This window comes from Pelmatolapia mariae, linkage group LG6 (genome assembly GCF_036321145.2).
Source record: "Pelmatolapia mariae isolate MD_Pm_ZW linkage group LG6, Pm_UMD_F_2, whole genome shotgun sequence".
NCBI lineage: Eukaryota > Metazoa > Chordata > Actinopteri > Cichliformes > Cichlidae > Pelmatolapia > Pelmatolapia mariae.
Window position 1 is genome coordinate 5,943,224 of NC_086232.1, and position 71,856 is coordinate 6,015,079.

General features: G+C 50.2%; 1 long non-coding RNA gene, 9 other non-coding genes and 4 pseudogenes across 10 annotated transcripts; 13 read left to right on the top strand and 1 right to left on the bottom strand.

The window, feature by feature from the left end:
* Positions 1–9,581: 9,581 nt before the first annotated feature.
* On the bottom strand, positions 9,582–11,196 carry LOC134629537 (uncharacterized). Its single transcript, XR_010094067.1, has 3 exons — positions 11,123–11,196; positions 10,725–10,805; positions 9,582–9,626 (listed from the first exon to the last, which is right to left on the bottom strand). It is a non-coding gene; the product is annotated as an uncharacterized LOC134629537 (long non-coding RNA).
* An 8,169-nt stretch (positions 11,197–19,365) lies between these two features.
* Positions 19,366–19,484, top strand: LOC134630085 (5S ribosomal RNA). The gene has a single exon (XR_010094158.1). It is a non-coding gene; the product is annotated as a 5S ribosomal RNA (ribosomal RNA).
* A 2,462-nt stretch (positions 19,485–21,946) lies between these two features.
* On the top strand, positions 21,947–22,065 carry LOC134629860 (5S ribosomal RNA). Its single transcript, XR_010094093.1, has one exon. It is a non-coding gene; the product is annotated as a 5S ribosomal RNA (ribosomal RNA).
* A 2,047-nt stretch (positions 22,066–24,112) lies between these two features.
* On the top strand, positions 24,113–24,231 carry LOC134630191 (5S ribosomal RNA). Its single transcript, XR_010094253.1, has one exon. It is a non-coding gene; the product is annotated as a 5S ribosomal RNA (ribosomal RNA).
* Positions 24,232–25,417: 1,186 nt separating this feature from the next.
* Positions 25,418–25,536, top strand: LOC134629895 (5S ribosomal RNA). Its single transcript, XR_010094110.1, has one exon. It is a non-coding gene; the product is annotated as a 5S ribosomal RNA (ribosomal RNA).
* Positions 25,537–27,887: 2,351 nt separating this feature from the next.
* LOC134630180 (5S ribosomal RNA) lies at positions 27,888–28,006 on the top strand. The gene has a single exon (XR_010094242.1). It is a non-coding gene; the product is annotated as a 5S ribosomal RNA (ribosomal RNA).
* Positions 28,007–29,152: 1,146 nt separating this feature from the next.
* Positions 29,153–29,271, top strand: LOC134629859 (5S ribosomal RNA). Its single transcript, XR_010094092.1, has one exon. It is a non-coding gene; the product is annotated as a 5S ribosomal RNA (ribosomal RNA).
* A 2,178-nt stretch (positions 29,272–31,449) lies between these two features.
* LOC134629872 (5S ribosomal RNA) lies at positions 31,450–31,568 on the top strand. The gene has a single exon (XR_010094104.1). It is a non-coding gene; the product is annotated as a 5S ribosomal RNA (ribosomal RNA).
* A 1,837-nt stretch (positions 31,569–33,405) lies between these two features.
* LOC134629912 (5S ribosomal RNA) lies at positions 33,406–33,524 on the top strand (annotated as a pseudogene).
* Positions 33,525–36,313: 2,789 nt separating this feature from the next.
* Positions 36,314–36,432, top strand: LOC134629884 (5S ribosomal RNA). The gene has a single exon (XR_010094109.1). It is a non-coding gene; the product is annotated as a 5S ribosomal RNA (ribosomal RNA).
* Positions 36,433–38,269: 1,837 nt separating this feature from the next.
* LOC134629913 (5S ribosomal RNA) lies at positions 38,270–38,388 on the top strand (annotated as a pseudogene).
* A 5,639-nt stretch (positions 38,389–44,027) lies between these two features.
* On the top strand, positions 44,028–44,146 carry LOC134629967 (5S ribosomal RNA; annotated as a pseudogene).
* A 955-nt stretch (positions 44,147–45,101) lies between these two features.
* LOC134630043 (5S ribosomal RNA) lies at positions 45,102–45,220 on the top strand (annotated as a pseudogene).
* Positions 45,221–48,868: 3,648 nt separating this feature from the next.
* On the top strand, positions 48,869–48,987 carry LOC134629970 (5S ribosomal RNA). The gene has a single exon (XR_010094117.1). It is a non-coding gene; the product is annotated as a 5S ribosomal RNA (ribosomal RNA).
* Positions 48,988–71,856: the final 22,869 nt, after the last annotated feature.

Below are 71,856 nucleotides of genomic sequence, written 5' to 3' on the forward strand. Positions count from 1 at the left end.
ATGTCCATTAAGCGGTATTCAATTTGTATTTCAAAGGTATTTTAATGTGAAAGGGGAAAATATAACATGCAAATTATGAAATTTCCCCTTGTGGGACTAATAAAGGTATCATGTTATTCAAACAATATTTTGTACAAATACCATTTACAATAATGTATTACATTTAAACATGATATTTAGATTGTGGTAAATAGCAAAGCAATATAAAATAAAAAAGGAAAAGGAAACCATTCAAGTAACTTTATATTATGAACTGAAGAGTAAGGCAAAAGTATAAATGAAAAGCATACAAGCGTTCAATTTGTATTTCAAAGGTATTTTAATGTGAAAGGGGAAAATATAACATGCAAATTATGAAATTTCCCCTTGTGGGACTAATAAAGGTATCATGTTATTCAAACAATATTTTGTACAAATACCATTTACAATAATGTATTACATTTAAACATGATATTTAGATTGTGGTAAATAGCAAAGCAATATAAAATAAAAAAGGAAAAGGAAACCATTCAAGTAACTTTATATTATGAACTGAAGAGTAAGGCAAAAGTATAAATGAAAAGCATACAAGCGTTAATATGTATATAGATAAACCCAACAATCATATGACCCCCTATGAGCAAGCACTTTGGCGACAGTGGGAAGGAAAAACTCCCTTTTGACAGGAAGAAACCTCCGGCATAACCAGGCTTAGAGAGGTGCAGCCATCTGCCGTGACCGGTTGGGTGAGATGTAAACAAATCCAAAACTGTCCACAGAGCTACAGGGGGCACACTGGGATCGCAACAGCAGCCATAGAGGGAAACAGATTAGGATGTTCTTCCCAGTACTGAAGTGCGTCGGCTTTTCTTATGTGTGCGTTTTTCTCTGAGAGGTAGGTCTCCACTTTACTTTCTGTTGATGAAGCACTCACGGCTACTTCTGGATAAGGGTCATTTGGAAGCAAGTGGTTGGCTGACTTTGCGAAAACAGCTAGAAACATATAAAAGTAAAACACAATTTAAAACAATAAAACAAGAGACATCACAAAGCGCAGCTCTTCAGTTAGCGAACTGGCAAGTAATGAAGTTCTAATAAATAATTGGAAAAACAAATGTAACTTTAGAACTAAATTACCCAAAACTATATTAAAAAGGTAGTAAAAAAAAGAAACTGGCTTAATACTGGTGTCTTTGGATGAGGTAAGTTGCTATGTGAGGTAAAAACCACACGTGGCTGTAATTTGGTGGCTTGTATACAGTTCCAATCCAAGCATGTAGTTGGCTTAAATGGGTTTAATACTGGTGTCTTTTGATCACTTGATTGTATATAAACCTGTTGAACAAAAGGTGCATTTTAATTTCACTATACCTGCCCATCCTTGTAGCTGGTTTCTAGAAGAGTGGCACAGTTTCAACATCAGTGTAGGGCTTCTCCACTGCCTTCACTGGACAGAACACATCTGAGGAGTTATGAATGAATGGATGACTTGATGAATGGATGAGATTATAGTTTGTTTCAAACAATATCAATATCAAATGTTACAACATAAAGTAAGAAACAAAAATACAATTACCTGTTATGGCAGGGATCCCATCAGGTGCAGTTGCAGTCTTTCTGTTCACGTTTCTGGTCAGCTCTTCAATGGATGAGAGCAGTCTTATCTTTCAGCTCCCACTGGTGAGCTGTCAGTGTTGCTGGTAGAGTGTGCTCAGTTGCAAAGACACTAAGATCACGTTTTTGTTGCAGTAGGCTTCGCACCATGTAGAGGCTGCTGTTCTGTTGTGTCTGCGTATAAGAGAACATGATTGACTTTATTTTTCAACAAATTTGGTTCAGAGTGTATAGGAATTAATAAAATAGAAGTACATTAAAGAATGTTACAAGAGGACTCACCTGTACATCTTGCTGTAGATGATGATATCCATATTTAGGTCCATCTGTATGACTTCTAGGCGACAGTAGGCCAATAGGGAGTGTTTAAATGGCGTACAATATTCCTTTCATTTGGCAGGGTCTTTGTCACGCTGCACTGAGACAGCAGGTCCTCATTCACACAGGGTAGAAAGGAATGGGCGACACAGTCCACACTTGGCAAGTCCATATCCCTCATAACCTTGCAGTCATTTTGTGTTAGTGAATTACACAATAAATGGGGTTGTGATAACTGTGATAGGTATTCAGAACACCTGATTGCAGGCAGGCGTATGGCTGTGATATGTAAAGGTGATCAATCAATGTGTGTTTTTCGGTAGTTGCAGCAGTAATAAGTTGTGAATATCCTCTTAACTGAAACAGTTCTTGGATGGTTTTTTTTGCTGTGCTCATAAGGTCCTCATTGAAGTCTCCACAAACAATAATTGGTTGGCAATTCATCATTTCCAATGAGTCCAAAAGACATTGCATTTATGGTAAAAACCTCACGTGGCTGTAATTTGGTGGCCTGTATACAGTTGCTATCAAAGCTGTGACTGGCGATTCAACCTTGATAAGAACAAATTCAAGGTATTTTCGAGACTCTGCTGTAAGAACTGTTTTGTAGTACATTGCAACTCCACTGCCATTTACCTTTGCCATGTCTGTATGGTTTGTGTAAGAGACGTGTCTGTTGCGTGTGGCCATGTTGTACTGTTCCAGCTGGAAGCGGGGAGAAACTGATGATCCAGACAAGTGAGTTTCTGTTATGCATAAAACATCAGCAAGGCTGAGTTCATGGTGGCATCTCATGTCCTCCATGTGAGTTGGGAGACCTTGTGCATTGTGATGGATAATTGTCAACGTGGGGACTGTGGGAACTACTGATTTTAAGAATTGCAACAGTGGTCTTGCATTCTCAAATGATGCATGTCTCATATTTTTGAGTGTATCTGTGATGGCAGGATCAGCATAGATTTTCCTTTCATCAAAGTCCTTGTGATGTACAGTCCTTTAAGTGAGGTTGTGCGGCTGAGTGCAACATAGGCCATTCCAGGTTCAAAAACACGCTTCAAGCATACTACTGCTGACTCCATTGTCATGCCTTGTACTTTGTGAGCTGTACATGCAAAGGCCAACTTCATTGGAAATTGCCTGCGAAGAACTCCTTTTTTACTTGTAGATTCTTCACATTTCTCAATATATACCAGGTTGTCTGAGGATCCTTGTATTTTTCTGCGAAATTTTTGCCCAGAATTTTGATTGTCCAGCGTAAGTCCAATGAGATTCACAGTTTTTGGTCCATCTTGTGTGGTTGTCACAATGTTCGTGATTGTTCCAAATGTCCCATTAACAAGCCCATCTTCAACATCCAAATTTCTAATAATCATAACACGCACTCCAGGTGCAGCTTGTATGTTATCAGGTAAATCTCTTTTGTTGCCTTTCATCATTTCTGCCAGGAGGACCATCTCACCCGTTCGTGGGTCTTTTCTGTAGTCTTCGGCCTGAATATTTATGATATCAGAATGAAGAGCAGTTACAGTTGCTGAATTGTGTTTGTCGACCTCTTTGTTTGTAGCATAAATGTGTAATACATTAGATGGACAGTCTTTTAGGTCATGGATAGCCTGAGTGAGCAAGGCTTTATCATTGGCTTCAAGAGAATCTGTTTTTTGCTTCACTCTTATCCTGTTCAGAACTTCAGCAAAAGAATGATCATCTTTCTGTCGCATGATTTCTGTCAGGTTGACCATGTGGAAATAGTCTTTCCAGAGATCAAGGACATTGTCCTCGCACACACAAAGTGGTTTGGCTTTTCCAAGGGGTGGCAGCTGGTAAAAGTCTCTTACTGCAAGGATAGACATCCCACCAAAAGGCTTCTTGTTTCCTTTGATCTGCTGAAGTCTCCAGTGGATGTAGGCAAAAAGGTCTTTAGAAACCATAGATATCTCATCAATGACCAGAATCTCTGCATTTGAAAGTGAAGCTCTCACTTCATCCAGTGCATTCCCCAGTCCCTGATACGGCGGTTTTAAAGATTTTGGCAGCTTTAGCAGAGAGTGCAGTGTTTTCCCAGATATGTTAAAAGCTGCAGTGCCAGTAAATGCAGTCAGCAGTACTGCAGGGTAGGACATGTCTGCTTGGTCACGGAATCTGGGGAGTTGGTGCAAAATCTTTGTTGCCTCCTCATATATGCACTTGATAACATGTGATTTTCCACAGCCAGCTCCTCCAGAGACAAAATAAAAGAACTGCTCAGGACAGTGACCCCACACAAGTTTGAACCACCACTCACGCACTGCGTAGAATATGGATGCTTGGGTTTCATTCAGACTTTGGTACATTTTTCTGACAAAGTCTGGGCTCAGCTTTGGTGCTGTGATTGCTGGCATGGTTCCACTGCTGCTACCACTGACTTGGTAGTCTGGAACAATGTCCATTTCATTTTCGTCAGTGTCATGTCTGGATTGTCGTTGGGCTACACACTCTAAACCAGGGGTGCCCAATCCCAGTCCTCGAGAGCTACCGTCCTGCAGCTGTTAGATGGATCCTTGTTCCGACACACCTGAATCAAATGAATGGCTTGTTATCAGGCATTTGCCAAACTTGATGGCATGCTGAAGAGGCAATCAAACCATTTGATTCAGCTGTGTTGGAGTAGGGATGCATCTAAAAGCTGCAGGACAGTAGCTCTCGAGGACTGGGATTGGGCACCCCTGCTCTAAACGATCTACTTCAACCTGAGGTGCAAAGGTGTTCCATGCATTGATAAGTGGGCCTTGTTGTTCAATCTGTTCCAGTGCCCTTTCCATTGTTTTTCCATGGCTTTCATAACACTTTTTGTTAAAGGTAACAATTGGCCGTACTGCAAAACCATGTTTTCCTCCACTTTTGTAGAACTGTTCGGATGTGGGGTATTTTGTGTTTTTAAGGTCATCATTTGATCGATGTGGAAAATAAAGTTTTAGTAGTCTGCTATAAAACTTCTCTGGTTGTTTCTTTTCTGAGAACCGAGGATATCTGATTATTGCAGGTTTCCCTCTTGTTCTCTTTTGAATATAACCCATGTTATTCAAAAGAGGGATGGCATTTTTTGACTCTGTTTGACAGCTGTAGAGAATCCTGTACTCTGAAGCAAATTCAGCCAAACACATTCTTTCAAACTCAGGTGTTCTGGGTCTGTTTGCATATTTTTCTGGCAATCCAGACATCCACACATTTTCATCATCTGGTGCCATGCTCTGCAACCTGCTCATCGGGAGACTCATTTTCAGGGCATCATCATCAGTCTGTATGAACACCACACTGCGTGAATACTTTTTTAGTGGCAGGCTGCATGTCCTTGCCACGGATTCTTGGGCACTGACTTCTCTGTGTTTAGCATATGCCTGCATTATCTGTTTCATTTCATCTCTTTCATTGACATTGGACTTTTTTACCTCCTGGATGACTCCATTAAGAAATTGTGTCATCTCAAATTCGGGTTTAGAGACATAAGACATCATGTACATCAGGCAGCTGTAGTCATCAATGACATATTGGATGTCCATGTTGGCATTCCAGGCCCTCAGCAGATCTGCATTGTATGCATTCACCCAGCAGTCATTAGGTTCACGCTTTAAGAGGATGACATGGCCATTGCTTAAATTGAAGACACATTCAAGTATTGTTCATAAGTTAATTTGCATTTGTGAAGCAGCTCAGACAAGTCTTCAAACGAGGAATTTGGGTCACAGAGCAAATCTCTCAATGGCTGGAGTTTTTCTTTGGCCTCTTTCTGTTTTTTTGCGAGAGCCATTCGTCTGTTTTTTTGCTTTTGTTTTTCATTTGTGCCTTTCTCCTTACTTGTGCTATGCCGCTTATCATTGTGATCATCGTCATCATCTGGGTTTGGGAAAGTGATCATTGTTTGGTCTACGGGTAGTTTGGGGAACCCAAACCTACATGACACATTACCTTTTTTACAGGATCTGGAGTGATTTCTGCTGTGGACTTGAACCTCAGACACAATTTTGTGAAGTTCAGGATCGGCATTTTGGTCAGGCATCTTACATGTTATGTATTTGTCAATAAATTTGTACACGTGGTCTTCAAGGTCGCTTCCAAATTTAGGTGCATCTTTGACCCAAACCAGTAAATGGATATGAGGGCTACCTCTGGCCTGAAACTCCACTCGATAAAAGTAATCTTCTACTTCACCGATGGGCTGTGCTGGGGACAGGATCAGTGTTGTCATTAGTGCATCGACTCTTTTGTCAAACAATCGCATCACAGTCACAGGGTTGCTTCGGAGAATTTCACACTTTGTGTTCCAGTCAAGTTGTGAAAAATCCACTTGTTCACCTTGTTGAGTTTTTATGACCTCAACAACCTCAGGCCATCTCATTTCAGCAGCTGAAAATGTCAGGAAAAAAGTTGGCTTTCCTAACTGTCTGACCATAGCATGGAGATCTTTCAGTGCCTTCTCCCAATAGGCTGGAGTACCTCTCAGAGGTTTCATGAAGTGTGTTGCATCTTTGTTATTTATCAGTCTCTCCACTTCGTCTTTATTTTGAAGCATTCTGTTACAAATTCTACGTCCATCCTTGGTGATTGCCTTACCTTTGCGCAATTGGATGGACATGCTGTTTGTAGCCATGTGTGTTTCTGTTACAAACTGTGCAAAGAATAGGTAGCTTTGGTCAGTTGCAAACCGTGTATCTGCAGAGAACAGCCGTGTATTAAAATACATGCTTGGGGACAGTTTGACTTGTCTGGCTTCATCTAATGTGTTCTGTCCAGTTGGGAACTGCACAGGAAAGGCCATGGCTTCAAGTTTAGGAACAGAGAAGAAGCCAACAGGTCTATTTCCTTGGGCGGGTGCAATGCTAAATATTCCTTCACCGTATGATAAAATGTCCTGTGCTATATCTGGTGGTTGCATACAGGTGTCTAGAACAAGACCAGGGCGAAGTTTTTCCTTTTCTTTCTCCGTATCTTGTAAGGGCTCTCCATTTGACTGTTCAGGCTCCAATAGTTCGTTTACATCATGACATGGCTCAAGTATTCCAGCTGTTGTATCCTCAGTGGTTCTTCTTTCTGGTACAATTTGGTTGTCGAAGTTTCTGGGCAGTGCATCTTGAATATCTGCATCAGCAGTGTCATGTTCCATCTCGATTATCTGATTATTTGTGGGATCAGCAAAAGTAGCGTCATCATCAATAGATACATCTTTGTATTCTGAATGCATCTCTTTTAGCTTTGATAAGCCTGCTAACACATTCTTCATGTTCACAGTGTAGAAGTGTTGGTATCCTTTGAATCTGATGTGTCTTTTCAGTTGTACCTGCAGGAGCTGGGCTTCATTGCTAGGTCTGGGAAGACAGTTTACTGTGGTTTCCACGTCCGACGGTACACAAACAACAGCCCCATGTACGGCTCTTTGCTGTCCTTTTGGTAATGCAATGATTTTGGCAAACGGGAGAATTTTAGCAATCAGTTGTCGTTCTAGTATATTTAATTGACTCAGTTCAACTGGAATGGGTGCTAGTGCTAAATTGTGTGCCACTGCGATGGAAGAGATCTTTCCTCGTTGTAGGTGGCTGTCACAGTTGTAGCAAATCCACTCTTGCATTCTTTGTTTTGGAAAGGTACAATTAGCTGTACATTCACTATCACAAACATGGACAAATTTTCCTGTCAAGCAAGTGTCAACAATGTGACTATTTTTAACATACTTTGATCTTTTGCAGTGTTTAACTTGATTGGGAAACAGAGTTCTGTGGCACACTGTACAGACATGGGTGGGTCCTAACTTAATTGTTTCACGGAAAGCTAATGTGGCTGCTTGCATCACACTATTCACTACAAGCTGGGGCTGTGCTTCAGACTGTGGACCCTGCTGGAATTGTGTTACTAGTCGTCTGTATTTCTTCTTTATTCTCTGTGCACACAACTTTTTATAAATGGCGAAAGATGCAGTGATAGCCATTTTGTGTCTCTGGTACTCTGCACAGCGCTGTATATGGTGCAGTCTGAATTGTGAGTCATTATGATACCTGGCATGAATTGATTTTTTTTGTTTGTGCCTGTAGTTTGGATCCGATGCATACTTTGTTCTTATGTATTTTTTCTGTCTGCTTTGAAAGTCAGCATCCGTGTTGTACCTTTGGACCAGATATTGCTTCTGTCTGCTTTGAAAGTCAGCATCCGTGTTGTACCTTTGGACCAGATATTGCTTCTGTCTGCTTTGAAAGTCAGCATCCGTGTTGTACCTTTGGACCAGATATTGCTTCTGTCTGCTTTGAAAGTCAGCATCCGTGTTGTATCTTCGGAACACATATTGTTTCTGTCTGGTTCGAAAGCTGGCATCTGTGGTATATCTTCTGATAATGTAGTCTCTCTTTTTTTGTTGAAAATGAGGATCGTTTTGGTATCTCTTCACATTGTGGGCTTTTATCTTCTCTTGAATATGAGGATTTGCATAATAATCTTTGGCTGATAACAGTTTTTGTTTATGGCGCTGACAGTTTTGAGCATATTGAGTTTTCACAGCCTGTAATTTTTTCATTCGAAATTCAGGAAAGCAGGCATATCGTTCCTTTTCGTGTCTTTTTTTGTTTATCTTCTTTGCCAAGTCTTCAGATGAAGATTTTTCTTTAGTTTTTACATGCTGCTTGTGACTTTGAGCTTGACGAATAGCTCTCCCACGTCGTCGTTTATTTAATCTGCACACATTTCTTGCTTTTTGGGGGGGTTTATCTATGACTTTAACTCTTTCATTATTGAGTTCAAGATTTTCTTGTTGTTCTGTTTGGATGTTGCTTGTTGGACCAACAGATGTTTCAAGTTGATGTTCACAAATTTGATTTGAAGCCATTTTGTCTTGTTGTGGGTTTAAAGCACTTTCTAACATTGTCATGTAGGTTTGGGCTGATTCTGGTTGAGGCACTTGCACAGTGGGATTTGTGATTTGTGGTTCATCATTTTGTGGTGATGTAGCTGTTGCTCCTGGTGTTGCTTGAGTTGACTGTGCAGGCTGTTCGTTGTGAGTGCTGACTCTTTTGAAAGAAACAGGCACAAACTCATATCTTGCATACCTGCCTTTGATTTTGAAAAAGATTATGCAGGTGGGTGATCAGGTCATTCACATGAGTGAAAGTGAGCATGACTGCTGTTCCATTTGGCTGGGGTAAACCTGCTGCACTTCTTGAATGTGAATCAAATAATCCATACCTCCCAGATTTGTCACGGAAAACTGCAATGCACTGAGGCGAAACCATGAGCAAAGCATAGTTCACATCTGTTGACAGACATACAAGGCGACTAGCAAGAGGCAACCACCACCCTTTTCTTTGATAAGTTTTGTCTGCTGCTTTCAGGTATCCATACCTTATGTTGTCCATTTTCACACTGTAGACATTTATGTCAGCATGAACTTCTTTGGGCAGGTCCTCCATGGTCAGATGATCTTGTGTATAACGCCTCTCCTGCTGAAGATTTGTTTTAATCCTACAGTAGAGTGCATCTCCCTGTTCAAGCACCTTATCAAGTCGGGCTGTGTTGAACTGGTGTTCCTCATTAAGGTAGGCCAGGAATGTGAGGGCATTACATGTGCACTGATGATTTCGAGAGAATTTTGTGTACCTTTTATCACTTTGACAATGAGTTGCACTGACACACCAGAAGTGCTGAACTGCGTTGTTCTGTAGCTCCTCTGTCAGTAGTTCTTCATTTGTGTTGTGGAAAGGCTGATCAAGGAATTGTAAAGGTGACACATGTTATTGTTTAGTATTTAATGATATGCATTTCACGGTTGAGTAAAAACATATGTAACTCTTGGTACAATGATGTAAGACATTTTTAAGTGGCAAGAGTTGTATAAATTTAGATTTTCTTGTAAAGTAAAAACATTTTTTTAACTATGGTAAAATAATGAAACAATGTTCAGGCAAATGAAGCCAAATTATATCACTCCTCAATCATATTACAGCATAATCTAAAGATACGCAGCATCAGATAAGCCAGAAAGAGACAGGCAGAAAGACAGTGACAGGAACAGTGAGAGAGAGTGGGAGAGAGCAGAGGTGGGAAGTAAAAATGACAAATTTTTTAGATATCTGTAATTTGCTTTAGTGCTGTTTTTTTAATGACCTTTTACAAAGGTCATACCTGTACCTTCTGCTCCTCATATTTTCAAAGCAGTTAATTTCTTTCAGTATAACACATTATTTTAGGTTGCTGCGGGCCTTCAAACATCAACTAAATTGCAGCCTAAATACAAATATATCAAAGGAAATCCTGTTTATGTATTATTCGTAAGAGGATCTCCGATGCTCTTAAATTAGATGTAATTCATTCACTGATTTCAGATTAAACCAGATGGTTCTGTACATGTGCCATAAAAAACATGTTTCATAGTTGTGATACGTTTTGTAAAGAAATGACACAAAATTCAGTTACAGGTTAAATGTGATTGAAACAGAATACACTGACATCCATCTTGAGAAAAGGTGAGTGTCACAAAATCATGTTTGTATTTATTTGCACTGCTTTTCACTGTGGATGTCAATTTATCTGAAGCTCTAAGTATAAAATGGTATAAAGGTTTTTTCAGAACAATAGATATAGAAATAGCTAAACAGACAGACAGAAATAGCTGTTGAGATGTCTGCATTTTAGGAGTCTGATGAAAGAAATTGACAAATGTACATGTTTAGTCTAACATTTTAGTATATTTAGTACGAGTTAGCAAGCACACTTAAGGTGAAAGACTAAATATCAACCCCGGTGATTATACAGCAAACATCACATGTATAATAATTGGTTAGAGACATTTGTGGACATACCTTTTTAGGTGGAGAATTTGATGCCGTGTGGAAATCATCGGTTGCCCAGACTCGTTTTGCTGGTGGACGAGTTTCTGAACTCTGATAATACAGTTAATCAAAATTAGAAAACCTACTAACAGATTTGAAATAGAATGAACACTGGATACTTTAAAGAAAACATGAAACAGTAGCGGTTACTAAACTTACAAAGCAATAAAAAAAAAAATTCCAGCTGTTTGCATAACTACTAAGAAATTTGAAAGTGAGTGTAACTTTAAACAAAACTAACAGAAGCGAGACAACAAAATTCTTACTGTTTGCATGAGGCTAACATGTAACCATATGTCTTTAACATTTAATGGTAATGTAACTGTCCACTATAAAGCCTTAATGGAGGAATACCGTTTTAAATTTACCTTGCTGCCTGGAGGACATAAGGAGGTGGGTCTATTCTCCGTTTCCAAGGACAAGCTGGCTGGTGCTGTCTGCTAACCCAGGCAAAAAAGAATATAATGTTAAGGCATTAAGTGACCTGACACTTTAATTTCACTTTACAATGTAATGCATGGCATGAACTGTTATGCCAGTTGGGTAACATTACAAGATAGAAATGGTCAACTGTATGGGTAAGTGTTATAAAAATATATTGTATGTGCTCACTACCACATCAGAATTACCTGTTAAGAGCTATAAAATAAATTAAAAAAAACCTTTGTCATATTTTCCTTTGTTTTGGATAGAAATTAGACAAAATTGAGTTAGCAAACATGCTTTAAGTGAAAGACTACATATCAACTGTGGTTATAGACACCAAAGATCAGATATATACAGACTGGTTATACACATGGGTGGTAGGGCTGCTCAATTAATCTAATGTTAATCGAAATTACGATCTGGGCTTTCAACGATCATTAATAAGGAGTCGAGAGAATGAGTCGATTATTAGCACCTCCCTTGTGCTTTTCTCTCGCGCCGCTCCGTGTGGCAAATCGAGCGCACCTCTCTGCGTTTCGAACACGCATCACAACAATTAAGAGGAGCTAACAGAGGGAAGCTGGGAAAGCTAAGCAGAAGTTATTTGGAGAGGAGAGTGACTGCCGTTGGTTGAAAAGAGGTATAAAAAAAAAAAAGAAACCTTCAGTGGTGTGGAAACATTATGGGTTCGCGAAGTCAGACGTGGATCAAGTAGACATAGTGTGTAAACTTTGCTACAATGTCGTAGCTGCACCACGGAGCAACACTGTAAAGTTCACTAAACATACATGTTGACATTTTTCATTTATTTTTTATATTGCAAACATTTACACTGTTATCAGTATTTGCACACTATTTTATGACAATCTTTAAAGCCATTATTCAATACATTGTTATTGTTAAATAAATATTGTCAAATAATGGATATCCAGATTTCAGTGAAAATAATCGTGATTATTATTTTTGCCATAATCGAGCAGCCCTATGGGTGGGCATACCTTGTAATTTCTTAATTATTTTTTGATATTTACCTTGGTACCTGGGGAACATAAGGAGGTGGGTCTATCCTGTGTTTCCAAAGATAACCTGGCTGGTGCCGTCTGCTAACCCAGGAAAAAGGGTATAGAAGACATTAAGTGACCTGACACATTCATTTCATTTAAATGTTCTGCATACCATGCACTGTTATGCCACTTGTGTGACATTATAACAAAAAAATCCTAGACTGTATGGGTAAGTGTTCTTAACTGTCTCAAACGTCTTTCGAAAACTGTTCGACTCTCTGTGATCACTACCATATCCTCATTACCTGGTCAGATGGAAAACTTGTCACGGGCTGCGATGGCAGACCGTGGAGTGGCAGTGAAAGTAGGGCCCAAACGCGAGACTCTTAGTGAAGGACAGTGGATTTATTTACAGGAGGTGAAAAACACACAACTATATACAAAATCCCAGCACTGTGGTCCCGTGGTGATTCTCCCTGAATCCCACACAGTGCAGATGTCCGTGAAAAGTGAAAAGTTGCGACTCCAAAAAACTCCAATTCCCACACCGTGACTTAGAAGCACACTCCGCTCCAGATTCCTGGTAACACAAAAAACATAAGGTTAGCAGGAGATCTATTTCCTCGGAGGTTATACCGAAGCTCACGGCAGTACTGACGAGTTCTGACTCAAGGATCCAGCGTCGGCCTCAGCTCAGCTACCGTCTTAAATGCTGCTCCCTAGACGAGCATAATCTGCTGCAGCTGGCAGAGGACGACGAGCGGCAGGTGTGGCTGTCTCTGGAGCAGAAACACTTCCGGTTCGCAGTCTCCTCAGCGAACCAGTGAACCGGAAGCTCACCCGGAGAAACATGGAGAAAAAGGGAGAGCAAACCAAAACACCACACGGAAAATGAAAACATAAACATACACTGGAAATACATGAGCCCTGGGTCCCTAGACCCAGGCCATGACAAAACTACTGACTGCCTCATTTTGGTTGTGGCCAGTGAGCATTGGGACAGCAGGATCGACCAGGTCAAGTGGTTTCCAGCGCTTCTTTTGTGCCTGGGATCTTTTATTTTTTCTCGGCATCTGGTAGAATGTCAGCATAAAAACAGAGTATTAATTATTGGCATTTCAAGCAATTTGTTATTTTAACCCTCTGATACATTGATAGACAAGATGACTACAAGAACAAAAAAAATCTCTCTTTTCTTTAAATAGACATATTGATAGTGTCACTACCCGGTCTTAAGGCTTTGTTAAGTAAAGTTCCATAACAGTTTGTATATTGTAATTGGGAAAGTGATTACCTTGAAAGTTGGGAGGCAGATTTGTTGAACACGACAGTTACTCCGTTTTGGTGTACAGTAATTGGGAAAGTAATTACCTTGCGAAGCTGGGAGGCAGTTTAGTTGCTGGGACGCTGGTCGAGTGCCAGCAGCAAGCAAACCCAGATGTTCACAGCTCACAGTTACCACCTCAAACTTTTCAAACAAATCTTACAAGAACATTTGGCAAAGTGATTGGCTTGCAAACCTAGGAGACAGTCTTGTTGCCCACAACAGTTTTGTTATAGAGTAATTGGAAAATTGGGTACCTTGCAAGGCTGACAGGCAGTCTCGTTGCTGGGAGGCGGACTTGTTGCTGAGGCTCTGGCAGAATGCCAGCAGCAAGCAGACCCAGATGTTTACAGCTCCTACTTAACACCTTAAACTTTGCAAACAAATCTCACAGAACAATTAGCAAACTGATCGGCTTGTAAAGCTGAAATGTAGCCTTGTACTGTCTGGTTTAAATTTCCTACTGAGAGACAAAGAGGAACTTTACTGTTTGGAAGGGAGTAAAAACACTGTACCATCTAATCTTAAAAGTTTTAATTACAAACAACAGCTCTGAAATAAAATGACATTCAGCGCTAAACACACCTATTTTTTTCTAAATATCAGCTGAACACATACATAGAAAATATAAGGGGGGCACTTACCTTGGCTGAATCAAGAGTTGAGGCTGCTGTAGTTAACACCTTATAAAGACAGACAAAGAGAGGTGTGAAACGCGACTGCAACGAAGCTATTTTGTGAGAGTCGTATCTTAAAAGGTTTAATTACAAACGATACCACTGGAATAAAATCACAGTCATTTTGTAGATATCAGCGTCAAGACACAGAAAAGCAGTTTCAAGGTCAATTTCAAAACTGGAGGAGGGACGGAAACGCTTGCCTTAGCTGAATATCCGCTAACTGGCTTTAGCATCGTGCCAAATGTGCCGAAACAAAGAAATCGATAAAGAAACACATAAAAAAAAACTCTTTCAAAGCTAAATTTCAAACCAGAGACGGAGATACGCTTACCTTGTCATAGTAAACCACTTGTAAAATAAATTTCAAACCGGGAGACGCTTAATATCCTCTAACTAGCCAGCAACAAAAGACAAAGAGAGGTGTGAAACGCGACTGCAATGAAGCTATTTTTTGAGAGTCGTATCTTAAAAGGTTTAATTACAAACGATACCACTGGAATAAAATCACAGTCATTTTGTAGATATCAGGGTCAAGATACAGAAAAGCAGTTTCAAAGGTCAATTTCAAAACCGGAGGAGGGACGGAAACGCTTGCCTTAGCTGAATATCCGCTAACTGGCTTTAGCATCGTGCCGAATGTGCCGAAACAAAGAAATCGATAAAGAAACACATAAAAAAAAAACTCTTTCAAAGCTAAATTTCAAACCAGAGACAGAGATACGCTTACCTTGTCATAGTAAACCACTTTTAAAATAAATTTCAAACCGGGAGACGCTTAATATCCGCTAACTAGCCAGCAACAAAAGACCACGAGACAAAGAGAGGTGTGAAACCCGACTACAACGAAGCTATTTTTGAGGGTCGCATCTTAAAAGTTTTAATTACAAACGATACCACTGGAATAAAATCACAGTCATTTTGTAGATATCAGCGTCAAGACACAGAAAAGGAGTTTCAAAGGTCAATTTCAAAACCGGAGGAGGGACGGAAACGCTTGGCTTAGCTGAATATCCGCTAACTGGCTTTAGCATCGTGCCGAATGTGCGAAACAAAGAAATCGATAAAAAGAAACACATACAAAAACCTCTTTCAAAGCTAAATTTCAAACCACGCTTAAATTAGCCGATTAGCGACTAACCACACAGTCATTTTGTACATCAGCGTCAAGACATAGAAAGTGGCTTACCTATGCTAAATATCCGCTAGCAAGCTTTAGCAGCGTCCGGAAATACACACCGGATAAGACAAAGAGCTCGGCCAGATGTACATACAAAAATCTCTTTCAGAGCTAAATTTCAAACCAGAGGGAAGGAGATACGCTTACCTTTTAAAAGCTTACGGTGTCTTAGTAAACACTTCAGAAAATCACTGTGTAAGTTCAATTCCAAAGCGGAGGAGGGGGGGAAAGACGCGTTACCGGTGAAAAGATAGCCACGTTGTCTTAGAAAATCAAGTCTACGGTCAATTTCAAAGCGGAGTGTGTCTACAACACACCAAGGACTGTGCTGCTGGATGACGCAATGTTCATCACACCAGGGCCTGTGGCTCTGGATGAGGCCATCTACACCACACAAGACCTGTGCTGCTGGCTGAGGCAACCTACACCACACCAGGGCCTGTGGCACTGGCTGAGCAAGTCTACACCACACCAGGGACTGTGGCTCTGGCTGAGGCCATGGACACCTCACCAGGGCCTGTGCTTCTAGCTGAGGCCATGTACAACACACCAAGGGCTGTGCTGCTGGCTGAGGCCACCTACACCACACCAGGGCCTGTTCCGCTTGCTGTGGGCCTGTGGTTCTGGCTTAGGCAATGAACACCACACCAGGGCCTGTTGCTATGGCTGAAGCCAGCTACAACACACCAGGGCCTGTGCTACTAGCTGAGGCCAACTACACCACACCAGGGCCTGCGCTGCTTGCTGTGGGCCTGTAGCTCTGGCTTATGTAACCCAGTGTTAAAAACGGGATTAAAAGCATAAATATGAATACTCATTTGATTAAAATACTAATTTCATAATGGTAATAAATACTGCTAAAAAGAAGGTAAATATAATAAATATTGAAAAAAGCATGTAAACATAAGTTTAATTAATATGTACGTATGTATATGTAATATATAAATGGTGTGGGGGCAGGACTTAGTCCTGTGGAGTGTGTTTGTTAGATCCACTGAGCGACCAATCATTGGCCGGTCTGACCCCTCCCCCAGTCTGTGTGCCCTGCTCAGACACCTGTGTGTGCCTGCGTGTGCCAGTGAGAAACGCAAGAGACACAGACGGTGAAAGGTCCGGTTACCCGTGCGGTGAAGAAGCTAGCTGGATAGTAAAAGTCCTGTTTTCGGTGAGAATAATAAGAGTGATACTGTACTCCAGAGGCCGTGAGCCAGCGTGAGCACTGTGAAGCCCCGTGTAGCATTTGTTGCTTCACATGGTAAGTCCCAGGCAGTGCACGTGCGCTAGCATAGCATGCTACTTGCCGCTAGCTCCGATGCTAACTTCCGCTAGCCATTTTGCAATGAAAGTGCCCTTTCGGAGGCTAAAGCAATTAGCACTGAGTCTGCTGCACTTTATACGAAATGTTCTTTAAAGGTTCATGTCACATTACTGTGGTATTGATGTGTAATGTATGGTTTTGTGCGAAGTTATGTTAGCACATGTTCACTTTTCTCATGGTGCTAATTATAGTTCTGCACACTGAGTATTAGCAACGTGAAGTTAAGTGCCTTCACCTGCACTTTACTTAGCTGAAACTTGAAAAGTCGCAAGCCAATGTGTATTTTTAATGCACTGCTGAGCTATTTTGTATTATTTTAAATGTGTGTTTCCTATGCACTTTTTCCCTTTGAAATTAGAATAATTTGTTGTACAACATAGAATATTTTGAAAGAAATTTAGAAACACTACAAGCAACTACTAGTAGTAATAAGTTACAGATATCATAGCTTAAATGTTGAACTACTGTGTTCTGGCCTGGTCCCCAGGTCAGGTTTTTTTTCCTTTGCTTATTTGGATTGGATTGGTTTTGAGGACCTGAGAAGAATCAAGGATCCCTTTTCCAGTACTGGATGGCGAGCCCAGCCCAAAGAGCCGGATGAACTGGTAGATTGTAACCCGACTGGTTACAAACACACTGAGTGACTATTGAACATTGACAGACTGAAATTGACTTTAAAAAAAAGACACAAAAGACAATATATCCTTGGGTCGACCATTTGTGGGGTTTATTCTATTTTATTTTTGTTTTCAAAAGCGCGCTCTACTTTTGTTAAATGTGCACAACCTGCTAAATTTTAATAATTGCTAATAAATGCAATTGTGTTTTCTACACCTACTGTGTACAAGTCCTCTGTTGTCATACACCCTTGGCTCCTACGAATCTAGAACCTGTCTGATCTGGCCCATATTTCCCTTCTGTCCTCGTACTGTGGTTAAAGGTAACTACACTACCTGTACTACATGCAAAGAAGGCAAGAAGTAACACTAACAGGTCTTAAATGCCCACTACTAGTATTGCACCACCAGTGTTACATAAGTTACACTTAGGCCATGAACACCACACCAGGGTCTGTGGCTCTGGCTGAGGCGACCTACAACACACCAGGGCCTGTGCTTCTGGATGTGGACCTGTGCAGCCAGCTTAGGCCACCTACACCACACCAGGGCCTGTGGCTCTGGCTGAGGCCGTCTACACCACACCAGGGCCTGTGGCTCTGGATGAGGCCGTCTACAACACACCAAGGACTGTGCAGCTGGCTGAGGCAATGGACACCTCACCAGGGCCTGTGGCTCTGGCTGAGGCCATGTACACCATACCACGGCCAGTGCTTCTGGCTGAGGCCATGGACACCTCACCAGGGCCTGTGGCTTTGTCTGAGGCCATGTACACCACACCAGGGCCTGTGGCTCTGGATGAGGCCGTCTACAACACACCAAGACCTGTGCTGCTGGCTGAGGCTATGGACACCACACCAGGGCATTTAGCTCTGGCTCAGGCCATGAACACCACACCAGGGCCTGTGGCTCTGGCTGAGGCCAGCTACACCACACCAGGGACTGTGCGGCCAGCTTAGGCCACCCACACCATACCAGGGCCTGTGAATCTGTCTGAGGCCATCTACACCACACCAGGACCTGTGCTACTGGCTGAGGCAATGGACACCTCACCAGGGCCTGTAGCTCTGGCTGAGGCCATATACAGCATACCACGGCCAGTGCTTCTGGCTGAGGCCATGGACACCACACCACGGCCTGTGCTGCTGGCTGTGGACCTGTCTAGCCAGCTTAGGCCACCTACACCACACCATGGCCTGTGGCTCTGGCTGAGGCAGTCTACATCACTCCAGGGCCTGTGCTACTGGATGAGGCCATGTACACCACACAGGGCCTGTGCTACTGGCTGAGGCAACCTACACCGCAACAGGGCCTGTGGCTCTGGATGAGGCCGTCTACACCACACCAATGACTGTGCTGCTGGATGACGCACTGTTCATCACACCAGGGCCTGTGGCTCTGTATGAGGCCATCTTCACCACACTATGGCCAGTGCTTCTGGCTGAGGCCATCTACAACACACCATTACCTGTGCTGCTGGCTGAGGCTTTGGACACCACCCCAGGGCCTTTGGCTCTGGTTGAGGCCATTTACACCACACAGGGCCTGTGCTTCTGGCTGTGGACCTGTGCAGCCAGCTTAGGCCACCTACACCACACCAGGGCCTGTGGCTCTGGCTGACCCCGTCTACATCACACCAGGGCCTGTGCTACTGGCTGTGGCCCTGTGCAGCCAGCTTAGGCCACCTACACCACACCAGGGCCTGTGCTTCTGGCTGTGGACCTGTGCAGCGAGCTTAGGTCACCTACACCACACCAAGGCCTGTGTTACTGGCTGAGGCTATGGACACCACACCAGGGCCTGTGCTGCTGGCTGAGGACAACTACACCACAACAGGGGCTGTGCTTCTGGCTGTGGACCTGTGCAGCCAGCTTAGGCCACCTACACCACAACAGGGCCTGTGCTGCTGGTCAAAGGCTACAATGAGTCCTTTGGTTTGGGTATTAGGCAAGTATGCAGTTACCATTAACACTGTAGTTAAATTGGAGGCTTGTGTTCGTAACTGCGAGTACTGGCCACCTCACCACTTGATACCATAAATTGACGCTTTGTGCTGGAGCCAGCAGCTTACGGCCATACCGCCTTGGCAACGCCCGATCTCGTCTGATCTCGGAAGCTAAGCAAGGTTGGGCTTGTTTAGTACTTGGATGGGAAACTGCCTGGGAATATCAGGTGCTGTAAGCATTTGCTTTTCATGTCACTGAGCTGGTTTTGATCCAGAGAAGGAGGGTGTTGAAAGACCCAAAGCAGCTGTCCATTAATGAGGCCACATTAACGACATTCCTTTTGGCTGGTTTCAGTGTCTTGTGCTACCGGGTGAGGCCATCCGCACCACACCGAGGCCTATTCTGCTAAAATAGGTCATCTAAATTACACCAGGGCCTGTGGCCTGTGCTGACGCCGTCTACATTACACCAGGGCCTGTGCTTCTGGCTGAGACCATGGACACCACACCAGGACCTGTGCTGCTGGCTGAGGATTTGGACACCACCCCAGGGCCTGTGGCTCTGGCTGAGGCCATTTACACCACACAGGGCCTGTGCTTCTGGCTGTGGACCTGTGGCCTATTCTGCTAACATAGGTGATCTAAATTACACCAGGGCCTGTGGCCTGGGTTGACGCCGTCTACATTACACCAGGGCTTGTGCTTCTGGCTGTGGAACTGTGCAGCCAGCTTAGGCCACCTACACCACACCATGGCCTGTGGCTCTGGTTGAGCCCGTCTACATCACACCACGGCCTGTGCTTCTGGCTGAGGCCATGGACACCACACCAGGGCCTGTGCTGCTGGCTGTGGACCTGTGCAGCCAGCTTAGGCCACCTACACCACACCAGGGCCTGTGCTTCTGGCTGTGGACCTGTGCAGCCAGCTTAGGCCATCTACACCACACCATGGCCTGCGGCTTTGGCTGAGCCCGTCTACATCACACCACGGACAGTGCTTCTGGCTGAGGCCATGAACACCACACCAGGGCCTGTGCTACTGGCTGAGGCCATGTACACCACACAGGGCCTGTGCTGCTTGCTGAGGCAACCTACACCACACCAGGGCCTGTGGCTCTGGATGAGGCCGTCTGCAACACACCAAGGGCTGTGCTGCTGGATGAGGCCATGTTCATCACCCCAGGACCTGTGCTGCTGGCTGAGGATTTGGACACCCCCCCAGGGCCTGTGGCTCTGGCTGAGGCCATTTACACCACACAGGGCCTGTGCTTCTGGCTGTGGACCTGTGCAGCCAGCTTAGGCCACCTACACCACACCAGTGCCTGTGCTTCTGGCTGTGGACCTGTGCAGCCAGCTTAGGCCACCTACACCACACCAGGGCCTCTGGCTCTGTCTGAGGCCCTCTACACCACACCAGTGCCTGTGCTACTGGCTGAGGACATGGACACCACACCAGGACCTGTGGCTTTCTCTGTGGCCGTCTACAACACACCAAGGACTGTGCTGCTGGATGACGTAATGTTCATCACACCAGGGCCTGTGGCTCTGTATGAGGCCATCTACACCACACCAGGGCCTGTGGCTCTGGATGAGGCCGTCTACAACACACCAAGGGCTGTGCTGCTGGATGAGGCCATGTTCATCACACCAGGACCTGTGCTGCTGGCTGATGCAACCTACACCACACCACGGCATTTGGCTCTGGCTTAGTCAATGAACACCACACCAGGGTCTGTGTCTATGGCTGAGGCCAGCTACAACACACCAGGGCCTGTGCTTCTAGCTAAGGCCATGTACACCAAACCAGGGATTGTGCTTCTGGCAGAGGCCACCTACACCACACCAGGACCTGTGTTTCTGGCTGTGGACCTGTGCAGCCAGCTTAGGCCACCTACACCACACCAGTGCCTGTGCTTCTGGCTGTGGACCTGTGCAGCCAGCTTAGGCCACCTACACCACACCAGGGCCTGTGGCTCTGGCTGAGCAAGTCTACATCACACCAGGGCCTGTGCTATTGGCTGTGGACCTGTGCAGCCAGCTTAGGCAAACTACACCACACCAGGGCCTGTGCTTCTGGCTGTGGACCTGTGCAGCGAGCTTAGGTCACCTACACCACACCAGGGCCTGTGGCTCTGGCTGAAGGCGTCTACATCACCCTAGGGCCTTTGCTGCTGGCTGAGGCCAACTACACCACACCAGGGCCTGTGCCTCTAGGTGAGGCCATGTACACCACACCAAGGCCTGTGCTGCTGGCTGTGGACCTTTGCAGCCAGCTTAGGCAAACTACACCACACCTAGGCCTGTGGATCTGGCAGAGGCCGTCTACATCACACCAGGGCCTGTGCTACTGGCTGTGGACCTTTTCAGCAGTCTTAGGCCACCTACACCACACCAGGGCCTATGCTTCTGGCTGTGGACCTGTGCAGCCAGCTTAGGCCACCTACACCACACCAAGGCCTGTGTTGCTGGCTGAGGCTATGGACACCACACCAGGACCTGTGCTGCTGGCTGAGGCCAACTACACCACCACAGGGCCTGTGCTGCTGGTCAAAGGCTAAAATGAGTCCTTTGGTTAGGGTATTAGGCAAGTATGCAGTTACCCTTAACACTGTAGTTAAATTGGAGGCTTGTGTTCGTAACTGCGAGTACTGGCCACCTCACCACTTGATACCATAAAATGACGCTTTGTGCTGGAGACAGCAGCTTACGGCCATACCGCCTTGAGTACGCCCGATCTCGTCTGATCTCGGAAACTAAGCAAGGTTGGGCTTGGTTAGTACTTGGATGGGAGACTGCCTGGGAATACCAGGTGCTGTAAGCATTTGCTTTTCATGTCACTGAGCTGGGTTTGATCCAGAGAAGGAGGGTGTTGAAAGAACAAAAGCAGTTGTCCATTAATGAGGCCACATTAACGACATTCCTTTTTGGCTGTTTTCAGTAATGTCTTGTGCTGCCGGGTGAGGCCATCCGCACCACACCGAGGCCTATTCTGCTAACATAGGTGATCTAAATTACACCAGGGCCTGTGGCATGGGTTGACGCCGTCTACATTACACCAGGGCTTGTGCTTCTGGCTGTGGAACTGTGCAGCCAGCTTAGGCCACCTACACCACACCATGGCCTGTGGCTCTGGTTGAGCCCGTTTACATCACACCACGGCCAGTGCTTCTGGCTGAGGCCATGGACACCACACCAGGGCCTGTGCTGCTGGCTGTGGACCTGTGCAGCCAGCTTAGGCCACCTACACCACACCAGGGCCTGTGCTTCTGGCTGTGGACCTGTGCAGCCAGCTTAGGCCATCTACACCACACCATGGCCTGCGGCTTTGGCTGAGTCCGTCTACATCACACCACGGACAGTGCTTCTGGCTGAGGCCATGAACACCACACCAGGGCCTGTGCTACTGGCTGAGGCCATGTACACCACACAGGGCCTGTGCTGCTTGCTGAGGCAACCTACACCACACCAGGGCCTGTGGCTCTGGATGAGGCCGTCTACAACACACCAAGGGCTGTGCTGCTGGATGAGGCCATGTTCATCCCCCCAGGGCCTGTGCTGCTGGCTGAGGCCAACTAAACCACACTAGGACCTGTGCTGCTGGCAGAGGCTATGTACGCCACACCAGGGCCTGTGCTACTGGCTGAGGAAAACTACACCACACAGGGCCTGTGCAGCTGGCTTAGACCCCCTACACCACACCAGGGCCTCTGGCTCTGTCTGAGGCCCTCTACACCACACCAGTGCCTGTGCTACTGGCTGAGGACATGGACACCACACCAGGACCTGTGGCTTTCTCTGTGGCCGTCTACAACACACCAAGGACTGTGCTGCTGGATGACGTAATGTTCATCACACCAGGGCCTGTGGCTCTGGATGAGGCCATCTACACCACACCAGGGCCTGTGGCTCTGGATGAGGCCGTCTACAACACACCAAGGGCTGTGCTGCTGGATGAGGCCATGTTCATCACACCAGGACCTGTGCTGCTGGCTGATGCAACCTACACCACACCACGGCATTTGGCTCTGGCTTCGTCAATGAACACCACACCAGGGTCTGTGTCTATGGCTGAGGCCAGCTACAACACACCAGGGCCTGTGTTTCTGGCTGTGGACCTGTGCAGCCAGCTTAGGCCACCTACACCACACCAAGGCCTGTGTTGCTGGCTGAGGATATGGACACCACACCAGGACCTGTGCTGCTGGCTGAGGCTTTGGACACCACCCCAGGGCCTTTGGCTCTGGTTGAGGCCATTTACACCACACAGGGCCTGTGCTTCTGGCTGTGGACCTGTGCAGCCAGCTTAGGCCACCTACACCACACCAGGGCCTGTGGCTCTGGCTGACCCCGTCTACATCACACCAGGGCCTGTGCTACTGGCTGTGGCCCTGTGCAGCCAGCTTAGGCCACCTACACCACACCAGGGCCTGTGCTTCTGGCTGTGGACCTGTGCAGCGAGCTTAGGTCACCTACACCACACCAAGGCCTGTGTTACTGGCTGAGGCTATGGACACCACACCAGGGCCTGTGCTGCTGGCTGAGGACAACTACACCACAACAGGGGCTGTGCTTCTGGCTGTGGAGCTGTGCAGCCAGCTTAGGCCACCTACACCACACCAAGGCCTGTGTTGCTGGCTGAAGCTATGGACACCACACCAGGGCCTGTGCTGCTGGCTGAGGACAACTACACCACAACAGGGCCTGTGCTGCTGGTCAAAGGCTACAATGAGTCCTTTGGTTAGGGTATTAGGCAAGTATGCAGTTACCATTAACACTGTAGTTAAATTGGAGGCTTGTGTTCGTAACTGCGAGTACTGGCCACCTCACCACTTGATACCATAAATTGACGCTTTGTGCTGGAGCCAGCAGCTTACGGCCATACCGCCTTGGCAACCCCCGATCTCGTCTGATCTCGGAAGCTAAGCAAGGTTGGGCTTGTTTAGTACTTGGATGGGAAACTGCCTGGGAATATCAGGTGCTGTAAGCATTTGCTTTTCATGTCACTGAGCTGGTTTTGATCCAGAGAAGGAGGGTGTTGAAAGACCCAAAGCAGCTGTCCATTAATGAGGCCACATTAACGACATTCCTTTTGTCTGGTTTCAGTGTCTTGTGCTACCGGGTGAGGCCATCCGCACCACACCGAGGCCTATTCTGCTAAAATAGGTCATCTAAATTACACCAGGGCCTGTGGCCTGTGCTGACGCCGTCTACATTACACCAGGGCCTGTGCTTCTGGCTGAGACCATGGACACCACACCAGGACCTGTGCTGCTGGCTGAGGATTTGGACACCACCCCAGGGCCTGTGGCTCTGGCTGAGGCCATTTACACCACACAGGGCCTGTGCTTCTGGCTGTGGACCTGTGCAGCCAGCTTAGGCCACCTACACCACACCAGTGCCTGTGCTTCTGGCTGTGGACCTGTGCAGCCAGCTTAGGCCACCTACACCACACCATGGCCTGTGGCTCTGGTTGAGCAAGTCTACATCACACCAGGGCCTGTGCTATTGGCTGTGGACCTGTGCAGCGAGCTAAGGTCACCTACACCACACCAGGGCCTGTGGCTCTGGCTGAAGGCGTCTACATCACCCTAGGGCCTGTGCTACTGGCTGAGACCATGGACACCACACCAGGGCCTTTGCTGCTGGCTGAGGCCAACTACACCACACCAGGGCCTGTGCCTCTAGCTGAGGCCATGTACACCACACCAAGGCCTGTGCTGCTGGCTGTGGACCTTTGCAGCCAGCTTAGGCAAACTACACCACACCAGGGCCTGTGGCTCTGGCTGAGGCCGTCTACATCACACCAGGGCCTGTGCTACTGGCTGTGGACCTTTTCAGCAGTCTTAGGCCACCTACACCACACCAGGGCCTATGCTTCTGGCTGTGGACCTGTGCAGCCAGCTTAGGCCACCTACACCACACCAAGGCCTGTGTTGCTGGCTGAGGCTATGGACACCACACCAGGGCCTGTGCTGCTGGCTGAGGACAACTACACCACAACAGGGCCTGTGCTGCTGGTCAAAGGCTAAAATGAGTCCTTTGGTTAGGGTATTAGGCAAGTATGCAGTTACCATTAACACTGTAGTTAAATTGGAGGCTTGTGTTCGTAACTGCGAGTACTGGCCACCTCACCACTTGATACCATAAATTGACGCTTTGTGCTGGAGACAGCAGCTTACGGCCATACCGCCTTGAGTACGCCCGATCTCGTCTGATCTCGGAAGCTAAGCAAGGTTGGGCTTGGTTAGTACTTGGATGGGAGACTGCCTGGGAATACCAGGTGCTGCTAGCACTTGCTTTTCATGTCACTGAGCTGGGTTTGATCCAGAGAAGGAGGGTGTTGAAAGAACAAAAGCAGTTGTCCATTAATGAGGCCACATTAACGACATTCCTTTTTGGCTGTTTTCAGCAATGTCTTGTGCTGCCGGGTGAGACCATCCGCACCACACCGAGGCCTATTCTGCTAACATAGGTGATCTAAATACACCAGGGCCTGTGGCCTGGGTTGACGCTGTCTACATTACACCAGGGCTTGTGCTTCTGGCTGTGGAACTGTGCAGCCAGCTTAGGCCACCTACACCACACCATGGCCTGTGGCTCTGGTTGAGCCCGTCTACATCACACCACGGCCTGTGCTTCTGGCTGAGGCCATGGACACCACACCAGGGCCTGTGCTGCTGGCTGTGGACCTGTGCAGCCAGCTTAGGCCACCTACACCACACCAGGGCCTGTGCTTCTGGCTGTGGACCTGTGCAGCCAGCTTAGGCCATCTACACCACACCATGGCCTGCGGCTTTGGCTGAGCCCGTCTACATCACACCACGGACAATGCTTCTGGCTGAGGCCATGAACACCACAATAGGGCCTGTGCTACTGGCTGAGGCCATGTACACCACACAGGGCCTGTGCTGCTTGCTGAGGCAACCTACACCACACCAGGGCCTGTGGCTCTGGATGAGGCCGTCTACCAAGGGCTGTGCTGCTGGATGAGGCCATGTTCATCACCCCAGGGCCTGTGCTGCTGGCTGAGGCTATGTACGCCACACCAGGGCCTGTGCTACTGGCTGAGGAAAACTACACGACACAGGGCCTGTGCAGCTGGCTTAGGCCACCTACACCACACCAGGGCCTCTGGCTCTGTCTGAGGCCCTCTACACCACACCAGTGCCTGTGCTACTGGCTGAGGACATGGACACCACACCAGGACCTTTGGCTTTCTCTGTGGCCGTCTACAACACACCAAGGACTGTGCTGCTGGATGACGTAATGTTCATCACACCAGGGCCTGTGGCTCTGGATGAGGCCATCTACACCACACCAGGGCCTGTGGCTCTGGATGAGGCCGTCTACAACACACCAAGGACTGTGCTGCTGGATGACGTAATGTTCATCACACCAGGGCCTGTGGCTCTGGATGAGGCCATCTACACCACACCAGGGCCTGTGGCTCTGGATGAGGCCGTCTACAACACACCAAGGGCTGTGCTGCTGGATGAGGCCATGTTCATCACACCAGGACCTGTGCTGCTGGCTGATGCAACCTACACCACACCACGGCATTTGGCTCTGGCTTAGTTAATGAACACCACACCAGGGTCTGTGTCTATGGCTGAGGCCAGCTACAACACACCAAGGGCTGTGCTGCTGGATGAGGCCATGTTCATCACACCAGGACCTGTGCTGCTGGCTGATGCAACCTACACCACACCACGGCATTTGGCTCTGGCTTAGTTAATGAACACCACACCAGGGTCTGTGTCTATGGCTGAGGCCAGCTACAACACACCAGGGCCTGTGCTTCTAGCTAAGGCCATATACACCAAACCAGGGATTGCGCTTCTGGCAGAGGCCACCTACACCACACCAGGACCTGTGTTTCTGGCTGTGGACCTGTGCAGCCAGCTTAGGCCACCTACACCACACCAAGGCCTGTGTTGCTGGCTGAGGATATGGACACCACACCAGGACCTGTGCTGCTGGCTGAGGCTTTGGACACCACCCCAGGGCCTTTGGCTCTGGTTGAGGCCATTTACACCACACAGGGCCTGTGCTTCTGGCTGTGGACCTGTGCAGCCAGCTTAGGCCACCTACACCACACCAGGGCCTGTGGCTCTGGCTGACCCCGTCTACATCACACCAGGGCCTGTGCTACTGGCTGTGGCCCTGTGCAGCCAGCTTAGGCCACCTACACCACACCAGGGCCTGTGGTTCTGGCTGTGGACCTGTGCAGCGAGCTTAGGTCACCTACACCACACCAAGGCCTGTGTTACTGGCTGAGGCTATGGACACCACACCAGGGCCTGTGCTGCTGGCTGAGGACAACTACACCACAACAGGGGCTGTGCTTCTGGCTGTGGACCTGTGCAGCCAGCTTAGGCCACCTACACCACACCAAGGCCTGTGTTGCTGGCTGAAGCTATGGACACCACACCAGGGCCTGTGCTGCTGGCTGAGGACAACTACACCACAACAGGGCCTGTGCTGCTGGTCAAAGGCTACAATGAGTCCTTTGGTTAGGGTATTAGGCAAGTATGCAGTTACCATTAACACTGTAGTTAAATTGGAGGCTTGTGTTCGTAACTGCGAGTACTGGCCACCTCACCACTTGATACCATAAATTGACGCTTTGTGCTGGAGCCAGCAGCTTACGGCCATACCGCCTTGGCAACGCCCGATCTCGTCTGATCTCGGAAGCTAAGCAAGGTTGGGCTTGTTTAGTACTTGGATGGGAAACTGCCTGGGAATATCAGGTGCTGTAAGCATTTGCTTTTCATGTCACTGAGCTGGTTTTGATCCAGAGAAGGAGGGTGTTGAAAGACCCAAAGCAGCTGTCCATTAATGAGGCCACATTAACGACATTCCTTTTGGCTGGTTTCAGTGTCTTGTGCTACTGGGTGAGGCCATCCGCACCACACCGAGGCCTATTGTGCTAAAATAGGTCATCTAAATTACACCAGGGCCTGTGGCCTGTGCTGACGCCGTCTACATTACACCAGGGCCTGTGCTTCTGGCTGAGACCATGGACACCACACCAGGACCTGTGCTGCTGGCTGAGGATTTGGACACCACCCCAGGGCTGTGGCTCTGGCTGAGGCCATTTACACCACACAGGGCCTGTGCTTCTGGCTGTGGACCTGTGCAGCCAGCTTAGGCCACCTACACCACACCAGTGCCTGTGCTTCTGGCTGTGGACCTGTGCAGCCAGCTTAGGCAAACTACACCACACCAGGGCCTGTGCTTCTGGCTGTGGACCTGTGCAGCGAGCTAAGGTCACCTACAACACACCAGGGCCTGTGGCTCTGGCTGAAGGCGTCTACATCACCCTAGGGCCTGTGCTACTGGTTGAGACCATGGACACCACACCAGGGCCTTTGCTGCTGGCTGAGGCCAACTACACCACACCAGGGCCTGTGCCTCTAGCTGAGGCCATGTACACCACACCAAGGCCTGTGCTGCTGGCTGTGGACCTTTGCAGCAAGCTTAGGCAAACTACACCACACCAGGGCCTGTGGCTCTGGCTGAGGCCATCTACATCACACCAGGGCCTGTGCTACTGGCTGTGGACCTTTTCAGCAGTCTTAGGCCACCTACACCACACCAGGGCCTATGCTTCTGGCTGTGGACCTGTGCAGCCAGCTTAGGCCACCTACACCACACCAAGGCCTGTGTTGCTGGCTGAGGCTATGGACACCACACCAGGGCCTGTGCTGCTGGCTGAGGACAACTACACCACAACAGGGCCTGTGCTGCTGGTCAAAGGCTAAAATGAGTCCTTTGGTTAGGGTATTAGGCAAGTATGCAGTTACCCTTAACACTGTAGTTAAATTGGAGGCTTGTGTTCGTAACTGCGAGTACTGGCCACCTCACCACTTGATACCATAAATTGACGCTTTGTGCTGGAGACAGCAGCTTACGGCCATACCGCCTTGAGTACGCCAGATCTCGTCTGATCTCGGAAGCTAAGCAAGGTTGGGCTTGGTTAGTACTTGGATGGGAGACTGCCTGGGAATACCAGGTGCTGCTAGCACTTGCTTTTCATGTCACTGAGCTGGGTTTGATCCAGAGAAGGAGGGTGTTGAAAGAACAAAAGCAGTTGTCCATTATTGAGGCCACATTAACGACATTCCTTTTTGGCTGTTTTCAGCAATGTCTTGTGCTGCCGGGTGAGACCATCCGCACGACACCGAGGCCTATTCTGCTAACATAGGTGATCTAAATTACACCAAGGCCTGTGGCCTGGGTTGACGCTGTCTACATTACACCAGGGCTTGTGCTTCTGGCTGTGGAACTGTGCAGCCAGCTTAGGCCACCTACACCACACCATGGCCTGTGGCTCTGGTTGAGCCCGTCTACATCACACCACGGCCTGTGCTTCTGGCTGAGCCCATGGACACCACACCAGGGCCTGTGCTGCTGGCTGTGGACCTGTGCAGCCAGCTTAGGCCACCTACACCACACCAGGGCCTGTGCTTCTGGCTGTGGACCTGTGCAGCCAGCTTAGGCCATCTACACCACACCATGGCCTGCGGCTTTGGCTGAGCCCGTCTACATCACACCACGGACAGTGCTTCTGGCTGAGGCCATGAACACCACAACAGGGCCTGTGCTACTGGCTGAGGCCATGTACACCACAGCAGGGCCTGTGCTGCTTGCTGAGGCAACCTACACCACACCAGGGCCTGTGGCTCTGGATGAGGCCGTCTACCAAGGGCTGTGCTGCTGGATGAGGCCATGTTCATCACCCCAGGGCCTGTGCTGCTGGCTGAGGCCAACTAAACCACACTAGGACCTGTGCTGCTGGCAGAGGCTATGTACGCCACACCAGGGCCTGTGCTACTGGCTGAGGAAAACTACACGACACAGGGCCTGTGCAGCTGGCTTAGGCCACCTACACCACACCAGGGCCTATGGCTCTGTCTGAGGCCCTCTACACCACACCAGTGCCTGTGCTACTGGCTGAGGACATGGACACCACTCCAGGACCTGTGGCTTTCTCTGTGGCCGTCTACAACGCACCAAGGACTGTGCTACTGGATGACGTAATGTTCATCACACCAGGGCCTGTGGCTCTGTATGAGGCCATCTACACCACACCAGGGCCTGTGGCTCTGGATGAGGCCGTCTACAACACACCAAGGGCTGTGCTGCTGGATGAGGCCATGTTCATCACACCAGGACCTGTGCTGCTGGCTGATGCAACCTACACCACACCACGGCATTTGGCTCTGGCTTAGTCAATGAACACCACACCAGGGTCTGTATCTATGGCTGAGGCCAGCTACAACACACCAGGGCCTGTGCTTCTAGCTAAGGCCATGTACACCAAACCAGGGATTGTGCTTCTGGCAGAGGCCACCTACACCACACCAGGACCTGTTTTTCTGGCTGTGGACCTGTGCAGCCAGCTTAGGCCACCTACACCACACCAAGGCCTGTGTTGCTGGCTGAGGATATGGACACCACACCAGGACCTGTGCTGCTGGCTGAGGCTTTGGACACCACCCCAGGGCCTTTGGCTCTGGCTGAGGCCATTTACACCACACAGGGCCTGTGCTTCTGGCTGTGGACCTGTGCAACCAGCTTAGTCCACTTGCACCACACCAGGGCCTGTGCTTCTGGCTGTGGACCTGTGCAGCCAGCTTAGGCCACCTACACCACACCAGGGCCTGTGGCTCTGGCTGACCCCGTCTACATCACACCAGGGCCTGTGCTACTGGCTGTGGCCCTGTGCAGCCAGCTTAGGCCACCTACACCACACCAGGGCCTGTGCTTCTGGCTGTGGACCTGTGCAGCGAGCTTAGGTCACCTACACCACACCAAGGCCTGTGTTACTGGCTGAGGCTATGGACACCACACCAGGGCCTGTGCTGCTGGCTGAGGACAACTACACCACAACAGGGGCTGTGCTTCTGGCTGTGGACCTGTGCAGCCAGCTTAGGCCACCTACACCACACCAAGGCCTGTGTTGCTGGCTGAAGCTATGGACACCACACCAGGGCCTGTGCTGCTGGCTGAGGACAACTACACCACAACAGGGCCTGTGCTGCTGGTCAAAGGCTACAATGAGTCCTTTGGTTAGGGTATTAGGCAAGTATGCAGTTACCATTAACACTGTAGTTAAATTGGAGGCTTGTGTTCGTAACTGCGAGTACTGGCCACCTCACCACTTGATACCATAAATTGACGCTTTGTGCTGGAGCTAGCAGCTTACGGCCATACCGCCTTGGGTACGCCCGATCTCGTCTGATCTCGGAAGCTAAGCAAGGTTGGGCTTGTTTAGTACTTGGATGGGAAACTGCCAGGGAATATCAGGTGCTGTAAGCATTTGCTTTTCATGTCACTGAGCTGGTTTTGATCCAGAGAAGGAGGGTGTTGAAAGACCCAAAGCAGCTGTCCATTAATGAGGCCACATTAACGACATTCCTTTTGGCTGGTTTCAGTGTCTTGTGCTACCTGGTGAGGCCATCCGCACCACACCGAGGCCTATTGTGCTAAAATAGGTCATCTAAATTACACCAGGGCCTGTGGCCTGTGCTGACGCCGTCTACATTACACCAGGGCCTGTGCTTCTGGCTGAGACCATGGACACCACACCAGGACCTGTGCTGCTGGCTGAGGATTTGGACACCACCCCAGGGCCTGTGGCTCTGGCTGAGGCCATTTACACCACACAGGGCCTGTGCTTCTGGCTGTGGACCTGTGCAGCCAGCTTAGGCCACCTGCACCACACCAGTGCCTGTGCTTCTGGCTGTGGACCTGTGCAGCCAGCTTAGGCCACCTACACCACACCAGGGCCTGTGGCTCTGTATGAGGCCATCTACACCACACCAGGGCCTGTGGCTCTGGATGAGGCCGTCTACATCACACCAAGGGCTGTGCTGCTGGATGAGGCCATGTTCATCACACCAGGACCTGTGATGCTGGCTGATGCAACCTACACCACACCACGGCATTTGGCTCTGGCTTAGTCAATGAACACCACACCAGGGTCTGTGTCTATGGCTGAGGCCAGCTACAACACACCAGGGCCTGCGCTTCTAGCTAAGGCCATGTACACCAAACCAGGGATTGTGCTTCTGGCAGAGGCCACCTACACCACACCAGGACCTGTGTTTCTGGAAGTGGACCTGTGCAGCCAGCTTAGGCCACCTACACCACACCAAGGCCTGTGTTGCTGGCTGAGGATATGGACACCACACCAGGACCTGTGCTGCTGGCTGAGGCTTTGGACACCACCCCAGGGCCTTTGGCTCTGGCTGAGGCCATTTACACCACACAGGGCCTGTGCTTCTGGCTGTGGACCTGTGCAACCAGCTTAGTCCACCTGCACCACACCAGGGCCTGTGCTTCTGGCTGTGGACCTGTGCAGCCAGCTTAGGCCATCTACACCACACCGCGGTCAGTGCTTCTGGCTGAGGCCACCTACACCACACCAGGGCCTGTGTTGCTGGCAGAGGCCATGGACACCACCCCAGGGCCTGTGGCTCTGGCTGAGGCAAAGTACACCACACCAGGGCCTGTGGCTCTGGCTGAGGCCATGTACACCACACAGGGCCTGTGCTGCTTCCTGAGGCAACCTACACCACACTTTGGTCCTGTGGCTCTGGAAGAGGCCGTCTACAAAATACCAAGGGCTGTGCTGCTGAATGTTCACCCCCGAGCCTCTGCTGCTGGCTGAGGCCACCTACACCACACTAGGACCTTTGCTGCTGGATGAGGCTATGTACACCACACCAGGGCCTGTGGCTCTGTCTGAGACCATCTACACCACACCACGGTCAGTGCTTCTAGCTGAGGTCATGTACACCAAACCAGGGATTGTGCTTCTGGCAGAGGCCACCTACACAACACCAGGGCCTGTGCTTCTGGCTGTGGACCTGTGCAGCCAGCTTAGGCCACCTACACCACACCAAGGCCTGTGTTGCTGGCTGAGGCTATGGACACCACACCAGGGCCTGTGCTGCTGGCTGAGGCCAACTACACCACAACAGGGCCTGTGCTGCTGGTCAAAGGCTAAAATGAGTCCTTTGGTTACGGTATTAGGCAAGTATGCAGTTACCATTAACACTGTAGTTAAATTGGAGGCTTGTGTTCGTAACTGCGAGTACTGGCCACCTCACCACTTGATACCATAAATTGACGCTTTGTGCTGGAGACAGCAGCTTACGGCCATACCGCCTTGAGTACGCCCGAGCTCGTCTAATCTTGGAAGCTAAGCAAGGTTGGACTAGGTTAGTACTTGGATGGGAGACTGCCTGGGAATACCAGGTGCTGTAAGCATTTGCTTTTCATGTCAATGAGCTGGATTTTATCCAGAGAAGGAGGGTGTTGAAAGAACAAAAGCAGTTGTCCATTAATGAGGCCACATTAACGACATTCCTTTTTGGCTGTTTTCAGCAATGTCTTGTGCTGCCGGGTGAGGCCATCCGCACCACACCGAGGCCAATTCTGCTACCATAGGTCATCTAAATTACACCAGGGCCTGTGGCCTGTGCTGACGCCGTCTACATTACACCAGGGCCTGTGCTTCTGGCTGTGGACCTGTGCAGCCAGCTTAGGCCACCTACACCACACCATGGCCTGTGGCTCTGGCTGAGCCCGTCTACATCACACCAGGGCCTGTGCTTCTGGCTGAGGCCATGGACACCACACCAGGGCCTGTGCTGCTGGCTGTGGACCTGTGCAGCCAGCTTAGGCCACCTACACCACACCAGGGCCTGTGCTTCTGGCTGTGGACCTGTGCAGCCAGCTTAGGCCACCTACACCACACCAGGGCCTGTGCTTCTGGCTGTGGACCTGTGCAGCCAGCTTAGGACACCTACACCATACCATGGCCTGTGGCTCTGGCTGAGCCCGTCTACATCACACAAGGGCCTGTGCTTCTGGCTGAGGCCATTGACACCACACCAGGGCCTGTGCTGCTGGCTGTGGACCTGTGCAGCCAGCTTAGGCCACCTACACCACACCAGGGCCTGTGCTTCTGGCTGAGGCCATGAACACCACACCAGGGCCTGTGCTACTGGCTGAGGCCATGTACACCACACAGGGCCTGTGCTGCTTGCTGAGGCAACCTACACCACAACAGGGCCTGTGGCTCTGGATGAGGCCGTCTACAACACACCAAGGGCTGTGTTGCTGGATGAGGCCATGTTCATCACCCCAGGGCCTGTGCTGCTGGCTGAGGCCAACTAAACCACACCAGGGCCTGTGCTTCTGGCTGAGGCCATGGACACCACACCAGGATCTGTGGCTTTCTCTGAGGCCGTCTACAACACACCAAGGACTGTGCTGCTGGATGACACAATGTTCATCACACCAGGGCCTGTGGCTCTGTATGAGGCCATCTACACCACACTAGGGCCAGTGCTTCTGGCTGAGGCCATCTACAACACACCAGGACCTGTGCTGCTGGCTCAGGCCATGGACAACACACCTGGGCCTGTGGCTCTGGCTGAGGCCATGTACACTACAGCAGGGCCTGTGCTGCTGGCTGAGACAAACTACACCACAACAGGGCCTGTGCTGCTGGCTGAGGCCATGAACACCACACAATGGCCTGTGGATCTGGTTAAGGAAAACTACACCACAACAGGGCCTGTGTCTCTGGCTGAGGCCATGTGCACCACACAAGGGCCTGTGGCGCTGGCTGAGGCAAACTACACCACACCATGGTCCTGTGGCTCTGGAAGAGGCCGTCTAAAAAACACAAAGGGCTGTGTTGCTGGATGAGGCCAAGTACATCACCCCCGGGCCTCTGCCGCTGGCTGAGGCTACCTACACCACACTAGGACATGTTCTGCCGGATGAGGCTATGGACACCACACCAGGGCCTGTGCTGCTGGCTGTGGACCTGTGCAGCCAGCTTAGGCCACCTACACCACACCATGGCCTGTGGCTCTGGCTGAGCCCGTCTACATCACACAAGGTCCTGTGCTTCTGGCTGAGGCCACCTACACCACACAAGACCTGTGCTGCTGGCTGAGGCTATGGACACCACACCAGGGCCTGTGCTGCTGGCTGTGGACCTGTGCAGCCAGCTTAGGCCACCTACACCACACCATGGCCTGTGGCTCTGGCTGAGCCCGTCTACATCACACAAGGGCATGTGCTACTGGCTTAGGCAATGGAAACCACACAGGGCCTGTGTTGCTGGCTGAGGCAACCTACACCACACCAGGGCAAGTGGCTCTACCTGAGGCCATGAAAACCACACCAGGGTCTGTGCTGCTGGCTGAGGCAACCTACATCACACCATGGTCCTGTGGCTCTGGAAGAGGCCGTCTACAAGACACAAAGGGCTGTGCTGCTGGATGAGGCTATGTACACCACACCAGGTGCTGTGCTTCTGGCTGAGGCCACCTACACCACACAAGACCTGTGCTGCTGGCTGAGGCTATGGACACCACACCAGGGCCTGTGCTGCTGGCTGAGGCCAACTACACCACACCAGGGCCTGTGCATCTAGCTGTGGCCATGTACACCAGACCAGGGCCTGTGCTGCTGGCTGAGGCCACCTACACCACACAAGACCTGTGTTTCTGGCTGACCCCGTCTACATCACACCAGGGCCTGTGCTACTGGCTGTGGCCCTGTGCAGCCAGCTTAGGCCACCTACACCACACCAGGGCCTGTGCTTCTGGCTGTGGACCTGTGCAGCGAGCTTAGGTCACCTACACCACACCAAGGCCTGTGTTACTGGCTGAGGCTATGGACACCACACCAGGGCCTGTGCTGCTGGCTGAGGACAACTACACCACAACAGGGGCTGTGCTTCTGGCTGTGGACCTGTGCAGCCAGCTTAGGCCACCTACACCACACCAAGGCCTGTGTTGCTGGCTGAAGCTATGGACACCACACCAGGGCCTGTGCTGCTGGCTGAGGACAACTACACCACAACAGGGCCTGTGCTGCTGGTCAAAGGCTACAATGAGTCCTTTGGTTAGGGTATTAGGCAAGTATGCAGTTACCATTAACACTGTAGTTAAATTGGAGGCTTGTGTTCGTAACTGCGAGTACTGGCCACCTCACCACTTGATACCATAAATTGACGCTTTGTGCTGGAGCTAGCAGCTTACGGCCATACCGCCTTGGGTACGCCCGATCTCGTCTGATCTCGGAAGCTAAGCAAGGTTGGGCTTGTTTAGTACTTGGATGGGAAACTGCCAGGGAATATCAGGTGCTGTAAGCATTTGCTTTTCATGTCACTGAGCTGGTTTTGATCCAGAGAAGGAGGGTGTTGAAAGACCCAAAGCAGCTGTCCATTAATGAGGCCACATTAACGACATTCCTTTTGGCTGGTTTCAGTGTCTTGTGCTACCTGGTGAGGCCATCCGCACCACACCGAGGCCTATTGTGCTAAAATAGGTCATCTAAATTACACCAGGGCCTGTGGCCTGTGCTGACGCCGTCTACATTACACCAGGGCCTGTGCTTCTGGCTGAGACCATGGACACCACACCAGGACCTGTGCTGCTGGCTGAGGATTTGGACACCACCCCAGGGCCTGTGGCTCTGGCTGAGGCCATTTACACCACACAGGGCCTGTGCTTCTGGCTGTGGACCTGTGCAGCCAGCTTAGGCCACCTGCACCACACCAGTGCCTGTGCTTCTGGCTGTGGACCTGTGCAGCCAGCTTAGGCCACCTACACCACACCAGGGCCTGTGGCTCTGTATGAGGCCATCTACACCACACCAGGGCCTGTGGCTCTGGATGAGGCCGTCTACATCACACCAAGGGCTGTGCTGCTGGATGAGGCCATGTTCATCACACCAGGACCTGTGATGCTGGCTGATGCAACCTACACCACACCACGGCATTTGGCTCTGGCTTAGTCAATGAACACCACACCAGGGTCTGTGTCTATGGCTGAGGCCAGCTACAACACACCAGGGCCTGCGCTTCTAGCTAAGGCCATGTACACCAAACCAGGGATTGTGCTTCTGGCAGAGGCCACCTACACCACACCAGGACCTGTGTTTCTGGAAGTGGACCTGTGCAGCCAGCTTAGGCCACCTACACCACACCAAGGCCTGTGTTGCTGGCTGAGGATATGGACACCACACCAGGACCTGTGCTGCTGGCTGAGGCTTTGGACACCACCCCAGGGCCTTTGGCTCTGGCTGAGGCCATTTACACCACACAGGGCCTGTGCTTCTGGCTGTGGACCTGTGCAACCAGCTTAGTCCACCTGCACCACACCAGGGCCTGTGCTTCTGGCTGTGGACCTGTGCAGCCAGCTTAGGCCATCTACACCACACCGCGGTCAGTGCTTCTGGCTGAGGCCACCTACACCACACCAGGGCCTGTGTTGCTGGCAGAGGCCATGGACACCACCCCAGGGCCTGTGGCTCTGGCTGAGGCAAAGTACACCACACCAGGGCCTGTGGCTCTGGCTGAGGCCATGTACACCACACAGGGCCTGTGCTGCTTCCTGAGGCAACCTACACCACACTTTGGTCCTGTGGCTCTGGAAGAGGCCGTCTACAAAATACCAAGGGCTGTGCTGCTGAATGTTCACCCCCGAGCCTCTGCTGCTGGCTGAGGCCACCTACACCACACTAGGACCTTTGCTGCTGGATGAGGCTATGTACACCACACCAGGGCCTGTGGCTCTGTCTGAGACCATCTACACCACACCACGGTCAGTGCTTCTAGCTGAGGTCATGTACACCAAACCAGGGATTGTGCTTCTGGCAGAGGCCACCTACACAACACCAGGGCCTGTGCTTCTGGCTGTGGACCTGTGCAGCCAGCTTAGGCCACCTACACCACACCAAGGCCTATGTTGCTGGCTGAGGCTATGGACACCACACCAGGGCCTGTGCTGCTGGCTGAGGCCAACTACACCACAACAGGGCCTGTGCTGCTGGTCAAAGGCTAAAATGAGTCCTTTGGTTACGGTATTAGGCAAGTATGCAGTTACCATTAACACTGTAGTTAAATTGGAGGCTTGTGTTCGTAACTGCGAGTACTGGCCACCTCACCACTTGATACCATAAATTGACGCTTTGTGCTGGAGACAGCAGCTTACGGCCATACCGCCTTGAGTACGCCCGAGCTCGTCTAATCTTGGAAGCTAAGCAAGGTTGGACTAGGTTAGTACTTGGATGGGAGACTGCCTGGGAATACCAGGTGCTGTAAGCATTTGCTTTTCATGTCAATGAGCTGGATTTTATCCAGAGAAGGAGGGTGTTGAAAGAACAAAAGCAGTTGTCCATTAATGAGGCCACATTAACGACATTCCTTTTTGGCTGTTTTCAGCAATGTCTTGTGCTGCCGGGTGAGGCCATCCGCACCACACCGAGGCCAATTCTGCTACCATAGGTCATCTAAATTACACCAGGGCCTGTGGCCTGTGCTGACGCCGTCTACATTACACCAGGGCCTGTGCTTCTGGCTGTGGACCTGTGCAGCCAGCTTAGGCCACCTACACCACACCATGGCCTGTGGCTCTGGCTGAGCCCGTCTACATCACACCAGGGCCTGTGCTTCTGGCTGAGGCCATGGACACCACACCAGGGCCTGTGCTGCTGGCTGTGGACCTGTGCAGCCAGCTTAGGCCACCTACACCACACCAGGGCCTGTGCTTCTGGCTGTGGACCTGTGCAGCCAGCTTAGGCCACCTACACCACACCAGGGCCTGTGCTTCTGGCTGTGGACCTGTGCAGCCAGCTTAGGACACCTACACCATACCATGGCCTGTGGCTCTGGCTGAGCCCGTCTACATCACACAAGGGCCTGTGCTTCTGGCTGAGGCCATTGACACCACACCAGGGCCTGTGCTGCTGGCTGTGGACCTGTGCAGCCAGCTTAGGCCACCTACACCACACCAGGGCCTGTGCTTCTGGCTGAGGCCATGAACACCACACCAGGGCCTGTGCTACTGGCTGAGGCCATGTACACCACACAGGGCCTGTGCTGCTTGCTGAGGCAACCTACACCACAACAGGGCCTGTGGCTCTGGATGAGGCCGTCTACAACACACCAAGGGCTGTGTTGCTGGATGAGGCCATGTTCATCACCCCAGGGCCTGTGCTGCTGGCTGAGGCCAACTAAACCACACCAGGGCCTGTGCTTCTGGCTGAGGCCATGGACACCACACCAGGATCTGTGGCTTTCTCTGAGGCCGTCTACAACACACCAAGGACTGTGCTGCTGGATGACACAATGTTCATCACACCAGGGCCTGTGGCTCTGTATGAGGCCATCTACACCACACTAGGGCCAGTGCTTCTGGCTGAGGCCATCTACAACACACCAGGACCTGTGCTGCTGGCTCAGGCCATGGACAACACACCTGGGCCTGTGGCTCTGGCTGAGGCCATGTACACTACAGCAGGGCCTGTGCTGCTGGCTGAGACAAACTACACCACAACAGGGCCTGTGCTGCTGGCTGAGGCCATGAACACCACACAATGGCCTGTGGATCTGGTTAAGGAAAACTACACCACAACAGGGCCTGTGTCTCTGGCTGAGGCCATGTGCACCACACAAGGGCCTGTGGCGCTGGCTGAGGCAAACTACACCACACCATGGTCCTGTGGCTCTGGAAGAGGCCGTCTAAAAAACACAAAGGGCTGTGTTGCTGGATGAGGCCAAGTACATCACCCCCGGGCCTCTGCCGCTGGCTGAGGCTACCTACACCACACTAGGACATGTTCTGCCGGATGAGGCTATGGACACCACACCAGGGCCTGTGCTGCTGGCTGTGGACCTGTGCAGCCAGCTTAGGCCACCTACACCACACCATGGCCTGTGGCTCTGGCTGAGCCCGTCTACATCACACAAGGTCCTGTGCTTCTGGCTGAGGCCACCTACACCACACAAGACCTGTGCTGCTGGCTGAGGCTATGGACACCACACCAGGGCCTGTGCTGCTGGCTGTGGACCTGTGCAGCCAGCTTAGGCCACCTACACCACACCATGGCCTGTGGCTCTGGCTGAGCCCGTCTACATCACACAAGGGCATGTGCTACTGGCTTAGGCAATGGAAACCACACAGGGCCTGTGTTGCTGGCTGAGGCAACCTACACCACACCAGGGCAAGTGGCTCTACCTGAGGCCATGAAAACCACACCAGGGTCTGTGGCTCTGGCTGAGGCCATGTACACCACACAGGGCCTGTGCTGCTGGCTGAGGCAACCTACATCACACCATGGTCCTGTGGCTCTGGAAGAGGCCGTCTACAAGACACAAAGGGCTGTGCTGCTGGATGAGGCTATGTACACCACACCAGGTGCTGTGCTTCTGGCTGAGGCCACCTACACCACACAAGACCTGTGCTGCTGGCTGAGGCTATGGACACCACACCAGGGCCTGTGCTGCTGGCTGAGGCCAACTACACCACACCAGGGCCTGTGCATCTAGCTGTGGCCATGTACACCAGACCAGGGCCTGTGCTGCTGGCTGAGGCCACCTACACCACACAAGACCTGTGTTTCTGGCTGTGGACATGTGCAGCCAGCTTAGTCCACCTACACCACACCAGGGCCTGTGCTTCTGGCTGTGTACCTGTGCAGCCAGCTTAAGCCACCTACACCACACCAGGGCCTGTGGCTCTGGCTGAGCCCGTCTACATCACACCAGGGCCTATGCTACTGCCTGTGGCCCTGTGCAGCCAGCTTAGGTCACCTACACCACACCATGGCCTGTGCTGCTGGATGAGGCTATGTACACAACACAAGGTCCTGTGCTTCTGGCTGAGGCCACGGCCACCACACAAGACCTGTGCTGCTGGAGGAGGCCAACTACACCACACCAGGACCTGTGGCTCTGTATGAGACCATCTACACCACACACAGTGCTTCTGGCTGAGGCCATGTACACCAAACCAGGGATTGTGCTTCTGACAGAGGCCACCTACACCACACCAGGGCCTGTGTTGCTGGCAGAGGCCATGGACACCACCCCAGGGCCTTTGGCTCTGGTTGAGGCCATGTACACCACACAAGGGCCTGTGGCGCTGGCTGAGGCAAACTACACCACACCAGGGCCTGTGGCTCTGGCTGAGGCCATGTACACCACACAGGGCCTGGGCTGCTGGCTGAGGCAACCTACACCACACCATGGTCCTGTGGCTCTGGCTGAGGCCGTCTACAAAACACAAAGGGCTGTGCTGCTGGATGAGGCTATGTACACCACACCAGGTGCTGTGCTTCTGGCTGAGGCCACCTACACCACACAAGACCTGTGCTGCTGGCTGAGGCTATGGACACCACACCAGGGCCTGTGCTGCTGGCTGAGGCCAACTACACCACACCAGGGCCTGTGCATCTAGCTGAGGCCATGTACACCAGACCAGGGCCTGTGCTGCTGGCTGAGGCCACCTACACCACACAAGACCTGTGTTTCTGGCTGTGGACCTGTGCAGCCAGCTTAGTCCACCTACACCACACCAGGGCCTGTGCTTCTGGCTGTGGACCTGTGCAGCCAGCTTAGGCCACCTACACCACACCAGGGCCTGTGGCTCTGGCTGAGCCCGTCTACATCACACCAGGGCCTATGCTACTGGCTGTGGCCCTGTGCAGCCAGCTTAGGTCACCTACACCACACCATGGCCTGTGCTGCTGGATGAGGCTATGTACACAACACAAGGTCCTGTGCTTCTGGCTGAGGCCACGGCCACCACACAAGACCTGTGCTGCTGGAGGAGGCCAACTACACCACACCAGGACCTGTGGCTCTGTATGAGACCATCGACACCACACACAGTGCTTCTGGCTGAGGCCATGTACACCAAACCAGGGATTGTGCTTCTGACAGAGGCCACCTACACCACACCAGGGCCTGTGTTGCTGGCAGAGGCCATGGACACCACCCCAGGGCCTTTGGCTCTGGTTGAGGCCATGTACACCACACAAGGGCCTGTGGCGCTGGCTGAGGCAAACTACACCACACCAGGGCCTGTGGCTCTGGCTGAGGCCATGTACACCACACAGGGCCTGGGCTGCTGGCTGAGGCAACCTACACCACACCATGGTCCTGTGGCTCTGGAAGAGGCCGTCTAGAAAACATAAAGGGCTGTGCTGCTGGATTAGGCCATGTTCATCACCCCAGGGCCTCTGCTGCTGGCTGAGGCCACCTACACCACAGTAGGACATGTTCTGCTGGATGAGGCTATGTACACCACACCAGGTCCTGTGCTTCTGGCTGAGGCCACCTACACCACACAAGACCTGTGCTGCTGGCTGAGGCTATGGACACCACACCAGGGCCTGTGCTGCTGTCTGAGGCAACCTACACCACACCATGGTCCTGTGGCTCTGGAATAGGCCGTCTACAACACACCAAGGGCTGTGCTGCTGGATGAGGCCATGTTCATCACCCCCGGGCCTCTGCTACTGGCTGTGGCCACCTACACCACACTAGGACCTGTGCTGCTGGATGAGGCTATGGACACCACACAGGGCCTGTGCTGCTGGCTGAGGCAACCTACACCACACCAGGGCCTGTGTCTCTGGCTGAGGCAACCTACACCACACCAGGATCTGTGGCTATGGCTGAGGCCAGCTACAACACACCAGAGCCTGTGCTTCTAGCTGAGGCCATGTACACCAAACCACGGATTGTGCTTCTGGCAGAGGCCACCTACACCACACCAGGACCTGTGCTTCTGGCTGTGGACCTGTGCAGCCAGTTTAGGCCACCTACACCACACCAAGGCCTGTGTTGCTGGCTGAGGCCATGGACAACACCCCAGGGCCTTTGGCTGTGGTTGAGGCCATGTACACCACACAAGGGCCTGTGGCGCTGGCTGAGGCAAACTACAGCACACCAGGGCCTGTGGCACTGGATGAGGCCATGTACACCACACAGGGCCTGTGCTGCTGGCTGAGGCAACCTACACCACAACATTTTCGTGTAGCTCTGGAAGAGGCCGTCTACAAAACAAAAAGGGCTGTGCTGCTGGATGAGGCCATGTTCATCACCCCCGTGCCTCTGCTGCTGGCTGAGGCCACCTACACAACACTAGGACCTGTGCTGCTGGATGAGGCTATGTACACCACACCAGGTCCTGGGCTTCTTGCTGAGGCCACCTACACCACACAAGACCTGTGCTGCTGGCTGAGTCTATGGACACCACACCAGGGCCTGTGCTACTGGCTGAGGCCAACTACACCACACAGGGCCTGTGCTGCTGGCTGAGGCAACCTACACCACACCAGGGCCTGTGTCTCTGGCTGAGGCAACCTACACCACACCAGGGTCTGTGGATATGGCTGAGGCCAGCTACAACACACCAGGGCCTGTGCTTCTAGCTGAGGCCATGTACACCAAACCAGGGATTGTGCTTCTGGCAGAGGCCACCTACACCACACCAGGGCCTGTGCTGCTGGCTGTGGACCTGTGCAGCCAGCTTAGACCACCTACACCACACAGGGCCTGTGCTGCTGGCTGAGGCAACCTACACTACACCAGGGCCTGTGGCTCTGGCTGAGGCCATGAACACCACACCAGGGCCTGTGGCTCTGGCTGAGTCCATGGACACCACACCAGGACCTGTGCTTCTGGCTGAGGCCAACTACACCACACCAGGGCCTGTGGCTCTGGCTGAGGCCATGAACACCACACCAGGGCCTCTGGCTCTGGCTGAGGCCATGGACACCACACCAGGGTCTGTGCTGCTGATCAAAGGCTAAAATGAGTCCTTTGGTTAGGGTATTAGGCAAGCATGCAGTTACCAGTAACACTGTAGTTAAATTGGAGGCTTGTGTTCGTAACTGTGAGTACTGGCCACCTCACCACTTGATACCATATATTGACGCTTTGTGGTGGCGCCAGCAGTTTACGGCCATACTGCCTTGAGTACGCCCGATCTCGTCTGATCTCGGCAGCTACGCAAGGTTGGTCTTGGTTAGTACTTGGATGGGAGACTGCCTGGGAATACCAGGTGCTGTAAGCGTTTGCTTTTCATATCACTAAGCTGGTTTTGGTCTAGAGAAGGAGGGTGTTGAAAGAACAAAAGCAGCTGTCCATTAATGAGGCCACATTAACGACATTCCTTTTGGCTGTTTTCAGCAATGTCTTGTGCTGCCGGGTGAGGCCTTCCGCACCACACAGAGGCCTATTCTGCTAACACAGGTCACCTAAATAACACCAGGGCCTGTGCTACTGGCTGAGGCCATGGACACCTCACCAGGGCCTGTGGCTTTCTCTGAGGCCGTCTACAACACACCAAGGACTGTGCCGCTGGATGAGGCAATGTTCATCACACCAGGGCCTGTGGCTCTGTATGAGGCCATCTACACCACACTAGGGCCAGTGCTTCTGGCTGAGTCCATCTACAACACACCAGGACCTGTGCTGCTGGCTGAGGCCATGGACAACACAGCTGGGCCTGTGGCTTTGGCTGAGGCCATGTACACTACACCAGGGCCTGAGCTGCTGGCTGAGACCAACTACACCACAGAAGGGGCCTGTGCTACTGGCTGAGGCCATGGACACCACACCAGGGCCTGTGCTGCTGGCTGTGGACCTGTGCAGCCAGCTTAGGCCACCTACACCACACCAGGGCCTGTGCTTCTGGCTGTGGACCTGTGCAGCCAGCTTAGGCCACCTACATCACACCATGGCCTGTGGCTCTGGCTGAGGCCATGTACACCACACAGTGCCTGTGCTGCTGGCTGAGGCAAGCTACAACACACCATGGACCTGTGGCTCTGGAAGAGGCCATCTACAACACACCAAGGGCTGTGCTGCTGGTCAAAGGCTAAAATGAGTCCTTTGGTTAGGGTATTAGGCAAGCATGCAGTTACCGTTAACACTGTAGTTAAATTGGAGGCTTGTGTTCGTAACTTTGAGTACTGGCCACCTCACCACTTGATACCATAAATTGACGCTTTGTGCTGGAGCCAGCAGCTTAAGGCCATGCCGGCTTGGCAACTCCCGATCTCGTCCGATCTCGGAAGCTAAGCAACGTTGGGCTTGTTTAGTACTTGGATGGGAAACTGCCTGGTAATACCAGGTGCTGTAAGTATTCGCTATTCATGTCACTGAGCTGGTTTTGATTTAGAGAAGGAGGGTGTTGAAAGACCCAAAGCAGATGTCCATTAATGAGGCCACAATAACGACATTCCTTTTGGCTGGTTTCAGTGTCTTGTGCTGCCGGGTGAGGCCATCCGCACCACACCGAGGCCTATTCTGCTAACATAGGTCATCTAAATTACACCAGGGCCTGTGGCCTGTGCTGACGCCGTCTACATTACACCAGGGCCTGTGCTTCTGGCTGAGACCATGGACACCACACCAGGACCTGTGCTGCTGGCTGAGGCCAACTACACCACCCCAGGGCCTGTGGCTCTGGCTGAGGCCATTTACACCACACAGGGCCTGTGCTTCTGGCTGTGGACCTGTGCAGCCAGCTTAGGCCACCTACACCACACCAGGGCCTGTGCTTCTGGCTGTGGACCTGTGCAGCTAGCTTAGGCCAACTACACCACACCAGGGCCTGTGCTTCTGGCTGTGGACTTGTGCAGCCAGCTTAGGCCACCTACACCGCACCAGGGCCTGTGGCTCTGGCTGAGCAAGTCTACATCACACCAGGGCCTGTGCTACTGGCTGTGGACCTGTGCAGCCAGCTTAGGCAAACTACACCACACTAGGGCCTGTGGCTTTGTCTGAGGTCATGTACACTACACCAGGGCCTGAGCTGCTGGCTGAGGCTATGGACACCACACCAGGGCATTTGGCTCTGGCTGAGGCAATGAACACCACACCAGGGCCTGTGGCTCTTGATGAGGGCGTCTACACCACACCAAGGACAATGGATGAGGCAATGTTCATCACACAAGGTCCTGTGCTGCTGGCTGAGGCCATGGACACCACACCAGGGCCTGTGGCTCTGGCTGAGGCCGTCTACATCACACCAGGGCCTGTGCTACTGGCTGAGGCTATGGACACCACACCAGGGCATTTGGCTCTGGCTGAGGCAATGAACACCACACCAGGGCCTGTGGCTCTGGCAGAGGCCAGCTACACCACACCAGGGACTGTGCAGCCACCTTAGGCCACCCACACCACACCAGGGCCTGTGAATCTGTCTGAGGCCATCTACACCACACCAGGGCCTGTGGCTCTGGCTGAGGCCGTCTACATCACACCAGGGCCTGTGGCTCTGGCTGAGGCCATGTACACCACACCACGGCCAGTGCTTCTGGCTTAGGCCATGGACACCACACCAGGGCCTGTGTTACTGGCTGTGGACCTGTATAGCCAGCTTAGGCCACCTACACCACACCATGGCCTGTGGTCCGGCTGAGGCAGTCTACATCACACCAGGGCCTGTGCTACTGGCCTCAGCCAGCTACACCACAGAGGGCCTGTGCTGCTGGCTGAGGCAACCTACACCACAACAGGGCCTGTGGCTCTGGATGAGGCCGTCTACAACACACCAAGGGCTGTGCTGCTGGATGAGGCCATGTTCATCACCTCAGGGCCTGTGCTGCTGGATGAGGCCAACTAAACCACACTAAGACCTGTGCTGCTGGCAGAGGCTATGTACACCACACCAGGGCCAGTGGCTCTGGCTGACGTCAGCCACACCACACCAGTGCCTGTGCTACTGGCTGAGGCCATGGACACCACACCAGGACCTGTGGCTTTCTCTGAAGCCGTCTACAACACACCAAGGACTGTGCTGCTGGACGACTCAATGTTCATCACACCACGGCCTGTGGCTCTGTATGAGGCCATCTACACCACACTAGGGCCAGTACTTCTGGCTGAGGCCATCTACAACACACCAGGACCTGTGCTGCTGGCTGAGGCCATGGACAACACACCTGGGCCTGTGGCTCTGGCTGAGGCCATGTACACTACACCAGGGCCTGTGCTGCTGGCTGAGACCAACTACACCACACCAGGGCCTGTGTCTCTGGCTGAGGCCATGTGCACCACACAGGGCCTGTAATGCTGGCTGATGCAACCTACACCACACCACGGCATTTGGATCTGGCTTAGTCCATGAAAACCACACCAGGGTCTGTGCCTATGGCTGAGGCCAGCTACAACACACCAGGGCCTGTGCTTCTGGTTGAGGTTATGTACACCACCCCAGGGTCTTTGGCTCTGTATGAGGCCATGTACACCACACAAGGGCCTGTGCCGCTGGCTGAGGCAAACTACACCACACCAGGGCCTGTGTCTCTAGAAGTGGCCGTCTACAACACACCAAGGACTGTGCTGCTGGATGACGCAATGTTCATCACACCAATGCCTGTGGCTCTGGTTGAGGCCATCTACACAACACTAGGGCCTGAGCTGCTGGCTGAGACCAACTACACCACACCAGTGCCTGTGCTACTGTCTGAGGCCATGGACACCACACCAGGACCTGTGGCTTTCTCTGAAGCCGTCTACAACACACCAAGGACTGTGCTGCTGGATGACGCAATGTTCATCACACCAGGGTCTGTGGCTCTGTATGAGGCCATCTACACCACACTAGGGCCAGTGCTTCTGGCTGAGACCAACTACACCACACCAATGCCTGTGCTGCTGGCTGAGGCCATGAACACCACACCATGGCCTGTGGCTCTGGCTGAGGCAAACTACACCACACCAGGGCCTGTGTCTCTGGCTGAGGCCATGTGCACCACACAGGGCCTGTGCTGCTGGCTGATGCAACCTACACCACACCAGGGCATTTGGCTCTGGCTTAGGCCACGAACACCACACCAGGATCTGTGGCTATGGCTGAGGCCAGGGCACACCAGGGCAGGTGCTTCTAGCTGAGGCCATGTACACCAAACCAGGGCCTGTGCTTCTGGCTGAGGCTATGGACACCACCCCAGGGCCTTTGGCTCTGGCTGAGGCCATGTACACCACACAGGGCCTGTGCTGCTGGCTGAGGCAACCTACACCACACCGTGGTCCTGTGGCTCTGGAAGAGGCCGTCTACAAAACACAAAGGGCTGTGCTGCTTGATGAGGCCATGTTCATCACCCCCGGGCCTCTGCTGCTGGCTGAGGCCACCTACACCACACTAGGACATGTTCTGCTGGATGAGGCCATGTGCACCACACAGGGCCTGTGGCTGCTGGCTGATGCAACCTACACCACACCACGGTATTTGGCTCTGGCTTAGTCCATGAACACCACACCAGGGTCTGTGACTATGGCTGAGGCCAGCTACAACACACCAGGGCCTGTGCTTCTAGCTGAGGCCATGTACACCAAACCAGGAATTGTGCTTCTGGCAGAGGCCACCTACACCACACCAGGGCCTGTGCTTCTGGCTGAGGCTATGGACACCAGCCCAGGGCCTGTGCCGCTGGCTGAGGCAAACTACACCACCCCAGGGCCTGTGCCGCTGGCTGAGGCAAACTACACCACCCCAGGGCCTGTGGCTCTGGCTGAGGCCATGTACATCACACAGGGCCTGTGCCGCTGGCTGAGGCAAGCTACAACACACCATGGACCTGTGGCTCTGGAAGAGGCCGTCTACAACACACCAAGGGCTGTGCTGCTGGTCAAAGGCTAAAATGAGTCCTTTGGTTAGGGTATTAGGCAAGCATGCAGTTACCGTTAACACTGTAGTTAAATTGAAGGCTTGTGTTCGTAACTTTGAGTACTGGCCACCTCACCACTTGATACCATAAATTGACGCTTTGTGCTGGAGCCAGCAGCTTACGGCCATACCGCCTTGGCAACGCCCGATCTCGTCTGATCTCGGAAGCTAAGCAAGGTTGGGCTTGTTTAGTACTTGGATGGGAAACTGCCTGGGAATACCAGGTGCTGTAAGCATTTGCTTTTTATGTCACTGAGCTGGTTTTGATCCAGAGAAGGAGGGTGTTGAAAGACCCAAAGCAGCTGTCCATTAATGAGGCCACATTAACGACATTCCTTTTGGCTGGTTTCAGTGTCTTGTGCTGCCGGTGAGGCCATCCGCACCACACCGAGGCCTATTCTGCTAAGATAGGTCATCTAAATTACACCAGGGCCTGTGGCCTGTGCTGACGCCGTCTACATTACACCAGGGCCTTTGCTGCTGGCTGAGGCCAACTACACCACCCCAGGGCCTGTGGCTCTGGCTGAGGCCATTTATACCACACAGGGCCTGTGCTCCTGCTGTGGACCTGTGCAGCCAGCTTAGGCCACCTACACCACACCAGGGCCTGTGGCTCTGGCTGAAGGCGTCTACATCACACCAGGGCCTGTGCTGCTGGCTGAGGCCATGGACACCACACCAGGGACTTTGCTGCTGGCTGAGGCCAACTACACCACACCAGGGCCTGTGGCGTTGTCTGAGACCATATACACCACACCATGGCCTGTGCCTCTAGCTGAGGCCATGTACACCACACCAGGGCCTGTGCTGCTGGCTGTGGACCTGTGCAGCCAGCTTAGGCAACTACACCACACCAGGGCCTGTGGCTCTGGCTGAGGCCGTCTACATCACACCAGGGCCTGTGCTACTGGCTGTGGACCTTTTCAGCAGTCTTAGGCCACCTACACCACACCAGGGCCTATGCTTCTGGCTGTGGACCTGTGCAGCCATCTTAGGCCAGCTACACCACACCAGGGCCTGTGGCTCTGGCTGAGGCCGTCTAGATCACACCAGGGCCTGTGCTTCTAGCTTAGGCCATGTACACCAAACCAGGGATTGTGCTTGTGGCAGAGGCCACCTACACCGCACCAGGGCCTGTATTTCTGGCTGTGGACCTGTGCAGCTAGCTTAGGCCAACTACACCACACGAGGGCCTGTGCTTCTGGCTGTGGACCTGTGCAGGCAGCTTAGGCCACCTACACCGCACCAGGGCCTGTGGCTCTGGCTGAGCAAGTCTACATCACACCAGGGCCTGTGCTACTGGCTGTGGACCTGTGCAGTCAGCTTAGGCAAACTACACCACACTAGGGCCTGTGGTTTTGTCTGAGGTCATGTACACCACACCAGGGCCTGTGGCTCTGGATGAGGCCGTCTACAACACACCAAGGACTGTGCTGCTGGATGAGGCAATGTTCATCACACAAGGTCCTGTGCTGCTGGCTGAGGCCATGGACACCACACCAGGACCTGTGCTACTGGCTGAGGCAAACTACACCACACAGGACCTGTGCAGCCATCTTAGGCCACCTACACCACACCAGGATCTGTGGCTATGGCTGAGGCCAGGGCACACCAGGGCAGGTGCTTCTAGCTGAGGCCATGTACACCAAACCAGGGCCTGTGCTTCTGGCTGAGGCTATGGACACCACCCCAGGGCCTTTGGCTCTGGCTGAGGCCATGTACACCACACAAGGGCCTGTTCTGCTGGCTGAGGCAAACTACACCACACCAGGGCCTGTGGCTCTGGCTGTGGCCATGTACATCACACAGGGCCTGTGCTGGTGGCTGAGGGAACCTACACCACACCATGGTCCTGTGGCTCTGGAAGACGCCGTCTACGACACACCAAGGTCTGTGCTGCTGGATGAGGCCATGTTCATCACACCCGGGCCTCTCCTGCTGGCTGAGGCCACCTACACCACACTAGGACCTGTGCTGCTGGATGAGGCTATGTACACCACACCAGGTCCTGTGCTTCTGGCTGAGGCCACCGCCACCACACAAGACCTGTGCTGCTGGATGAGGCCAACTACACCACACCAGGACCTATGGCTCTGTATGAGACCATATACACCCCACGATCAGTGCTTCTGGCTGAGGCCATGTACACCAAACCATGGATTGTGCTTCTGACAGAGGCCACCTACACCACACAAGACCTGTGCTGCTGGTTGAGGCCAACTACACCACACAGGACCTGTGCAGCCATCTTAGGCCACCTACACCACACCAGGGCCTGTGGCTCTGGCTGAGGCCGTCTACATCACACCAGGGCCTGTGGCTCTGGCTGAGCAAGTCTACATCACACCAGGGCCTGTGCTACTGGCTGTGGACCTGTGCAGTCAGCTTAGGCAAACTACACCACACTAGGGCCTGTGGTTTTGTCTGAGGTCATGTACACCTCACCAGGGCCTGTGGCTCTGGATGAGGCCGTCTACAACACACCAAGGACTGTGCTGCTGGATGAGGCAATGTTCATCACACAAGGTCCTGTGCTGCTGGCTGAGGCCATGGACACCACACCAGGACCTGTGCTACTGGCTGAGGCAAACTACACCACACAGGACCTGTGCAGCCATCTTAGGCCACCTACACCACACCAGGGCCTGTGGCTCTGGCTGAGGCCGTCTACATCACACCAGGGCCTGTGCTACTGGCTGAGGCCATGGACACCACACCAAGACCTGTGCTGCTGGCTGAGGCTATGGACACCACACCAGGGCATTTGGCTCGGGCTGAGGCAATGAACACCACACCAGGGCCTGTGGCTCTGGCTGAGGCCAGCTACACCACACCAGGGACTGTGCAGCCAGCTTAGGCCACCCACACCACACCAGGGCCTGTGAATCTGTCTGAGGCCATCTACACCACACCAGGGCCTGTGGCTCTGGCTGAGGCCGTCTAAATCACACCAGGGCCTGTGGCTCTGGCTGAGGCCATGTACACCACACCACTCCCAGTGCTTCTGGCTTAGGCCATGGACACCACACCAGGGCCTGTGTTACTGGCTGTGGACCTGTATAGCCAGCTTAGGCCACCTACACCACACCATGGCCTGTGGCTCTGGCTGAGGCAGTCTACATCACACCAGGGCCTGTGCTGCTGGCTGAGGCCATGGACACCACACAGGGCCTGTGCTGCTTGCTGAGGCAACCTACACCACACCATGGTCCTGTGGCTCTGGAATAGGCCGTCTACAACACACCAAGGGCTGTGCTGCTGGATGAGGCTATGGACACCACACCAGGGCCTGTGGCTGTGGCTGACGTCAGCTACACCAGACCAGGGCCTGTGCTTCTGGCTGACGCCAACTACACCACACCAGGGCCTGTGCTTTTGGCTGTGGACCTCGGTTTAGGCCACCTACACCGAACCAGGGCTTGAGGCTCTGGCTGAGGCCGTCTACATCACACCAGGACCTGTGCTACTGGCTGAGGCCACCTACACCACACTAGGACCTGTGCTGCTGGATGAGGCTAATTACACCACACCAGGTCCTGTGCTTCTGGCTGAGGCCACCTACACCACACAAGACCTGTGCTGCTGGTTGAGGCCAACTACACCACAACAGGACCTGTGGCTCTGTATGAGACCATCTACACCACAGCACGGTCAGTGCTTCTGGCTGAGGCCATGTACACCAAACCAGGGCCTGTGCTTCTGGCTGTGGACCTGTGCAGCCAGCTTAGGCCACCTACACCACACAGGGCCTGTGTTGCTGGCAGAGGCCATGGACAACACCCCAGGGCCTTTGGCTCGGGCTGAAGCAAACTACACCACACCAGGGCCTGTGGCTGACGCCATGTACACCACACAGGGCCTGTGCTGCTTGCTGAGGCAACCTACACCACACCATGGTCTTGTGGCTCTGGAAGAGGCCGTCTACAAAACACAAAGGGCTGTGCTGCTGGATGAGGCCATGTTCATCACCCCCGGGCCTCTGCTGTTGGCTGAGGCCACCTACACCACACAAGACCTGTGCTACTGGCTGAGGCTATGGACACCACACCAGTGCTTGTGCTGCTGTCTGAGGCCAACTACACCAGACCAGGGCCTGTGGCTCTGTCTGAGACCATGTACACCACACCACGGCCTGTGCCTCTAGCTGAGGCCATGTACACCACACAAGGGCCTTTGGCGCTGGCTGAGGCAAACTACACCACACCATGGTCCTGTGGCTCTGGAAGAGGCCGTCTACAACACACCAAGGGCTGTGCTGCTGGATGAGGCTATGGACACCACACCAGGGCCTGTGCTGATGTCTAAGGCAACCTACACCACACCATGGTCCTGTGGCTCTGGAAGAGGCCGTCTACAACACACCAAGGGCTGTGCTGCTGGATGAGGCCATGTTCATCACCCCCGGGCCTCTGCTACTGGCTGAGGCCACCTACACCACACTAGGACCTGTGCTGCTGAATGAGGCTATGGACACCACACCAGGGCCTGTGGCTGTGGGTGAGGTCAGCTACACCACACCAGGGCCTGTGCTGCTGGCTGAGGCCGTCAACATCACACCAGGACCTGTGCTACTGGCTGAGGCCACCTACACCACACAAGACCTGTGCTGCTGGTTGAGGCCAACTACACCACACCAGGACATGTGGGTCTGTATGAGACCATCTACACCACACCACGGTCAGTGCTTCTGGCTGAGGCCATGTACACCAAACCAGGGCCTGTGCTTCTGGCTGTGGACCTGTGCAGCCAGCTTAGGCCACCTACACCACACCAAGGCCTGTGTTGCTGGCAGAGGCCATGGACACCACCCCAGGGTCTTTGGCTCTGGTTGAGGCCATGTACACCACACAAGGGCCTGTGGCGCTGGCTGAGGCAAACTACACCACACCAGGGCCTGTGGCTCTGGCTGAGGCAATGTACACCACACAGGGCCTGTGCTGCTGGCTGAGGCAACCTACACCACACCGTGGTCCTGTGGCTCTGGAAGAGGCCGTCTACAAAACACAAAGGGCTGTGCTGCTTGATGAGGCCATGTTCATCACCCCCGGGCCTCTGCTGCTGGCTGAGGCCACCAACACCACACTAGGACATGTTCTGCTGGATGAGGCCATGTGCACCACACAGGGCCTGTGCTGCTGGCTGATGCAACCTACACCACACCACGGTATTTGGCTCTGGCTTAGTCCATGAACACCACACCAGGGTCTGTGGCTATGGCTGAGGCCGGCTACAACACACCAGGGCCTGTGCTTCTAGCTGAGGCCATGTACACCAAACCAGGGATTGTGCTTCTGGCAGAGGCCACCTACACCACACCAGGGCCTGTGCTTCTGGCTGAGGCTATGGACACCAGCCCAGGGCCTGTGCCGCTGGCTGAGGCAAACTACACCACACCAGGGCCTGTACTACTGGCATTGGACCTGTTCAGCAGTCATAGGCCACCTACACCACACCAGTGCCTGTGGCTCTGCCTGAGGCCATGGACACCACACCAGGACCTGTGCTACCGGCTGAGGCAAACTACACCACACAGGACCTGTGCAGCCAGCTTAGGCCGTCTACACCACACCAGGACCAGTGCTTCTGGTTGAGGCCATGGACACCTCACCTGGGCCTGTGCTACTGGCTGAGGCCATGGACACCACACCAGGGCCTGTGGCTCTGGCTGAGGCCGTTTACAACACACAAGGGACTGTGCCGCTGGATGAGGCATTGTTCATCACACCAGGTCCTGTGCTGCTGGCTGGGGCTATGGACACCACACCAGGGCTTGTGCTGCTGGCTGAGGCCAACTACACCACACAAGGGCCTGTAGATCTGTCTAAGGCCGTCTACACCACACTACGGCCAGTGCTTCTGGCTGAGGCCATGGACACCACACCAGGGCCTGAGGCTCTGGCTGAGGCCGTCTACATCACACCAGGGCCTATGCTTCTGGCTGAGGCCATGGACACCACACCAGGGCCTGTGCTACTGGCTGAGGCAAACTACACCACACAGGACCTGTGCAGCCGGCTCACGCCACCTACACCACACCAGGGCCTGTGGCTCTGTCTGAGGCCGTCTACACCACACCAGGGCCTGTGCTTCTGGCTGAGGCCATCTACAAAAAACCAGACCTGTGCTGCTCGCTGAGGCCATGGACACCACACCAAGACCTGTGCTGCTGGCTAAGGCCATGTACACCACACCAGGGCATTTGTCTCTGGCTGATGTCATGAACACCACACCAGGGCCGGTGGCTCTGGTTGAGGCAAACTACACCACACCAGGGCCTGTGTCTCTGGCTGAGGCCATCTGCACCACACAGGGCCTGTGCTGCTGGCTGATGCAACCTACACCACACCACGGCATTTGGCTCTGGCGTAGGCCATGAACACCACACCAAGGTCTGTGTCTATGGCTGAGGCCAGCTACAACACACCAGTGCCTCTGCTTCTAGCTGAGGCCATGTACACCAAACCAGGGATTGTGCTTCTGCCAGAGGCCACCTACACCACACCAGGGCCTGTGCTTCTGGCTGTGGACCTGTTCATCCAGCAAAGGCCACCTACACCACACCAAGGCCTGTGCCGCTGGCTGAGGCAAACTACACCACACCCGGGCCTGTGGCTCTGGAAGAGGCCGTCTACAAAACACCAAGGGCTGTGCTGCTGGATGAGGCCATGTTCATCACCCCCGGGCCTCTGCTGCTGGCTGCGGCCACCTACACCGCACCAGTTCCTGTGCTTCTGGCTGAAGCCACCTACACCACACCAGGGCCTGTTGCTCTGTCTGAGACCATGTACACCACACCACGGTCAGTGCTTCTAGCTTAGGCCATGGACACCAAGCCAGGGATTGTGCTTCTGGCAGAGGCCATCTACACCACACCAGGGCCTGTGCTTCTGGCTGTGGACCTGTGCAGCCAGCCTAGGCCACCTACACCACACCAGGGCCTGTGGCTCTGGCTGAGGCCGTCTACATCACACCAGGGCCTGTACTACTGGCTTTGGACCTGTTCATCAGTCATAGGCCACCTACACCACACCAGTGCCTGTGGCTCTGGCAGAGGCCATGGACACCACACCAGGACCTGTGCTACCGGCTGAGGCAAACTACACCACACAGGACCTGTGCAGCCAGCTTAGGCCACCTACACCACACCAGGGCCTGTTGCTATGTCTGAGGCCGTCTACACCAGACCAGGACCTGTGCTTCTGGTTGAGGCCATGGACACCTCACCTGGGCCTGTGCTACTGGCTGAGGCCATGGACACCACACCAGGGCCTGTGGCTCTGGCTGAGGCCGTTTACACCACACCAGGGCCTGTGCTTCTGGCTGTGGAACTGTTCAGCCAGCAAAGGCCACCTACACCACACCAAGGCCTGTGCCGCTGGCTGAGGCAAACTACACCACACCAGGGCCTGTGGCTCTGGCTGAGGCCATGTACACCACACAGGGCCTGTGCTGGTGGCTGAGGCAACCTACACCACACCATGGTCCTGTGGCTCTGGAAGGGGCCGTCTACAAAACACCAAGGGCTGTGCTGCTGGATGAGGCCATGTTCATCACCCCCGGGCCTCTGCTGCTGGCTGCGGCCACCTACACCACACTAGGACCTGTGCTGCTGGATGAGGCTATGTAAACCACACCAGTTCCTGTGCTTCTGGCCAAAGCCACCTACACCACACCAGGGCCTGTGGCTCTGTCTGAGACCATGTACACCACACCACGGTCAGTGCTTCTAGCTGAGGCCATGGACACCAAACCAGGGATTGTGCTGCTGGCAGAGGCCACCTACACCACACCAGGGCCTGTGGCTCTGGCTGAGGCCGTCTACATCACACCACGGCCTGTACTACTGGCTTTGGACCTTTTCAGCAGTCATAGGCCACCTACACCACACCAGTGCCTGTGGCTCTGACTGAGGCCATGGACACCACACCAGGACCTGTGTTACCAGCTGAGGCAAACTACACCACACAGGACCTGTGCTGCCAGCTTAGGCCACCTACACCACACCAGGACCTGTGCTACTGGCTGAGGACATGGACACCACACCAAGACCTGTGCTGATGTAGACGAAATAAAACTTTTATTGGCGAAATAAAGCTTTTTTCTACAACTTCATACAGACAGATGTAACTTTTGATAGAAGACTCAGATATACATATTTATGGGTTTATCTCTGCTGTTTGAGCAGAGATTTTCAAGTTATTCACAAAATGAAAACATATAATTTGTTTGGAGCGAGAACTCCATTCAAATGCATGTAATAGCGAGCAACGCACTGTCCTGGCGAAATAAAGCCTTTTTCTACAACTTCATACAGACAGATGTAACTTTTGATAGAAGACTCAGATATACATATTTATGGCTTTATCTTATAGAATTCAACACGCCCGTGCTGGGAAAATAGGTTTTGCAGCTGTTTGAGCAGAGATTTTCAAGTTATTACAAAATGAAAACCTATACTTGTTTTGGGCGAGAACTCCATTCAAATGCATATAATAGCGAGAAACGCACTGTCCTGGCGAAATAAAGCCTTTTTCTAGAACTTCATACAGACAGATGTAACTTTTGATAGAAGACTCAGATATACATATTTATGGGTTCATCTTATAAAATTCAACACGCCCGTGCTGGGAAAATAGGTTTTGCAGCTGTTTGAGCAGAGATTTTCAAGTTATTCACAAAATGAAAACCTATACTTGTTTTGGGCGAGAACTCCATTCAAATGCATGTAATAGCGAGAAACGCTCTGTCCCGACGAAATAAAGCCTTTTTCTGTAACTTCATACAAACAGCTTTAACTTTTGATAGAAGGCTCAGATATACATATTTATGGCTTTATCTTATAGACTTCAACACGCACGTGCTGGAAAAATAGGTTTTGCAGCTGTTTGAGCAGAGATTTTCAAGTTATTCACAAAATGAAAACATATAATTTGTTTGGAGCGAGAACTCCATTCAAATGCATGTAATAGCGAGAAACGCTCTGTCCCGACGAAATAAAGCCTTTTTCTGTAACTTCATACAAACAGCTTTAACTTTTGATAGAAGGCTCAGATATACATATTTATGGCTTTATCTTATAGACTTCAACACGCACGTGCTGGAAAAATAGGTTTTGCAGCTGTTTGAGCAGAGATTTTCAAGTTATTCACAAAATGAAAACATATAATTTGTTTGGAGCGAGAACTCCATTCAAATGCATGTAATAGCGAGAAACGCAGTGTCCTGGCGAAATAAAGCCTTTTTCTACAACTTCATTCAGACAAATGTAACTTTTGATAGAAGACTCAGATATACATATTTATGGGTTTATCTTATAGAATTCAACACGCCCGTGCTGGGAAAATAGGTTTTGCAGCTGTGTGAGCAGAGATTTTCAAATTATTCACAAAATGAGAACCTATAATTTGTTTGGAGCGATACCTCCATTCAAATGCATGTAATAGCGAGAAACGCACTGTCCTGGCGAAATAAATCCTTTTTCTACAACTTCATACAGACAGATGTAACTTTTGATAGAAGACTCAGATATACATACTTATGGGTTTATCTTATAGAATTCAACACGCCCGTGCTGGGAAAATAGGTTTTGCAGCTGTGTGAGCAGAGATTTTCAAATTATTCACAAAATGAGAACCTATAATTTGTTTGGAGCGATACCTCCGTTCAAATGCATGTAATAGCGACAAACGCACTGTCTTGGCGAAATAAAGCCTTTTTCTACAACTTCATACAGACAGATGTAACTTTTGATAGAAGACTCAGATATACATATTTATGGGTTTATCTTATAGAATTCAACACGCCCGTGCTGGGAAAATAGGTTTTGCAGCTGTTTGAGCAGAGATTTTCAAGTTATTCACAAAATGAAAACCTATACTTGTTTTGGGCGAGAACTCCATTCAAATGCATGTAATAGCGAGAAACGCACTGTCCTGGCGAAATAAAGCCTTTTTCTACAACTTCATACAGACAGATGTAACTTTTGATAGAACCCTCAGATATACATATTTATGGCTTTATCTTATAGAATTCAACACGCCCGTGCTGGGAAAATAGGTTTTGCAGCTGTTTGAGCAGAGATTTTCAAGTTATTACAAAATGAAAACCTATACTTATTTGGGGCGAGAACTCCATTCAAATGCATGTAATAGCGAGCAACGCACTGTCCTGGCGAAATAAAGCCTTTTTCTACAACTTCATACAGACAGATGTAACTTTTGATTGAAGACTCAGATATACATATTTATGGCTTTATCTTATAGAATTCAACACGCCCGTGCTGGGAAAATAGGTTTTGCAGCTGTTTGAGCAGAGATTTTCAAGTTATTACAAAATGAAAACATATAATTTGTTTGGAGCGAGAACTCCATTCAAATGCATGTAATAGCGAGAAACGCACTGTCCTGGCGAAATAAAGCTTTTTTCTGTAACTTCATACAGACAGATGTAACTTTTGATAGAAGACTCAGATAGACATATTTATGGCTTTATCTTATAGAATTCAACACGCCCGTGCTGGGAAAATAGGTTTTGCAGCTGTTTGAGCAGAGATTTTCAAGTTATTCACAAAATGAAAACCTATACTTTCTTTTGGGCGAGAACTCCTTTCAAATGCATGTAATAGCGAGAAACGCAGTGTCCTGGCGAAATAAAGCCTTTTTCTACAACTTCATACAGACAAATGTAACTTTTGATAGAAGACTCAGATATACATATTTATGGCTTTATCTTATAGAATTCAACACGCCCGTGCTGGGAAAATAGGTTTTGCAGCTGTGTGAGCAGAGATTTTCAAATTATTCACAAAATGAGAACCTATTATTTGTTTGGAGCGATTCCTCCATTCAAATGCATGTAATAGCGAGAAACGCACTGTCTTGGCGAAATAAAGCTTTTTTCTACAACATCATACAGACAGATGTAACTTTTGATAGAAGTTACATCTGTATGGGTTATCTTATAGAATTCAACACGCCCGTGCTGGGAAAATAGGTTTTGCAGCTGTTTGAGCAGAGATTTTCAAGTTATTGACAAAATGAAAACATATAATTTGTTTGGAGCGAGAACTCCATTCAAATGCATGTAATAGCGAGAAACGCACTGTCCTGGCGAAATAAAGCTTTTTTCTACAACTTCATACAGACAGATGTAACTTTTGATAGAAGACTCAGATATATATATTTATGGGGTTATCTTATAGAATTCAACACGCCCGTGCTGGGACAATAGGTTTTGCAGCTGTTTGAGCAGAGATTTTCAAATTATTCACAAAATGAAAACATATAATTTGTTTGGAGCGAGAACTCCATTCAAATGCATGTAATAGCGAGAAACGCACTGTCTTGGCGAAATAAAGCTTTTTTCTACAACATCATACAGACAGATGTAACTTTTGATAGAAGTTACATCTGTATGGGTTATCTTATAGATTTCAACACGCACGTGCTGGGAAAATAGGTTTTGCAGCTGTTTGAGCAGAGATTTTCAAGTTATTGACAAAATGAAAACATATAATTTGTTTGGAGCGAGAACTCCATTCAAATGCATGTAATAGCGAGAAACGCACTGTCCTGGCGAAAGAAAGCTTTTTTCTACAACTTCATACAGACAGATGTAACTTTTGATAGAAGACTCAGATATACATATTTATGGGTTTACATTATAGAATTCAACACGCTCGTGCTGAGAAAAATAGGTTTTGCAGCTGTTTGAGCAGAGATTTTCAAGTTATTCACAAAATGAAAACCTATACATGTGTTGGGCGAGAACTCCATTCAAATGCATGCAATAGCGAGAAACGCACTGTCCTGGCGAAATAAAACCTTTTTCTACAACTTCATACAGACAGATGTAACTTTTGATAGAAGACTCTGAAATACATATTTATGGCTTTATCTTATAGAATTCAACACGCCCGTGCTGGGAAAATAGGTTTTGCAGCTGTTTGAGCAGAGATTTTCAAATTATTCACAAAATGAAAAGATATAATTTGTTTGGAGCGAGAACTCCATTCAAATGCATGTAATAGCGAGAAACGCACTGTCCCGACGAAATAAAGCCTTTTTCTACAACTTCATACAGACAGATGTAACTTTTGATAGAAGACTCAGAAATACATATTTATGGCTTTATCTTATAGAACTCAACACGCCCGTGCTGGGAAAATAGGTTTGGCCGCTGTTTGATCAGAGATTTTCAAGTTATTCACAAAATGAAAACCTATACTTGTTTTTGGCGATAACTCCATTCAAATGCATGTAATAGCGAGAAACGCACTGTCTTGGCGAAATAAAGCCTTTTTCTACAACTTCATACAGACAGATGTAACTTTTGATAGAAGACTCAGATATACATATTGTAGCGGGCCAGGGCTGTTCGGGGATGTTATGGACATTTATGTTCTGTTTGTATAGTTCTGTTTACAGTTATGTTTGTTTTGTTGTCATGGTAGCAGGTGACGCTCCCTCTGTGTGTTTCCGGGTGAGAGAGTGCCATTTTGTGTTGTTGTGTTGTTGCCGCGCTGAGCAGTGGGCTCGCGCCAGTGTGTTCCTCTGCAAAGCATAATAAACGGCTGTGCTCCCTGGCTAGCTGGCGGAAGCAAGACCAAACGAAACCTCTGTCTCCTCCTTTCCTGAGCTCGCCACATTGGTGTCAGAAGTGGGATAGCTCACCCTCGCCGGAATGGAGAGAGACACTCAGAGGCTGGAGCAAGCCGTCGAGGAGAGTATTCGCTGCTTGGGAAGCTGGCGATTGAAGAGAGAGGAAGCTAGCGGCCATATAAGTCCCCCGACGGGTCCCGACGGCGCGAGCGCACCGCGGCGGCGGCCCGTCGCGACAGACGCTAGGGCAATGCTTGATGGGCTGCCTTCGTCGGCCGACACACCGGGCCCCCGACAGCGAGCAGTGATGCCTGCAACGCCAGCTAAGGTACCGAAATATAACGGGCTAACCCCGCTAGAGCCCTACCTCTCACAAGTACGGCTAGCCGCGAGACATAATGGCTGGAGCGACGAAGAGGCTGCTATACAGCTAGCGCTAGCATTGGAAGGAGATGCACTGCAGGTACTCCATGACCTAGCCCCGTCAGAGCAGCATGAGCTCCAGGCCCTCACCATAGCAGTCGAGAGGCGATTTGGGCAGCGGCACTCCAGGGAGCAGCTGACCAACCGGAGCCGTAGGCCGGGGGAGAGCCTGGGCACTTTTGCAGCGGATGTGTTGCTGTATGCTCGTCGTGGCTACCCAGAGTTCCCAGCAGCAGCCCGTGAGGAGCTTAGCCTGCATGCTTTCCTGCGAGGACTTTTCCCAGAGCGACTACGCCAACACGTCCGCCTGGCCATGCCTCAAACTCTCCGTGAGGCGCTCCTCGAGGCTGAAAGGGCCGAGCTGGTGCTCACCTCACCACCTAACCAGCAGGTGCCCCCCACAAACTACCCTCAAACCAGAGCTGCAGACTACGACAGGGAGGGGGAGGTCCTGGAGGTATGCCAGCTGCAGCCCTCAGTGCCCTGGAGGCGTCCCCGTCGACCGACCGACCGCTGCTATCGGTGCGATGAGCCTGGCCACGTGGCACGCGACTGCCTGGCGCCCGCCCCGAAGGCCAGAACTATGTGGCCTCAGGGGGATGAGAGGGGGAGTGTCACAGTGAGGGGACCACCGCTCCAGCTTCCTGCCCCCCTCCAAGAACGATGCACGGTGGCGGGCCTAGTCGGGCACCTCAAGGGACTTTACCTGAGCTGCTGTGTTGAGGACCAGCCCTGCCATGCCCTGGTAGACACGGGGTCCACCATTTCCCTAATACGACCTGGTGTGTTTCCTGGAACATCCGGGCCGCTTGTGATGGGTTGGTCACCCACCGACACCCAGCTGATGACAGTGACGGGGGAGAGAACTGACATGCGGGGGAAGAAACCGTTGCGGATCCGAGTGAAGGATCTGGAGCTGGTGCACGACTTCTGGCTTGCTGACATCCAAGAACAGTGCATCATCGGCCTTGATCTGCTGACCCGCTGGGGGGCCTGCGTTGACACCGCAAAGCTGGCTATCACTCTTGGTACAGAGACTCTGGCCCTCCAGTGCGGTCAAAAGCAGGGAACCGGAGACTGCAGGCAGACTCGGCTGGTTCAGCACACCACCGACACCGGCTCTGCTCAACCCATCTGTCTGCGCCCACGCCAGCTGCCCCTCTCGAAATGGCAGGGAGAGCGGGCCCAGGAGGCACGGGGCGTGGCTACTGCTCGGGCCACAGCCGGCGGAGGGGGATGGCTCTCGTTGACCATGCAGCAGCTGAAGCAGGAGCAGGAGGCTGATGCGACGTTGGTTCAGGTGGGGGCCTGGCTGGAGGCAGCACGACGCCCAGGCTGGACAGGGGTGTCAGGACAGGGGCCCGAAGTGAAGGCCTACTACTCCCAGTACAGGAGCAGGAGGCTGATGCGACGTTGGTTCAGGTGGGGCCTGGCTGGAGGCAGCACGACGCCCAGGCTGGACAGGGGTGTCAGGACAGGGGCCCGAAGTGAAGGCCTACTACTCCCAGTACAACAACCTGGAGACCCACGACGGCCTCCTGTACCGGAGATGGCGGGCCCCCGGGCAGGGCAGAGATCTCCTGCAGCTGTTGGTGCCTCGGACGCTGCGGTCGCAGGTGCTCGAGCTCGTCCATGGCTCGGTGGGGGCCGGCCACTATGGAAATGCTAAAACTCTCCGCCGTCTCAGGGGACGGTTCTACTGGCCTGGTTGTCGACGGGATGTGGAACTTCATGTGCACTGCTGTGACTCCTGTATGGCACGGAAGGGCCCCACTCAACGCCCCACTGCCCCCCTACAGCAGCATCGGGCGAGGGCCCCGTTGGAGAGAGTGGGAGGAGACGTCCTAGAGCCTTTCCCCGTCCCCGAGGCAGAGAACCGGCGCGTGTTGGTGGCCAGAGACTGCTACGGGAGGCTGAGGGAGCGGCCGCAAGTGGTTCATGACTACACCCGCCAGGCCCAGGTCAGTGCCGGAGTACGACAGAAAAGAGCCTGGGACACCAGGTGCCGAGGGGGAGCTTTCGTGCCTGGCGACAAGGTTTGGGTGTACTGCCCGGTTCGCAAGAGAGGGGTGTCCCCCAGGCTGTGCGGTCGCTGGCAAGGGCCGGCGGAAGTCGTGGGGCGGCTAACAAAAGTGGTGTACCGGATCCGCATGCCGGGTCCAGGGCGCGTGGCAGTGTTGCCCCAGGACAGGCTCTCACCCTACTACCCGCCCGCTCCAGCAGCCGCCAGGGCAGGGGATGCTGGTGGCACCCCAGGTTCTCATCCAAGTGAATCTTCCCCTGCTGGTCGAGATCGGCCTGCGCGCCGAAGGAAGACACATGGACAGTTGCAGGACTTTGTGTTGGGTAAAGGGGTTGTCGGGGACGACTGACCCCTTAGGTGGGGGCTATGTAGCGGGCCAGGGCTGTTCGGGGATGTTATGGACATTTATGTTCTGTTTGTATAGTTCTGTTTACAGTTATGTTTGTTTTGTTGTCATGGTAGCAGGTGACGCTCCCTCTGTGTGTTTCCGGGTGAGAGAGCGCCATTTTGTGTTGTTGTGTTGTTGCCGCGCTGAGCAGTGGGCTCGCGCCAGTGTGTTCCTCTGCAAAGCATAATAAACGGCTGTGCTCCCTGGCTAGCTGGCGGAAGCAAGACCAAACGAAACCTCTGTCTCCTCCTTTCCTGAGCTCGCCACAATATTTATGGGTTTATCTTATAGAATTCAACACGCCCGTGCTGGGAAAATAGATTTTCAAATTATTCACAAAATGAAAACATATAATTTGTTTGGGGCGAGAACTCCATTCAAATGCATGTAATAGCGAGAAACGCACTGTCTTGGCGAAATAAAGCCTTTTTCTACAAATTCATACAGACAGATGTAACTTTTGATAGAAGACTCAGATATACATATTTATGGCTTTATCTTATAGATTTCAACACGCACGTGCTGGGAAAATAGGTTTTGCAGCTGTTTGAGCAGAGATTTTCAAGTTATTCACAAAATGAAAACCTATACTTGTTTTGGGCGAGAACTCCTTTCAAATGCATGTAATAGCGAGAAACGCACTGTCTTGGCGAAATAAAGCTTTTTTCTACAACTTCATACAGACAAATGAAACTTTTGATAGAAGACTCAGATATACATATTTATGGGTTTATCTTAGAGAATTCAACACGCACGTGCTGGAAAAATAGGTTCTGCAGCTGTTTGAGCAGAGATTTTCAAATTATTCACAAAATGAAAACATATAATTTGTTTGGAGGGAGCACTCCATTCAAATGCATGTAATAGCGAGAAACGCACTGTCCCGACGAAATAAAGCCTTTTTCTGTAACTTCATACAAACAGCTTTAACTTTTGATAGAAGACTCAGATATACATATTTATGGGTTTATCTTATAGAATTCAACACGCACGTGCTGGAAAAATAGGTTTTGCAGCTGTTTGAGCAGAGATTTTCAAGTTATTCACAAAATGAAAACCTATACTTGTTTTGGGCGAGAACTCCATTCAAATGCATGTAATAGCGAGAAACGCACTGTCCTGGCGAAATAAAGCTTTTTTCTACAACTTCATACAGACAGATGTAACTTTTGATAGAAGACTCAGATATATATATTTATGGGGTTATCTTATAGAATTCAACACGCCCGTGCTGGGACAATAGGTTTTGCAGCTGTTTGAGCAGAGATTTTCAAATTATTCACAAAATGAAAACATATAATTTGTTTGGAGCGAGAACTCCATTCAAATGCATGTAATAGCGAGAAACGCTCTGTCTTGGCGAAATAAAGCTTTTTTCTACAACTTCATACAGACAAATGAAACTTTTGATAGACGACTCAGATATACATATTTATGGGTTTATCTTATAGAATTCAACATGCACATGCTGGAAAAATAGGTTGTGCAGCTGTTTGAGCAGAGATTTTCAAGTTATTCACAAAATGAAAACCTATACTTCTTCTGGGCGAGAACTCCATTCAAATGCATATAGTAGCGAGAAACGCACTGTCTTGGCGAAATAAAGCCTTTTTCTAGAACTTCATACAGACAGATGTAACTTTTGATAGAAGACTCAGATATACATATTCATGGGTTTATCTTATAGAATTCAACACGCCCGTGCTGGGAAAATAGGTTTTGCAGCTGTTTGAGCTAAGATTTTCAAGTTATTCACAAAATGAAAACCTATAATTTGTTTCAGGCGAGAACTCCATTCAAATGCATGTAATAGCGACAAACGCACTGTCTTGGCGAAATAAAGCTCTTTTCATTAACTTCATAAAGACAGCTGTAGCTTTTGATAGAAGACTCGGACACAGATATTTAAGGCTTTGCCTTATAGAATTCAGCATTTCTGTGCTGGGGAAATAGGTTTTGCAGCTGTTTGAGCTAAGATTTTCAAGTTATTCACAAAATGAAAAATTATAATTTGTTTCAGGCGAGAACTCTATTGAAATGCATGTAATAGCGAGGAACGCACTGTCTTGGCGAAATAAAGCTCTTTTCATTAACTTCATAAAGACAGCTGTAGCTTTTGATAGAAGACTCGGACACAGATATTTAAGGCTTTGCCTTATAGAATTCAAAATTTCTGTGCTGGGGAAATAGGTTTTGCAGGTGTTTGAGCTAAGATTTTCAAGTTATTCACAAAATGAAAACCTATAATTTGTTTCAGGCGAGAACTCCATTCAAATGCATGTAATAGCGACAAACGCACTGTCTTGGCGAAATAAAGCGATTTTCATTTACTTCATAGGGACAGCTGTAGCTTTTGATAGACGACTCGGACACAGATATTTAAGGCTTTGCTTTATAGAATTCAAAATTTCTGTGCTGGGGAAATAGGTTTTGCAGGTGTTTGAGCTAAGATTTTCAAGTTATTCACAAAATGAAAACCTATAATTTGTTTCAGGCGAGAACTCCATTCAAATGCATGTAATAGCGAGGAACCCAATGTCTTGGCGAAATAAAGCGATTTTCATTTACTAGATGAAGACAGCTGTAACTTTTGATAGAAGACTCGGACACAGATATTTAAGGCTTTGCCTAATAGAATTCAGCATTTCTGTGCTGGGAAATAGGTTTTGCAGCTGTTTGAGCTAAGATTTTCAAGTTATTCACAAAATGAAAACCTATACTTTGTTTCAGGCGAGAACTCCATTCAAATGCATGTAATAGCGAGGAACGCACTATCTTGGCGAAATAAAGCGATTTTCATTTACTAGATGAAGACAGCTGTAACTTTTGATAGAAGACTGGGACACAGATATTTAAGGCTTTGCCTTATAGAATTCAAAATTTCTGTGCTGGGGAAATAGGTTTTGCAGGTGTTTGAGCTAAGATTTTCAAGTTATTCACAAAATGAAAACCTATAATTTGTTTCAGGCGAGAACTCCATTCAAATGCATGTAATAGCGAGGAACGCACTGTCTTGGCGAAATAAAGGTCTTTTCATTAACTTCATAAAGACAGCTGTAGCTTTTGATAGAAGACTCGGACTCAGATATTTAAGGCTTTGCCTTATAGAATTCAGCATTTCTGTGCTGGGAAATAGGTTTTGCAGCTGTTTGAGCTAAGATTTTCAAGTTATTCACAAAATGAAAACCTATACTTTGTTTCAGGCGAGAACTCCGTTCAAATGCATTTAATAACGAGGAACGCACTGTCTTGGCGAAATAAAGCGATTTTCATTTACTAGATGAAGACAGCTGTAACTTTTGATAGAAGACTCGGACACAGATATTTAAGGCTTTGCCTTATAGAATTCAGCATTTCTGTGCTGGGGAAATAGGTTTTGCAGGTGTTTGAGCTAAGATTTTCAAGTTATTCACAAAATGAAAACCTATAATTTGTTTCAGGCGAGAACTCCATTCAAATGCATGTAATAGCGAGGAACGCACTGTCTTGGCGAAATAAAGCTCTTTTCATTAACTTCATAAAGACAGCTGTAGCTTTTGATCGAAGACTCGGACACAGATATTTAAGGCTTTGCCTAATAGAATTCAAAATTTCTGTGCTGGGGAAATAGGTTTGGCAGCTGTTTGAGCTAAGATTTTCAAGTTATTCACAAAATGAAAACCTATACTTTGTTTCAGGCAGAACTCCATTCAAATGCATTTAATAACGAGGAACGCACTGTCTTGGCGAAATAAAGCGATTTTCATTTACTAGATGAAGACAGCTGTAAATTTTGATAGAAGACTCGGACACAGATATTTAAGGCTTTGCCTTATAGAATTCAGCATTTCTGTGCTGGGGAAATAGGTTTTGCAGCTGTTTGAGCTAAGATTTTCAAGTTATTCACAAAATGAAAACCTATAATTTGTTTCAGGCGAGAACTCCATTCAAATGCAAGTAATAGCGACAAACGCACTGTCTTGGTGAAATAAAGCGTCTTTTCATTAACTTCATAAAGACAGCTGTAGCTTTTGATAGAAGACTCGGACACAGATATTTAAGGCTTTGCCTTATAGAATTCAGCATTTCTGTGATGGGGAAATAGGTTTTGCAGCTGTTTGAGCTAAGATTTTCAAGTTATTCACAAAATGAAAAATTATAATTTGTTTCAGGCGAGAACTCTATTGAAATGCATGTAATAGCGAGGAACGCACTGTCTTGGCGAAATAAAGCTCTTTTCATTAACTTCATAAAGACAGCTGTAGCTTTTGATTGAAGACTCGGACACAGATATTTAAGGCTTTGCCTTATAGAATTCAGCATTTCTGTGATGGGGAAATAGGTTTTGCAGCTGTTTGAGCTAAGATTTTCAAGTTATTCACAAAATGAAAAATTATAATTTGTTTCAGGCGAGAACTCTATTGAAATGCATGTAATAGCGAGGAACGCACTGTCTTGGCGAAATAAAGCTCTTTTCATTAACTTCATAAAGACAGCTGTAGCTTTTGATTGAAGACTCGGACACAGATATTTAAGGCTTTGCCTTATAGAATTCAAAATTTCTGGTCTGGGGAAATAGGTTTTGCAGGTGTTTGAGTTAAGATTTTCAAGTTATTCACAAAATGAAAACCTATAATTTGTTTCAGGCGAGAACTCCATTCAAATGCATGTAATAGCGAGGAATGCACTGTCTTGGCGAAATAAAGCTCTTTTCATTAACTTCATAAAGACAGCTGTAGCTTTTGATTGAAGACTCGGACACAGATATTTAAGGCGTCGCCCTATAGAATTCAGCATTTCTGTGCTGGGGAAATAGGTTTTGCAGGTGCTTGAGCTAAGATTTTCAAGTTATTTACAAAATGAAAACCTATAATTTGTTTCAGGCGAGAACTCTATTCAAATGCATGTAATAGCGACAAACGCACTGTCTTGGCGAAATAAAGCTCTTTTCATTAACTTCATAAAGACAGCTGTAGCTTTTGATAGAAGACTCGGACACAGATATTTAAGGCTTTGCCTAATAGAATTCAGCATTTCTGTGCTGGGGAAATAGGTTTTGGAGGTGTTTGATCTAAGATTTTCAAGTTATTCACAAAATGAAAACCTATACTTTGTTTCAGGCAGAACTCCATTCAAATGCATGTAATAGCGAGGAACGCACTGTCTTGGCGAAATAAAGCGATTTTCATTTACTAGATGAAGACAGCTGTAACTTTTGATAGAACACTCGGACACGAATATTTAAGGCTTTGCCTTATAGAATTCAAAATTTCTGTGCTGGGGAAATAGGTTTTGCAGGTGTTTGAGCTAAGATTTTCAAGTTATTCACAAAATGAAAACCTATAATTTCTTTCAGGCGAGAACTCCGTTCAAATGCATATAGTAGCGAGAAACGCACTGTCTTGGCGAAATAAAGCTCTTTTCATTAACTTCATAAAGACAGCTGTAGCTTTTGATCGAAGACTCGGACACAGATATTTAAGGCTTTGCCTTATAGAATTCAGCATTTCTGTGCTGGGGAAATAGGTTTTGCAGCTGTTTGAGCTAAGATTTTCAAGTTATTCACAAAATGAAAACCTATACTTTGTTTCAGGCGAGAACTCCATTCAAATGCATGTAATAGCGAGGAACGCACTGTCTTGGCGAAATAAAGCTCTTTTCATTTACTAGATGAAGACAGCTGTAGCTTTTGATAGAAGACTCGGACACAGATATTTAAGGCTTTGCCTTATAGAATTCAGCATTTCTGTGCTGGGGAAATAGGTTTTGCAGCTGTTTGAGTAAGATTTTCAAGTTATTCACAAAATGAAAACCTATAATTTGTTTCAGGCGAGAACTCCATTCAAATGCATGTAATAGCGAGGAACGCACTGTCTTGGCGAAATAAAGCTTTTTTCATTTACTAGATGAAGACAGCTGTAACTTTTGATAGAAGACTCGGACACAGATATTTAAGGCTTTGCCTTATAGAATTCAGCATTTCTGTGCTGGGGAAATAGGTTTTGCAGGTGCTTGAGCTAAGATTTTCAAGTTATTCACAAAATGAAAACCTATAATTTGTTTCAGGCGAGAACTCCATTCAAATGCATGTAAAAGCGACAAACGCACTGTCTTGGCGAAATAAAGCTCTTTTCATTAACTTCATAAAGACAGCTGTAGCTTTTGATAGAAGACTCGGACACAGATATTTAAGGCTTTGCCTTATAGAATTCAAAATTTCTGTGCTGGGGAAATAGGTTTGGCAGCTGTTTGAGCTAAGATTTTCAAGTTATTCACAAAATGAAAACCTATAATTTGTTTCAGGCGAGAACTCCATTCAAATGCATGTAATAGCGAGGAATGCACTGTCTTGGCGAAATAAAGCTCTTTTCATTAACTTCATAAAGACAGCTGTAGCTTTTGATAGAAGACTCGGACACAGATATTTAAGGCGTCGCCCTATAGAATTCAGCATTTCTGTGCTGGGGAAATAGGTTTTGCAGGTGCTTGAGCTAAGATTTTCAAGTTATTTACAAAATGAAAACCTATAATTTGTTTCAGGCGAGAACTCCATTCAAATGCATGTAATAGCGACAAACGCACTGTCTTGGCGAAATAAAGCTCTTTTCATTAACTTCATAAAGACAGCTGTAGCTTTTGATAGAAGACTCGGACACAGATATTTAAGGCTTTGCCTAATAGAATTCAGCATTTCTGTGCTGGGGAAATAGGTTTTGCAGGTGTTTGATCTAAGATTTTCAAGTTATTCACAAAATGAAAACCTATACTTTGTTTCAGGCAGAACTCCATTCAAATGCATGTAATAGCGAGGAACGCACTGTCTTGGCGAAATAAAGCGATTTTCATTTACTAGATGAAGACAGCTGTAACTTTTGATAGAACACTCGGACACGAATATTTAAGGCTTTGCCTTATAGAATTCAAAATTTCTGTGCTGGGGAAATAGGTTTTGCAGGTGTTTGAGCTAAGATTTTCAAGTTATTCACAAAATGAAAACCTATAATTTGTTTCAGGCGAGAACTCCATTCAAATGCATGTAATAGCGAGGAACGCACTGTCTTGGCGAAATAAAGCTCTTTTCATTAACTTCATAAAGACAGCTATAGCTTTTGATAGAAGACTCGGACACAGATATTTAAGGCTTTGCCTTATAGAATTCAGCATTTCTGTGCTGGGGAAATAGGTTTGGCAGCTGTTTGAGCTAAGATTTTCAAGTTATTCACAAAATGAAAACCTATAATTTCTTTCAGGCGAGAACTCCATTCAAATGCATATAGTAGCGAGAAACGCACTGTCTTGGCGAAATAAAGCTCTTTTCATTAACTTCATAAAGACAGCTGTAGCTTTTGATCGAAGACTCGGACACAGATATTTAAGGCTTTGCCTAATAGAATTCAAAATTTCTGTGCTGGGGAAATAGGTTTGGCAGCTGTTTGAGCTAAGATTTTCAAGTTATTCACAAAATGAAAACCTATACTTTGTTTCAGGCAGAACTCCATTCAAATGCATTTAATAACGAGGAACGCACTGTCTTGGCGAAATAAAGCGATTTTCATTAACTTCATAAAGACAGCTGTAGCTTTTGATAGAAGACTCGGACACAGATATTTAAGGCGTCGCCCTATAGAATTCAGCATTTCTGTGCTGGGGAAATAGGTTTTGCAGGTGCTTGAGCTAAGATTTTCAAGTTATT